The sequence below is a fragment of the Gigantopelta aegis genome, chromosome 10, assembly GCF_016097555.1.
Source record: "Gigantopelta aegis isolate Gae_Host chromosome 10, Gae_host_genome, whole genome shotgun sequence".
Lineage (NCBI taxonomy): Eukaryota > Metazoa > Mollusca > Gastropoda > Neomphalida > Peltospiridae > Gigantopelta > Gigantopelta aegis.
In genome coordinates, this window is record NC_054708.1 from 20829583 (window position 1) to 20901671 (window position 72089).

The following is a 72089-nucleotide window of genomic DNA, read 5'->3' on the forward strand; positions in this document are numbered from 1 at the left end:
CACTATACCGTAAACGATAATCCTCAGGTCGTAATTCATAAGCCCTCAACACTGCAGCCTTAACCTAGGTCGTACTGACTTGCTCGCTCATCACTCATTGAATTATAAGCTACACTAGCCTTCCCCTTAAACTTAGACACGGCTAACAATGTCCACTTAGACTGCGGCCAATTTAGCTGCTTAGCGGCCCGTTCAAAAAGTTGGAAGAACATAACTACCTCCTGGTCATCAAATACAGACACTGATATATAAGCCTCCGACATGTTAAACCCATTTCCTACTTCTCGTCTGACTTCTTCAGTATTCAACTTTAACTCATGTTCCACCTTTAATTTTGCTAACTGGAATTCTCTATCTCTATCTTCTCTATCCCTCTCTTCTCTTTCTCTCTCTCTCTCTCTCTCTCTCTCTCTCTCTCTCTCTCTCTCTCTCTCTCTCTCTCTCTCTCTCTCTCTCTCTCTCTCTATCTCTATCTTCTCTATCTCTATCTTCTTTCTCTCTCTCCCTCTATTCTCTCTCTCTCTCTCTCTCTCTCTCTCTCTCTCTCTCTCTCTCTCTCTCTCTCTCTCTCTCTCTCTCTCTCTCTCTCTCTCTCTCTCTCCCTCTCTCTATCTAATGCGCGTTCTTCTCTTTAGTACTCAAGCTTTTTAAAAGCTAACTGTTGTTCCATACTCTAGTCACTTATCTCTATATCTGGAACAATCTCACTTTCTTCCATAACAGGCCTATCACCAAAACCTTCCTGGATAATAATTGTCTTTATATCACCTAAGGTTTTAGCTGATGTTAAATCAATTTCCCGCTCACTTGCGATTTCAACTAACTCGGCCTTATGTGCTCGCTTAATCTCCACTACACTGAGCGTAGGCCTATCCAGCAAATTCTTATCCATGTTTAGATATGACGCACTTATTATTAATTAATTTTCTAGTGAACAACGTTGCTACTTCTAGTAAATTTGTAAAAATAATTTATAAAGCCCCCATTTACAAACAATACTTTTTTAAATATGCATGTCCCGTTTCAGATCCGGGACGAGCGCCCCAATCCTACAATACCCGTAACTGAATGAAACACGATTATCCAAATATCTCTCCTAACTGTATATCTATTAGATCTCTCTGTAACGGGCAGTTATACCCGCGTGGCTCGTCTAGGTATGATCAGAGATGCGATCTTATACAAAGTATATGTAATATAGCACGTTTAGTTCACTAAAAAACACAACAAAACACAATACACTTTGGAATCTGTAATAACCTACGCTGACAAATGTACTGCCGCAGTAGTTAATTAATAACAACAATAATACAACCCAGAACTGATCACTTAATTAGTTAATCTGTAGGTGTCTAGTTTACACAATATGCTAATCACTTCACCGTGACACAACACCCACACGTGTGATAATTGAGAAACGCTTCCAGGAGAACTTAATTAATAAAGGAATTACAACACTATTCCTAACTGGTTAATTTTTAATTAACCCTAACTACTCATTCAATAACCTTGTCATACAGAATTAATACTGGTACCTATCACAATAAAGACAATAACCTACAGTTTACCTAGGTCCTCTAGGGTGATTGGTTAAGCTTTATATATATTAGAACAGTGAGCCTACAGTTTACTGCGTCAGATTACCGGCAGCACCGTCTAAATAATATTGGTATAATACAGTATTAAAATATTTAAAGTCACATCAATCACATCAAGGTTATACAACAGAGCAGAAATAACATTTACCAAGTCCAAACTGACGCGTTCCCTGGAAGCTTTCCAATATGTTTCTCCCTGATATCTCTAAAACCCTAGCTATTTATCATAAAAATCCGAATATCGCCTGGGGGTACATCGCGGCACCGAATACCTACAAGTGATATTTCCACAGCGACCAAGACGGGAATTTTCCTTAGATGGCCAGACTTGCTGACGCCTAGTCGCCAAAAACACGGTCGTAAAACCCGCACTCGCGGAGGTATTACGTAACTACTGGCCACATGGCCTCCGCAACTGGGCTGGGTGTGTTTATAGGCACAGCTCGACCACGGTCGCGCGGAGATATTACGTAACAAAGTGCCCACCTGGGCTTAAGTGCATATTGAGACTGCACACGGCTCTCTAAAACAATTAATATCGCCACAGGCGAAAACAAATAAGAGCATGTCCCGTCACATCAGCTGTCGTCACTTCATGGGCTACTCTTTTTCGATTAACAGCAAGGTTTCTTTTATATGCACCATCCCACAGACAGGATAGTACATACCACGGTCTTTGTTATACCAGTTGTTGAGCACTGGCTGGAACGAGAAATAGCCCAATGGGGCCACTGGGTTACGTCCCGCCCCTCGATGTTAAACAGTTAATAAATGCATTGGATGTTATATGCTTGATGGGTTGAGAGAAGCAATTTTTAATTTACCTATATTTTACTCAAATAACAATAATGTGTGGAATGTCCAGTAATAAATTTTCTGAGAACTTATATACCATCCTATACTTGTATTTCATATGGTTTACAAAATACTACAACAGCACGTGCAATCATTTTTTATACTTCGAAAATAATATGTTATTGACCATCGACTTGATTTGTATAAGCAATGTTATCGTATTTTGGACATTCAGTGCCGTGTTTAATGAAATACGCTATAATGGCCTTCACGTAGCCTTATATCCTAATCTTTTGTCATGCAAATAGCCTTAGTTAATTACAGGAGAACGAAATTGCATTCACAACATACATATATTTTTGTAAGGCATCTTGTAAGGCAAGGCATCTTTTATATGCACCATCCCACAGACAGGGTAGTACATACCACGGCCTTTTATATACCAGTCGTGGTGCACTGGCTGGAACGAGAAATAGCCCAATGGGCCCACCGATGGGGATCGATCCGAGATCGACCGCACAGCGAGCGAGTGCTGTACCATTGGGCTACGCACCGCCCCTCTAGCGGCTTTAAAGTGACAAACGCTAATTTTAAAAGTTAAAACTTTGTTTTTGTTTAACGACACCACTAGAGCAAATTGATTTAATAATAATCGGCTATTTGATGTCATTCTGACATGCAGTCTTAGAGAGGAAACCCGCTAAATTGTTCCATTAGTAGCAACAGATATTTGACAAAAATCGTCACACAGACTGGATAGCACATGCCACAGTGTTTGATACACCAGTCGTGGTGCATTGGCTAGAACGAGAAATAACCAAATGGGCCCACCGACGAGGATCGATCCCAGACAGAATACGCACCAGGCGAGCGTATGTCCGGCCCACTACCTAGTTAATAAACATATCTATTCCACGATATCAACCCCGCTTACAAAATCAATTTGTCAAGAGTTCACACTCACGACTTAATAATACCAGTCAGCAAAATAAAACAAATAAAATAAAATTGTTACTGTTATTGTCATAGATAGCCCAAGTGGCTGACGGCAACATGTTTGAACAGTCATTGCAAATAAGTTACATAAGCACGTACGCCTACGAGACATGGGGGCGGGGAGGGGCAACTTCCCCCTCCTCTTAGTGTTGGAGCAAATCCTTATATTCAAGCAAAAAGATAGAACTATTTGGGGAAAATAAGCTGGCCTGAAACCGTTTGACCCTGTTTTTCCATCATTTTACCCATAATATTAGTTGTAGTCCATTTAAAAATTTAGCAGTGATTCGTTTGCATCCGGGGCGGGACGTAGCCCAGTGGTAAAGCGCTCGCTCGATGCGTGATCGGTCTGGGATCGATCCCCGTCTGTGGCCCATTGGGCTATTTCTCGTTCCAACCAGTGCACCACGACTAGTATATCAAAGGCCGTGGTATGTCTGTAGGATGGTGCATATAAAAGATTCCTTGCTGCTAATCGAAAAGAGTAGCCCATGAAGTGGTGACAGCGGGTTTCCTCCCTCAATATGTGCGTGGTCCTTAACCATATGCCTGACGCCATATAACCGTAAATACAATGTGTTGAGTGCGTCGTTAAATAAAACATTTCTTTCTTTCGTTTGAATCCTTATATAGTTGTTTGGCAGTAACGCTAATATGAATAAATGTTGTTATCCAGATTCGGACATTTTCGAAGAAATTGGGTAAAAAAAATCGGCCTGCCAATGTATCAAAGGGAACATATGCATTTCCAACTGATTTATTGTTAAGACTGAATAAATGTAGGGTCTTGTACAACGATATGATTTTAAACAATACTATTTATTATCACCTGTAGCAGGGCACAATATTTTACGCGAACTGCCTTTCTGTTCGCGTGTCGGTTACGCAAAATTTAATTTACGCGAACCGCAAACTGGTTACGTCATGACCTGTAAACGTTCAGAAATTGAAACTTGCAAACTTCACGATTACAGTAAGTTTATTCACGCAGACATTCCGACAAATGTTTTAGGCTGAATTTTAGATACTTGATGCGCAGCAAACCAGTAAACAACGTTATATTGCAACAGTTGTAACTTGCTACCAGTCTAAACTAAATGTTCAGTATAGAGTCGAGCCAAAAGTTTTAAAGAAATGTGCACGGACCGCTGGGGACGGCTAAAGTATCTGCTGCTATTTTATCTCTAAAGGAATATTATTATGTAGACATAATATTGGATTGGCTATAATTTTACATATGTTGAAAACAGTTTTAACGTAAAGAAGGAATCCAAAAGTGTCACAAAAATTGAAAAATACTAACATCGCATAATGAGCTTAAAAAAACTAATATTTAGAACGTCACTGTAGTATAGAAGTACCATCGATAAAGTGAAAGTAGCATAGCCACCGCAAAAATGAAAAAAGAAATCCCTCCAAATGATTATTGTATCTATTTCAAAGGCGTAGCACAGTACGCATGTTCGTAATGCTAAAACAAAATCCTGGAATAGGTCGAGGCTGTCTGTAATTATTCTATAACATATCCTCTTAAAATTGAATCGAAAAAATTGATAGGAAAAAATGCCCCCGAAAAGACTCAGAATGCATTTACAGGCGTCCTGAGTTTCAAAATCTTAACAGGAGGAGGCCCTGCTAAAAATAATTCTGGCTATTTTGTTTCAGTACTGGGGCTGATATTCAGTTTTTTTATAATTCACTTTAGCAAGCATTAAAGAAATTTTTTGGGGTAAAATGTTTTCTTTTGTATTTGTTTTAACTTTATGTTTGAGCTAAAAACTATGTATTAAAAATGTAATTTCAAAATAATTTTGAGGTATCTGATCAGGTAACCCACAGGTTACGCAAATATAATTCACGTAACCAAACAATTGGTTACCTAGGTAAAAAGCATGTGAACCGACTTCCGGTTCCCTCAGATTTCGAAATATTGTCCCCTGCTGTAGGTAACAATAATCATGTGACCAACGTACATTTAAAGTTGATAGAGTTTATATTACTAGAAAATAATATATTTGTATCAAAATATTGTTTTGAAAATTCCCTATGAATGCTCATGTTAAAGGGGCATACCCTATTTTGTAAAACCTTAGGTATAGTTTTGACTATTAGAGCCGAATTTTGATAACTGAAATCATACTTTACTCAGATTTTATTGTCTAGATTATCCATTTCCATACATTCGGAGCGTTTTTTGTCATCCTGGTGATTTTAATATCACAAAAGGCATTAATCATATTTTTAAAACCGCACGTGCGTCTGAGAGGTAACAGTTATGGAGTTGAGTTTTAGTCTATTTTTGGAGGGTATTTCAAAGTCACAGACTCATGTTTCACTCAGTTGTAACTTTATCCAAATGTATTACAGGTTTGTAGATGAACTAAACTTAGTGTGCGTTTTTATGGGCTGAAACTAGGGTCTGTCCCTTTAATAACTTCATCAGCAAATAGCTTCACACATACTTTATATATGGAATACATAAGTAATGCGTGACCGTTCAACAAAACATTCAGGTATAATGAAGCCCCGAAAAAGGTGTAAATCTAAACTTCGACTGGAATTACTATTGTTAAATGGCGACAATTGCTTTACTTAACGTCAAAAACGTGTTTATATCCCACCAACTTCATCTACCCTTAGTTTTGCCATGTCCATCATAATAAATATTTTATAATGTTTTTTTATTTAGTTATCCTGTTAACAATTCCTATGAAATATTGCTTTGGAGGAAAGGGGGTAGGATTATCAAAAGCGTCGTTACACAGAAACACTTCCAAGAAAACTTTATATATAGGATTTAAATATTAACTGGATGTCAAAATAATCTTCCGCTGCAATACGAACCTTTCAAAAGTATATTTGTTGTTGTGAACCTAACTTTAATGTGAAATGTGTGTACAATTGTGCGAATTGTGTTTTGTAACGTTACCGAAAAAGTGTTATGTGAGACCATAACTTTAAAAAAAATTCAATATTGTTAACATATATGAATGGTCAAATCTGTTAACTCCCTATCTACCAAGTGTTATCACCCTAATTGTTTTTATAATTATGTAACAATGTCATTTGCATGGTGGCCCCTTAAGCAACTTGATAGAACTAAAGTTGCCGTGAAAATGGAGATAGAGTAACAAAACTAGTAGTTACACTGTGACGGTACATGCTCTTAATTTTGTTTTCGCCTGTGGCGATATTAATTGTTTTAGAGGGCCGTGTGCAGTTCCAAATTGCACTTAAGCCCAGATGGGCAACTTGTTACGTGATACCTTTGCGCGACGGTCATCGAGCTTTTCCAATACACACCCAGCCAGGTGCGGAGACCATGTGGCCAGTAGTTACGTAATACCTCCGCGAGTGCGGTTTTTACAACCGTGATTTTGGGGACTAGACGTCATTGAGTCTGACCATCTGAGAAAAATATGCCGGCGTGGGCGTGGTCGAAACTAACATGGTAAGATTCGGTGCCGCGATGTACCCCCAGGCGATATTCGATTTTATAATAAATAGCTAGAGTTTTAGAAATATCGGAGAGAACCAAAAAGGAAGGCTTCCCGGGAACGTTAGTCCGTTTGGACTTTGGTAAATATATTATTTCTGCTCTGTTGTATAACCTTTATGTGATTGATGTGACTTTAAATATTTAATACTGTATTATACCAATATTATTTAGACGGTGCTGCCGGTCATCTGACGCAGTATTCTGTAGGCTCACCGTTCTGATATATATATATATATATATATATATATATATATATATATATATATATATATATATATATATATATAAAGCTTAGCCAGTCATCCTAGAGGACCTAGGTAAACTGTAGGTTATTGTCTTTATTGTGATAGGTACCAGTATTAATTCTGTATTACAAGGTTATTGAATGAGTAGTTAGGGTTAATTAAAAATTAACCAGTTAGGAATAGTGTTGTAATTCCTTTATTAATTAAGTTCTCCTGGAAGCGTTTCTCAATTATCACACGTGTGGGTGTTGTGTCACGGTGAAGTGATTAGCATATTGTGTAAACTAGACACCTAGAGATTAACTAATTAAGTGATCAGTTCTGGGTTGTATTATTGTTGTTATTAATTAACTACTGCGGCAGTACATTTGTCAGCGTAGGTTAATACAGATTCCAAAGTGTATTGTGTTTTGTTGTGTTTTCTAGTGAACTAAACGTGCTATAATAATATATACTTTATATAAGATCGTATCTCTGATCATACCTAGACGAGCCACAGCGGGTATAACTGCCTGTTACAGAGATATCTAATAGATATACAGTTAGGAGAGATATTTGGACAATCGTGTTTCATTCAGTTACGGGTATTATAGAATCCCCGTGACATACACACAGAAAGCTGTAAGTTTTGCAATGTTATCATACTTTGTTCATCTACAGGGAATTAGGCCTTGACAAAAATCACTCTACGCATTCGTGCCCCCCCCCCCCCCCTCCCCCTCACCGATGGTACTAATTGGCAAACTTGTGGGTCCTGGCTCATGGACTAACATACGTATGTGCCGTCTGAAAGCCATACTATTATTTCAGGCACAGTAGTATTAAGATCGATAGTCAGAAATATATGCCAAGTAAGGAAGGAAATGTTTTATCTAACGATGCACTCAACACATTTTATTTACGGTTATATGGTGTGAGACATATGGTTAAGGACCATACATATATTAATAGAGGAAACCCGCTGTCGCCACTTCATGGGCTCTTTTATATGCACCATCCCACAGACAGGGTAGTACATACCACAGCCTTTGTTACACCAGTTGTGGATCGACACGCATCAGGCGATCGTTATATGTATTGATAACGACATCTTGTACATGCAGATAGAAGGTAGAAGGGAACAATTAAATTTGACAGAAAAGTTAAAGTTTGTTTTGTTTAACGACACCACTAGAACACATTGATTATTTAATCATCGGCTACTGGATGTCAAACATTTTTAAATTCTGACACTTAGTCAGAAACCCGCTACATTTTTCCATTAGCAGCAAGTCATCTGTCTGTGGAAAACTACATACCACGGCATTTCACCAGTTGTGGTGCACTGGTTGGAACGAGAAAACCCCCAGTCAGTTGAATGGATCAGCTCAGGCTAGCACTCAACATAACTGAGAAAACTCCCGCCCCTATATGCCAAGGAAGAACATAAACAGTTCCATAAGAGTGTTTAGTTTTATTGGTATTGATAAATACATGTGGTACTTGAATGTAGAACACGGGTAGAACAACTGCATGCGACAGAAAGATGGATCTCTGTCTAGTGTAGGATATGTGTTAAAAAAAAATATAATAAAAATAAAAAATAAAAAAGAGAGAGAGAGAGAGAGAGAGAGAAAAAGAACAAGAACGCCAAGACTTTGTATTCAATGACGTACATAAGCGGAAATTGGCGAGTAGATGTGCGAGATATATTCCAGTTTTGTGTGCGCAGGTTGTTGAAAAGTAATTTTAGAAGAACCAACAGCAACAGAGCATGTAGCGATATTACTTCCCTCTATGACCTTTATCTTAAAGAGCATTCCTAGCAGCGGGGTCGGGGATGGGGTTGGTGGTGGTGAAGGGGTGGTGAAGTCTGTGGTAGAGCGCTCAACTATGGTGCGATGGATCGCAGAATAGCTCGCGTTGTGTGGACGTGTTGTTCTGTTGTTGTTGTTGTTGTTGTTGTTTTTTGTTAGGCTCAACGACCCACGACAGGCAGATCGAAAGTCGTAGTATCTCTTGTTTTATCAGTTCATATAAAACATAGCTACCTTCTTCATCGGTAGAAGAAGCCTTTGTCCTGGCAGCGGATTTTCACTATCTCTTTCTTTTTCTAGACCAAATGTCGACATAACCGTTTGTTATCATCATCATCATCATTGTGACGGCACATGCGCTTAAATTTGTTTCGCCTGTGGCGATTTTAATTGTGTTAGAGGGCCGTGTGCAGTTCCAAATGCACTTAGCTAGCTGGGCAACTTGTTACGTAATACTTCGCGCGATCGGACATTCCAATATGCACTTAGTCCAGCTGTGGAGGCCATGTGGCGAGTAGTTACGTAATACCTCTGCGAGTGCGGTTTCGACGACCGTGATTTGGCGACGATGGCGTCAGTAAGTCTGACGATCAGAGAGAAATAATACCGCTTGGTCGCGGTGGAAATATCAGATGATAGGGGGAGGTACCGCCTTGTACCCCCAGGCAATATTCTGATTTATAATAAATAGCTAGGATTTAGAGATATCTAGCAGAACGAAAAGGAAGCTTCCCGGGAACGTTAGTCCGTTTGGACTTTGGTAAATATCATTTCTGCTCTGTGTATAACCTTGATGTGATTGATGTGACTTTAAAAATGTTAATACTGTATTATACCAATATTCTTTAGACAGTGTCTTCGGTCATCTGACGAAGGAAATCGTAGACTTTTTGTTCTAACATTATATGAGTATTTGGTAATATAAAGCTTAGCCAGTCATCCTAGAGGACCTAGGTAAACTGTAGGTTATTGTCTTTATTGTGATAGGTACCAGTATTAATTCTGTGTTACAAGATTACTGAAAGAGTAGTTAAGGGTTAATTAAAAATTAACCCGTTAGGAATAGAGCTGTAATTCCTTTATTAATTAAGTTCCCCAAGAAGCGTTTCTCAATTATCACACGTTACTGAACGAGTAGTAAGGGTTAATTAAAAATTAACCAGTTAGGAATGGTGTTGTAATTCCTTTATTAATTAACTTCTCCTGGAAGCGTTTCTCAATTATCACACGTGTGGGTGTGGTGTAACGATGAAGTGATTAGAATATTGTGTAAACTAGACACCTAGAGATTAACTAATTAAGTGATCAGTTCTGGGTTGTTATTATTGCTGTTATTAATTAACTACTATGGCTGTACATTTGTCAGCGTAGATTAATACAGATTCCAAAGTGTATTGTGTTTTTGTTGTGTTTCTAGAGAACTAACGTGCTATAATAATATATACTTTATATAAGATCGTATCTCTGATCATACCTAGACGAGCCATACTAGGGTTTAACCGCCTGTTACAGAGAGATCTAATAGATATACAGTTAGGAGAGATATTTTGATAATCGTGTTTTATTCAGTTACGGGAATTATAGAATCCCCGTGACAATCATCAACATCATAACAAATTTCATCATTATCACCACCACCACCATCATCATCATCGTCATCACCACCACCACCACCATCAGCATCATCACCACCACCACCATCAGCATCATCATTATCATGATCATCACCATCATCTTCATCATTATCACCATCATCACCATCATCTCCACCATCATAAGAAGGTGTTAATGTCTGTTACCCTCCCCCCAACCCACCCACCTCCATGAAGACTCTGGAGATGAAGCGTGTAAACGATCCCTTGCTACTAATGGAAGACATTGTGCGGTTTCCTCTCTAAGACAATATACAAATTACCAATTCTGACATCCCATAGCCGATGATTAATAAGCAAATGTGCTCCAGCGGTGTCGTTAAACAAAACAAACCCGAAGTATTAGGTTGGGCAGCTGGTTCACGCTTTCCACAATTCCTGAAGAAAGTATGAAAGGATCAGGACACTGATTCCCTCACCGGGACATGTGCGTCATACTGTTATACGTGGATTCCTTCCCAATACAACAAGCAGCCGACGCTGATGATATCCCCCCCCCCCCCCCCACACCCACACCCACCCATGCGAAAATCTAAGTTACCGTCCCTTCGCTACAGCTGCTAGAAATAGGCCTATGTCATGGAGTAACGCAGTATCAGTTTGCAGATCTTTATTGAGCTGAACCGACCGCCTCATATCTCGTTGTATAAATACTCCAATAGGACTCTTGCCGTTCTCTCTCCCTCTCTCTACATTTGTGATTCCCACAACTATTTCAATCGGATATTGATTTTTACGACAGACACTCATCGCTTCTCAAAATGAATACGAAACGTTTTATTTTATCTCTTTAAACGCAATATTAGTAATTTGTCTAATAATGGATTCTGTATTTTCTAATGAATCATGTGATTGGTCGAAACCCGCGGTGGAAACTCCCGGTTCTCGGATATGTGGATAACTTTACGTTGTACGAAGTCGGTCGTTTCCGACAGCAGGTGTGGCATAAGGTGGTGTATCACTGAAACTATGCGAACGGGAATTTTCGAATCCCTTTTTTCAGTTCCGTATTCGAAGTTTTCGACAGAAGAGTATAAAATGGTAAGTCTTGGTGATTATTGTGTATTTTGTGCCATATTTACAAACATAATATACAAAGAGAAAATACAGCTGCGCTCAAACACATAGATGGATATGCTAGGTAAGATGAATTTCTATTTGTTTTAAAATGTTGATGATAGCTAACAAATTGCAATATTAATAGTCATTACCATTGACATGCAAATATTGGTTGAGAATATTTTTACTCCTTTTTTTTTCATAAGTTTGAAATTTGACTTTTATGTTTAATTAAATACATTTTAAAATTTTAAATATCTCTTCTTAAAACTTAAAATGGAAGATCTAAATGTCATCTGCATTCAAACATCAGGACAAATATATTTCTGTGAGAAAATATTATATTTCGTATTTCTTGTTCAGAATCAGTATAGTGAAGGAAAATATTATATTTCGTATTTCTTGTTCAGAATCAGCATAGTGAAGGAAATGTTTTATTTAACGACACACTCAACACATTTTATTTACGGTTATATGGTATCGGACATATTGTTAAGGACCACAAAGATATTGAGAGAGGAAACCCGCTGTCGCCACATCATGGGCTACTCTTTTCGATTAGCAGCAAGGGATCTTTTATATGCACCATCCCATAGACAGGATGACACATACCACGGCCTTTGATGTACCAGTCGTGGTATACTGGCTGGGGCGAGAAATAGCCCAATGCGCCCACTGACGGGGATCGATCCTCAAACCGACTGCGCATGAAGCGAGCGCTTTACCACTGGGCTACGTCTCGCCCCCAGTGTAGTGATGGCCGGAAACAATCTTTCAGAAGTTTAGATCTTTCCGTCTCTCTATTTTATTTAAATAAAATAAACTAGTCGAAGTTATAAATGTGAAATAAACTAGTTGAAATTATATTTGATAAAACCCACATATTGAATGGTAATGTATTTAGTTATTTTATTACAGATACCTTGAAACCTAGTGAGTGAACTATAGGTATTTTTTCATTCGAAATGAACTTGACCAGACGTTAACATTATTGTGTTACGTTTATTAGGTGCATGAAATATTATCATAACCGATGAAAAGTGACGGAACAATTACGTCGTACAAAAATAAAATAAAATAATGATTAAACAACGCATTCCTAGAAAAATATATTTAACGATCACTCCAAGCGTATAGTTGACGTACTGTTTTGTATCCTAATACACTGTGCGAATTTCCCAACCGACATTACATTTGACAGTTTATGTCATTGCCGATGGCATTTTTATATGATTATGGCAAGTCCCTGCTATAGTCTCATACAGTTAACGTTTTAACTCGAGTTTTTGTTTGTACCCTACCGAGTCAATGGGAATAAGATTTGAGAGTTTGATGTTTCCGACTAACAAAGCCTTTTGGCGACTAAAATTATAGATTAAATATATTTTCTTGTTTAGAGTACCGGTCTATTTATATCCAATGTGTATGCCGTCGTATGATAACGTTTGTAGCAAAAATTATAGGAAGGTAAAATCCGGTTTAAGTTACTACACACATTAGGATGACGATAAACTCCGTGTGTATATAAATTCTGATATTCTAAATGAATAAATAAATACATTAATACGCAGTTTTAGTCATCAAAATGGCTGTGTTAGTAGAGAACAATGGCAGGGAATTCAGGACTGTCTCTTTTACTGTGTCATTATAACATTATTTAATAGTTGACTGATATATTTATATGGTAATTGCAAGACGTTTATGACTATATAGTCAGATGTAGTTCAAAAGAAAGGCATTTGGAATTAAAACAAAATTTTGCCAACATATTTCTGTTACATAACCTATATGAAAAAGATTTTTTATTTGGTCATCTACTTTTTAAAATTGCTAACAAAATTGGTTAATATATATATATATATATATATATATATATATATATATATATATATATATATATATATATATATATATATATATTAAAAGAATCCTTCATATGTGTCCATGTGGGATAGGGCTATTCCACCCGAGGGTACCTAATTTGTTGTCAGGAACGAGGCTTGCCGAGTCCCTGACATCATATTATGGACCCGATTATATATATATGTTGTTACCGGCCTCGGTGGCGTCGTGGTTAGCCCATCGGTCAACAGGCTGGTAGGTACTGGTTTCGGATCCCAGTCGAGGCATGGGATTTTTAATCCAAATACCGACTCAAAACACTGAGTGAGTGTTCCGCAAGGCTCAATGGGTAGGTGTAAACCACTTGCACCGACCAGTGATCCATAACTGGCCATGGTTTGTGCTATCCTGCCTGCGGGAAGCGCAAATAAAAGATCCCTTGCTGCTAATCGGAAAGAGTAGCCCATGAAGTGGCGAAAGCGGGTTTTCCTCTCAAAATCTGTGTGGTCCTTAACCATATGTCTGACGCCATATAACCGTAAATAAAATGTGTTGAGTGCGTCGTTAAATAAAACATTTCTTTCTTATATATATATATATATATATATATGTTATTTTGAAATCAATATAAAAGGTCAATCATTTCAAGGAATAAACTTCATTTATTGTTTCTGACAAAAGATTGCCAAAAAAGAAGGAAATCTTGACTTCCGGTAACTGTAAATCAATATGTGAGTAATTCTGGAGGAAAAAAAAAATCCCTTTTATTGAAACACTGATTTTATCACGTCGGAATGGAATTTGTGTAACGCGAGAAACCCGTAACTTCTAGTGACCTCTAAACAAATATTTACCTTAGACGCGGACAAAGAAACTGTTCGCCAAAACATTAAGATAAAGGGTACTAATGTGTGTTTTCCGCAGACGATTATGAGTATGCGTCAACATGACATTCATAAATCTAATGATCTCTCGACAGGCACTTTACTCGGCCTCTGTATACAAGACTCAATGTTTATACAATGATCACTTTTGTTAACTGACGAAATCGAAATAATATCAAGGTTTCGGTTCCGCTTTTGAAATACATGTATTTGGCAAGGTACCGGTATTTGTTTTTATGACAAAGCAGGTACACGAGGTCATAGGATCGAGTCCGCTCGGGGGGGGGGGGGGGGGGGGGGGGGTGTGATGCTTCTGAAGGGACTCCGTGTTGCTAATCGAAATGTCCGCATGGTCGCTATAGTTATCTCAGATGCGGCTAAAAGCTGGAGTAAGTACACCGCTAGGCCGTCATCATCATTCCACTTGTCAAACTACCACCTCCATCACTACTACTATTACTACTACTACTGCTTCTACTGTAACTACTACTACTGCTACTACTACTACTACTACTACTACTACTACTACTACTACTGCTGCTGCTGCTACTACTACTACTGACTACTACTACTACTACTACTACTACTACTACTACTACTATTACTACTACTACTATTACTACTACTACTACTACTACTACTACTACTACTACTACTACTACTACTATTACTACTATTGATGATGTTGCTATACTGCTTCAGCTGCAGCTGTTAACGCCAGTTCTGTACAGTGTATGTAGTTCGTTGTTACGAATGGCTCCATTATTGTGCTGTTAATCATCACGACCGTTAGCATTACGTTACGCAGCAGTTCGCAGTATGGTGTTCGCGTATTGATCGGGTTTTTCTTCTCGTAGTCTTCATAACTGTGGATGCCGACATCGAGCACAGATGTTACATGCCTTATCTCGCGCATGACAAATATTTAAAAAAATGTACAATTAGGGCTGTTCCATCGTATTACAGGGGAGTACGGTAAGGGTGGGTGTGATTCTGAAAAGAGGTTAAAAGGTTGGGGGGTTTTTTTGTTGTTGTTGGTTTTTTTTTTTTTTTTTTTTTTTTTTTAAAGATACCATTAAAGCACATTGATTTGTTAATCATCAGCTATTGAATGTCTAACATTTGGTAATTCTGACATAGTCTTAAAGAGGAATCCCGCTACAGTTTTCTATTATTAGCACTATCCCACAGACAGGATAGCACATACCACGGCATTTGATATTCCAGTAGTGGTGTACTGTCTGGAACGAAAAATAGCCCAATGGGCCCACCGACGGTTATCGATCCAACACCGACCGCACTTTATCACTGGGCTACGTTCCGCCCCTTAGATGAGCGCAAAAAAAATCAAAATCAAAAAAAAATCCAAAAAAAATCAATCATTTGTTTAAAGCTCAAAATGCATTTTTAAGTTAAAAAAAACAAAACACAAAAAAAAAAAATAATAATAAAATAAATAAATAAAATGTTATTGTAAGGTAAAATCCAGTTTAATTACTACAAAATTAAGACGATCATAATAAAATTAATTGGATACTCAGATATTGATGTTACTGTTATAAGCAAAACATATATAACCAATATATAATTTTAATAGTAAAAAAACAGGTCTTCTGTAACGGTAATCAGATAACATGTTACAATGGCTGCACAATAATGGACATCTCTTTTTGATTTAACAATGTCCCATTACGCGGGGCAAATCACTGTGCATTAAATATGTGGAGCACATTACCGACATTGAGCAATTTAAAGTGACCTAGCACAGGAAACAATATTACAAAGCCCACTTCAATGCATTATTTGACTCAACGACAAAGCGATATACGTCAAAGTAAACTTCATGTTATACACTGTTGGCTGAATTCCCAGGGAATGCTAGACATGTAATACGATTCGCTGAACATGATATATCGCTTCTTTCTAATTTAATATGCAAATCTTCATTTCCAACAGTGAAAATTGATCAATATAGACACAGGCGCGTGTGCAGGGTTTTTTTTTCAGTGTATTTTTCTGGGAAACATGACTCGATCCATCCCCCACCCCCCACCCCCCAAACACTTCGCTCGTCGCAGTCTATAACTCCTGGCCCCCATGCGCAATTTACTTCAAAGGCGCCTGAGAGCGAGACGTAGCCCAGTGGTAAAGCGCCCGCTCGATGCGCGGTCGGTCTGGGATCGATCCCCGTCGGTGGGCCCATTTGGCTATTTCTCGTTCCAGCCAGTCCACCACGACTGGTATATCAAAGGCCGTGGTATGTACTACCCTGTCTGTGGGATGGTGCGTATAAAAGATCCCTTGCTGCTAGTCGAAACGAGTAGCCCATGAATTGGCGACAGCGGGTTTCCTCTCTCAATATCTGTGTGGTCCTTAACCACATGTCTGACGCCATATAACCGTAAATAAAATGTGTTGAGTACGTCGTTAAATAAAATATAACCTTCCTTCAAAGGCGCCTGCAGACATGGACACATGCAGAGAAGCATTCATTTCACAAACTAAAATCTCCAAACAAAACACCGAACATATTTCTTCTTTAATTCTTGTTTATACCAATCATTGCAGTTTTGTTTTGTTTTTAAATATATATATATATTTATATTTGAAAATTTCAGGACGATTACTGTTAGTTTTTCTTGCTGGCTCCGTTCTTCCGGTTTCACATCATTTCCCACTACTGGACCGGAAACGACGAAGTGCCCCGGATTTACCATGGGCAACACCATGCGCACCTGCAGGGTCCTCCGGTCAAGCCCCAGGAGCCATCGTTTTCCCATTCCAACCTCCCATGAGTGATCTAGTCAACGAACTTTACATCAGATCCCAAGAGGGTCACATCTTGTCGGGAAATCTCAAGAACCATTTTGTAAGTGAGCAATAAAAGAAATATTGCATTATTTTACTGTTGTATGATAGCTAAACATTTGGTAATTTTGACATATAGTCTCAGAGAGAAAACATACTATGATTAGTAGCAACATTTATGTTGCACACCAAAACAGCTGTAATTTGAAATGAGCGTGATGTGTTATTAAATATTACTTTCTTGTTCTCTTCATGACTCAAACCCCCGTCCCACACATTTTGTTCGTCACAGTCTAGACCCCCCCCCCCCCCCCCCCCCCCCCCCCCGACCCCCACCCGCATAATTTCCTGCACATCCACTCGCTCTTCTCTCCTCTGGGGCCTAATTCACTAAACTCTCGTAACTTTACGATGTCGCAGTGCAATGCAAAAATACTTGCAAAGAGGATACTTTGTTGTCTAGCAGAGCCTAAGTGACCTTTGTGAATAAAGCCCCAGGTCTCCTCTCCTTTCTTTTCTTCTCCTCGCCTTTCCTTTCCTTTCAATATACTGGTATTTGTTTTATACTGTCAATGTTCCAATATTAGAGAAGTCTTACTGTTTTGTTTTTCAGTTTGTACACAGAATAGACTCAAGTCTGGACATTGCACAGTACCTGGAAAAAGTTCACCTCAACGGACAGCCGCTTCCTGGTCACGTGATGGACTGGAACAATAAAAACGAGGTGAGGACATTAATGGTGACCGGTCTCGGTGGTGTCGTGGTTAGGCCATCGGACAAAAGGCTGGTAGGTACTGGGTTCGCAGCCCGGCTTCCACCCAGAGCGATTTTTAACGACGCAATGAGTAGGTGTAAGACCAATACACACACACTCTCTCTCTCTCTGCCAATAGCTGAGGTGTGGGCCCAGGACAACGTGATTGAACCGTAATTGGATATAAGCACGAAAATAGCTTGAAATAAAATGGAAAAATAAAATGAAATAAATTGTGATACTATTTTATCAATGTCCGCGCCGTACACTACGCAGCATTTGTTACCGCGCGGAAAAACCCCATCCCAAAATGAATAAAAGTTATACCTACTATTTGAGGCGGGCTGACGGCAATAGGTCATTTACATAAAGTGGTAATATCGCCGTTCAGTTATAACTATCCAAGTGTCCTTCTAGATCTCGAACGGCGGAATGTCAATATCTACCTGTTTGTTTGCCTCTCTATATGTGTTTGTCTATGTTGCTGTATCGCTTTCTTGTTCTGTGTCAATCCCTATCTCTCTCCTTTTTTCCGTTTTTATTATCTATATTTGTTCATATATATCAGTATCTCTCTGTCGATTGATTTCTTTCTCTCTCTCTCTCTCTCTCTCTCTCTCTCTCTCTCTCTCTCTCTCTCTCTCTCTCTCTCTCTCTCTCTCTCTCTCTCTCTCTCTCTCACGAACCAATCGTGTACACTCTCACAACCGGCTGGGTGGTGTCGTGGTTACGTCAAAGGACATAAGGCTGGTAGGTACAGGGTTCGCAGCCCGGTACCCGCTCCCACCCAGAGCGAGTTTTAACGACTCGGTGGATAGGTGTAAGACCACTACAGCCTCTTCTTTCTCACTAACCACTAACCACTAACTACTAAACCACTGTCCTGGACAGACAGCACAGACAAATGAGGTGTTCTCCAAGGACAGCGTGCTTGAAGCTTAATTGGATATAAGCACGAAAATAAGTTGAAATGAAATATGAATGAATACACTCTCACATTATCTCTATCCCTCGATTTCTCTTTCTCCACCTCCACCAAATGTCAAACTGACCGCACGAAATCAGTCATTTAAAATGTGCATTTATTTTTTATTTTTTTATATTCCTTTCGTTTCTTTTCAGACGGGTGATGTTCTAATAACAGACTTCATCAATCTATCCACTGTACTGGTCTTTCTGGAACAGATTCTGGTCGATGACCTTGAACACGAGAACAGCTCCTCGCAGACCGAGATGAAGACTCTGGAGAACAAACTGTTCAGCATCCTGTGTCAGACGGAAACCATACTGCAGACTCTCGGACTAAAGGTGCCGAGTCACGTGACCAGAGACGTCATGGACAATGCTTTGCGTGACGTCAAGAACACCGCGGATCGTCGTAAACGAGACTACACCATGGCGAAAGACGCTGTCCATCTCATGAAGGCCAACGAAGACAACCATATAAAGATGAAAGCTGCGTACAACTGAGTTGTATTGATATTTAGCAGCTTGAACGAAAACCTCCCTGTGTTCGTATGACGCAATGTTTATTACATAACAAAACATAACAAAACTAATACAGTAATAGTTAATACTGGAACATTTCGTAAAACGATCGAAAGCAACGAGAAAACATAAAATGACAACAAAAAACAAAACAAAAAACAAAACAAAAGATATACAAACCTGACAGATTGACAGACAGCAGACATACATACTAAGCTATCTCCAAAGACGCACCCCCAATCCCCGCCCCCCCCCCAACCCCCCAAAAAAAAACAACAACAAAAAAAACAAAAACAAAAACAAAAAAAAAACAAACAACAACAAAAACAAACACCAAGTTAAAAAGTATATGATATTATCGAAGTTTATAAAGCGAGAAAATTATGAAACCAGGAATTAAATACATTTGCGGTGGGATTGGACATCAAACAACCATTTTTAACAACGTGTGTTGTTGGTTTTGTTATGGAACAAATATTGTGTTAATGAAAGGGCTGATGTATTACTCCTATAGTGATGTGAATGGGCATTCTGATAAAATACTTTTGTAACCATTTTATAATTTACTGGGTTTAACGGTTGTAAATATATTTTAGTATTTATGATCATCATTATAATTATTATAATTATAATATCAAAGTGCCCAAAAGTATTTCCGTTGAAGGAAAATTTAACATAACGCATGCTCAGTTATCATATTAAATGTTATTGGTGTTTTGTAAAACAGACTTTTTATGGCATTGGTTTGTAGCATTTATATTTATATATTATTTATTAACATATTTTTTGTTACGACATATATAATAGGTTGTGTTTATGTGTGTATTACGTCTATTGTAATGTGCATGGGCATTTTGATAAAATACCTTTATAATTCTTCCATTTTTGCTGGGCTAATGGTTGTAAATATATTTATTATATTAATTTTACATCATCATCATCACCATCATCACAATCATCATCATCACAGTCATCATCATCGCCATCATCATCACCACCATCATCGTATCAAAATGCCAAAAAGTATTTCCGTTATTACATTAAAAGTGTCTGGTGCTTTGTGAAACTCATTTTATGGTAATGGTTTTTAGCATTTATATGTATGTACTGAATGTGTTCCTACGGTCCTATGTTTGTCTTCCAACAAGCATACTATTATTATACAATACTCAATATTTGCATTGTTTCTAAGACAAATAAATATTGAAAAAATCAAAACAAATTGTTTTGTCTTTAATGGTCGCTAAAAGCTAGACAATAAAAAGAGAAAAAGAAAAATACTCCTCTGTGAAGCACAATACCAAATAACATCCGGCCAGGTCAAAGTTCGAGATGCAACTGGAGCAATTAAAGGGACATTCCTGAGTTTGCTGCATTGTAAGATGTTTCCGACTAATAAAATATTTCTACAATTAAACTTACATGTTAAATATATTTTCTTGTTTAGAATATCAGTGTCTGTATATTCAATGTGTTTCTGGTCGTCTTAATAGTTGTAAGAAGCCAAAACTTAATTTTGTCTTCAAATAATTTCGTACGTACGAAAAGAACCCATTGTAGGAAATAAAATTAAATTTAACCTAGTACAAATATTAGAACGATCAGAAACACGTTTAATATACAGCCACTAATATTTTATGCAGAAAAATATATTTGATATGTCATTACAATCGTTAAAAAGTCTCCGTTAGTCGATAACATCTTAAAAATTGCAGAAAACGCAGGAATGCTGCAAGTCTGGTTATTGTTAGTATTAGTAACATATGTGACGGTGTGTATTGAAAAACGTTTTTATCTGGGCAATAAATGTATGACATTTTATTTTATCCAATACCACGGTGTCAGGTAGCGTTGTTCTTGAAACAAGTATGGAGCACCTGTGAAACTATAACAGTTTTGTGAGAACCTGGAGGAGTTGTTCTTCAGTTAATACTTTTGGGGAGGGTTGTAGTATTCATATTTATGGGTGATAGTTTGATTGCAAGTTGCATGATATATACCTTAACATTATCGGCTATGGAATTATATTGAGTATAGTCCAACCTCTAAAATTACCATAGTCTATAATAATTGACAAAATATTTTTCCAGAAAATATATGCTAGATTAGGGACATATAATACTGAATGCAAAAAACTAAAAACAAAACCAAACAAAAACAACAACAAAACTCGCACAAAAACAAAAACAAAAACAAAACAACGGTACATTTTGGAACAACGCATATGTGACTTGTTTGGTAAGCACCTTACGGTTAATCGCAAGGATTGTTATGATAGCTTATAACGTACTATTAAAGTCGTTACGAGATGGCCATTTTCAAAATACAGCGTGCTTATTTACTCAAATCTTTATTATTTTCTTTTCCATGAACACAAGCACAACAGACTTCGTATTTGTGCAAACTGTCCTTACTTAAACAATTTTTAAATAATTCTCTTTTATTTTAAAATGAGAAATACACATACCGGTACTTTTATTATGCAGTTACTTGCAATGTGTTAAATAAATCGTCAGACGTACAACATAGTAGATACGTGTAATTCATTTCCGTACCTAGCCTACACAAATTAGCAACAATATAAAAACAAACACGCACGCACACACCCACACACCCACCCACACACCCACACACACACACATACAAACACACAAACACAGAGAGAGAGAGAGAGAGAGGAGAGAGAGAGAGAGAGAGAGAGAGAGAGAGAGAGAGAGAGAGAGAGAGAGAGAGAGGAGAGAGAGAGAGAGAGAGAGAGAGAGAGAGAGAGAGAGAGAGAGGGAGAGAGAGAGAGAGAAGAGAAGAGAGAGTGAGTGAATGAATGAGGGATTGGGGGAGAGAGTGAGTATGAATTAAGAATTAAGTAAACAAAACAACAAAGATAGAGAGAGAAGGGGAGGAGGTGAACAAGAGTGAGAGATATAGAGAGAGAAAGAGCGAGAGAAAAAGAGAAATAAAGAGAGAAAGAGAGAACTAAAGAGAGAGAGAGAGAAAGAGAGAGAGAGAGAGAGAGAGAGAGAGAGAGAGAGAGAGAGAGAGAGAGAGAGAGAGAGAGAGAGAGAGAGAGAGAGAGAGAGAGAGAGAGAGAGAGAGAGAGAGATTTTATCAGCCGAAATAAATCGGTTTGTGAAATTAGAATCCAATTCTAGTTGAGTTGTGTTACGTATTAAGTGTTCCTTGGACGCGCTAATTAAATTTATGGTGAGGATATTGAAAGAAGACTTTCCAAATAATAGACATAAAAATAATAATAATAATAACAAACATGTGTCGACTTTCACTGCCTCCTTCGTGCACCAACAACCCCACCCCCAAAACTTTTCCTGTCCTAGACGGAAGAGCCGGTGAAAATCGACACCTGCGCCCATGACAGGCGTGTGCTACAACAGCTTGTTCTGAATGTTCACGTTAAAACCTATGACCTGACCTGACCTTCCAAGTGCTTCACAGCTACAAAATCAAAAACTACGGTTTCATAATCCCGAATTATTTTCCACAGCCGACTTACTGTTTGTATTTAGTGACTGGTTTGTCTTGTAAAGCGCTCGCTCAAAGCGCGGTCGATCCGGGATCGATCTCTGTCGGTGGGCCCGTTGGGCTATATCTCGCTCCAGCCAGTGCACCACGACTGGTATATCAAAGGCCGTGGTATGTACTACCCTGTCTGTTGGATGGTGCATGTGACGGAACATTCTCTTTTTTTTTTTTCGCCTGTGGCGATGTTTAATTGTTTTAGAGGGCCGTGTGCAGTCCCAGTATGCACTTAGACTAGGTGGGCACTTTGTTACGTAATACCTCCGCGCGACGGTGGTTGAGCTGTTCCTAATACACACCCAGACCAGGTGCGGAGGCCATGTGACCAGTAGTTACGTAATACCTCCGCGAGTTCTGTTTTACGACCTGGGAATTTTAGCGATTGGCGACAGCTAGTCTGACCATCTAAGAAAAATATGCTGTCTTGGTCTCTGTGGATATATCACTTGTAGGTATTCGGTACCGCCTTGTACCCCCAGGCGATATTCGGGTTTTGTAATAAATAGATAGGATTTAGAGGTATCGGGGAGAAAGAAAAGGAAGGCCACAGGGAACGTTAGTCCGACTGGACTTGGTAAATATACTTTTCTGCTCTGTTGTATAACCTTGATGTGATTGATGTGACTTTAAATATTTTAATACTGTATTATACCAATATTATTTAGACAGTGTTTCCGGTAACTGACGAAGTAAATTGTAGGCTTCACTGTCTAAAATTATTAAAGCTTAACCAGTCATCCTAGAGGACCTAGGTAAACTGTAGGTTATTGTCTTTATGGTGATATGTACCAGTATTGATTCTGTATTACAAGGTTACTGAATGAATAGTTCAGGGTTAATTAAAAATTAACCAAGTAGGAATAGAGTTGTAATTCCTTTATTAATTAAGTTCCCCTGGAAGCGTTTCTCAATTATCACACGTGTGTGTGTTGTATCACGGTGAAGTGATTAGAATATTGTGTAAACTAGACACCTAGTGATTAACTAATTAAGTGATTAGTTCTGGGTTGTTATTATTATTGTTGTTGTTAATTAATTAACTGCGGCAAATATATTTGTCAGCTTAAGGTTAATACAGATTCCAAAGCGTATTGTGTTTTGTTGTGTTTTCTAGTGAACTAAACGTGCTATAATACATATACTTTATATATGATCGTATCTCTGATATACCTAGAACCGAGCCACTCGGGTATACACTGCCCGATACAGAGAGATCTAATAGATATACAGTTAGGAGAGATATTTTTATAATCGTGTTTTATTCCGTTACGGGTATTACAGGATCCCCGTGACAGTGCATATAAAAGATCCCTTGCTGCTAATCGAAAAAAGTAGCCCATGAAGTGGCGACAGCGGGTTTCCTCTCTCATTATCTGTGTGATCCGTAACCATATGATTGACGCCATATAACCGTAAATAAAATGTGTTGAGTGCGTCGTTAAATAAAACATTTCTGCTGTCAGGAATGCTCGATATTACCGATACACCGATAATCATACTATGATACAGAAAGTAAACAATTCATATTGAGATACACGTAGCCCAGTGGTAAGGCGTTCGCTCAATGCGCGGTCCGTGTCCGATCCCCGTGGGTGGGCCCATTGGATTATTTCTCGTTCCAGCCAGTGCACCACGACTGGTATATCAGAGGCCGTGGTATGTACTACCCTGTCTGTGGGATGATGCATATAAAAGATCCCTTAAGCTTGCTGTTAATCGAAAAGAGTAGCCCATGAAGTGGCGACAGCGGGTTTCCTCTCTCAATATCTGTGTGGTCCTTAATCACATGTCTGACGCCATATAACCGTAAATAAAATGTGCTGAGAGTCGTTAAATAAAACATTTCTTCATTTCTTTATTGAGATACACTCTACATGTAGCAATAGAGTTGGCAATTTCCGCAAAACGATGTTTGTTTTCTTGTCTTCAATTGCTTCTATGAACTGCTATGTTCAACAGTTAAAAGCTAGGTTCATACTTCTCTGCCGACACTGGTCGGCGGGTACTCGGCACACTCCGTCGTGATTGTGTTCATACTCAGTCCGCTTTCCTCAAGCTCGACGTTCAACAGACGAGTGCATTTCGGAATTTACACGTGCGTTTTTTTACGGCTGACAATTCAGACATGGGATATATATACACACATACACAATGTATATTTGCACGGGTTCTATTTTTGTCATATGACAACAGATCATGTATATAACAACATGGTACTGATAGTGGGCTACCAAATTTCTATGGATATGTGAAAAACATATTATCCATAGTGTTTAATTGACTTTTGTTTTTTTAACCTACATGTAATATTTGTAAGACATGTGAATGCTTACCGACATTTTAATATACGTTTACATACCTAAATAACTTAACATGTATGCTTAATGACATAGATGTGCAAAGTTTATCATTTTAAAGGGTTTTAGGTAAGCAGTATTACATAATATTATACAAAAACAATTATTTATGCAGGAAAATAAGTTGTGATTGGGGTGTCAACAGTAGATTTGTCACTAACTACAATGTAGTTTCATACGAAAGGGGCTAAGACTGTGTGTAAAAATTACCAAATGTTTAACATCCAGTAGCCGATGATTAATAAATCAACGTGCTCTAATGGTGTCGTTAAACAAAACAAACTTTAGCTTTAACTTTTCGTCAAAATACCAGAACAGAACAGAACTTTATTACCCTCAGGCCGTTCCACAACGGCGTTAGAGGAACATACATAATAAATAGTATAAATGTGAAAATGGTTTACTTGGGGGATGAAATAATAACATATGATAATACATAATACATGTATTTACTTGTATATGATATTAATTGATAATAACTATAACAGTAGTAGTAATAATAATAATAATAATAATAATAATAATAATGAATAATTATTAATAATAATAATAATGGTGGTAGCAGTAATGGTAGTCGTAGTAGTATAATAATAATAGTAGTAGTAGTAGTAGTAGTAGTAGTAGTAGTAGTAGTAGTAGTAGTAGTAGTAGTAGTAGTAGTAGTAGTAGTAGTAGTGGCAGTATATGGTACAGTAATAATAATAATAATAATAATAATAATAATAATAACAATAATAATTGTTATATAGCTAGGAAACCGTTTTGATTGTGACACCATAGCAAGATATCTCATAATACCCACCACTACATACTACTACTCTCAGTGGTTATCTTAAAGACAGAACAACACATGCCATATTCTTTAAAATGCCAGTCGCTGAGCACTGTTTGGAACTGGGAAGAATTCAAATGGTTTAAATTATAGGCGCATACCCTAGTTTCAACCACAGAAAATGGATACTAAACTTGGTTGATCTACAAACCTGTAACACATTTGGATATGAAGTTAAAACACAGTGAAACAAAAGTTGAAACAGAAGTTGAAACAGGGAAATACCGTTAAAAACTAAATTAGAGATTGTATCCATAGCCGTGACTTCTCAAAGGTGCGTCCGGTTTTAGCAATATGACAAATTTATTTTGAGACATTAGCAACAACTGGATGACCAGAAACATTTCGAATGTACGGACATTACTAATTTCAACAATAAAATATAAGAAATGTCTGATTTCAATCATCAGAAATGGTTATAATAGTGAAAACTACGCCGTAGTGTTTAAAAACTAGGGTATATGTATATATGCATGTTAACCTTACCTCACATCAAATCTAGTGTTTGCTGGTAATAATTAGGGGATACAGCGTCAACATTTTAAGGAAGAAAACAAATTATCATCCATTAAAGGCTTTTGTAGGAGATATCGCTGGCACTATAATTTGCGATATATCCTGCGATATCTCCGCAGGAGATATCGCTTCTTATAATCTTGACTGGTCAAATTTTAATTACAAGACAATATTTTTGTTACGCCACTGTGTTTGTTTCAGCGCTAAGCCTACCATTAGTGACGTCACGCCACTGCCGTTCTGCTAGTTAACGAGTCTACCATTGACATTCAACCCACATTACTGACATTGTTTACAACTGTCGCAAATGAAAAAAATGATAATGGATGATAAAAATAATACCCCCCTCGTGTCTTGTAATATCATAATTTATCAGCACTCGTTGATAAAAGTATAAAATCCTCGACAAGCCTCGGATTTCATACATTTATCAACTCGTGCTGATAAATTGTGATATGACAAAACACTCTGGGAGTATCCTCCATTTCAGCTTTGACGATCAATACTACATGTATGTAAGCGGCGGGACGTAGCCCAGTGCTAAAGCGCTCGCTTGGTGAGCGGTTGGTTTGGGGTCGATCCCCGTCACTGGGCCCATTGGGATATTATTCGTTCTAGCCAGTGCACTATGACTGGTATATCAAAGGCCATGGTATGTACTATCCTGTCCAGTGGCTTATCTACTGAAAATAGTGCCTATGGCACGCACTGAAATTGCGCCCATGACTAAATATCTGACACCCATCTTTTAGATAACGTCTGACTTTAATAGAAACTGTTCAGTGGCGCCCCCTTTCAAGTGGCGCCCAGGGCACGCGCAATACCTGCCACACCCTAGATACGCCACTGATTCTGTCTGTGGGATGGTGTATATAATATAAAAGATCCCTTGCTAATAATGGACAAAAAGTAGCGGTAAGGCTATATGTCAAAATTACCAAATGTTTGACATCCAGTAGCAGATGATTAATAAATTAATATGCTCTAGTAGTATCGTTAAACAAAACAAACTAACTTTATCATGTATGTATTATGTCGGGGTTTTTTATACTATTTTTTAACATTTGTTGCGCAGCGTCCAATATAAGGAATATAAAGAAATTATTCTGCAATTATTTTAAATGTCACCTGACATTTTTTTTGTTAAATGCAATATGAAGTGCATGACACTGGTGGCCTGATTACATGTTTTGTCAGAAAATGTTAACAATGTCACTGATGGAAAATGATTTTGGTACGAGGCAACCTTGAGTGCCGGTGTACCGAACAACAATTACACATGACCTACACAATTTACCTTTCGCATAACTTTAGTCACGCATTCATTCACAGTATGAACTGAACTGTCAGCAGCGAAAGTGCGCAGTCGTTGATTAAAATCTTTTCTCTAGTTAAAATATTTCAACAGAAAGTGAAACAAACATTGCATTGCTATGACACATTGCTAAACAATGCTAATGACACTTTAAAAGTATAGTTTAGTAGTCTCAATTTCTCTTTAAGCGTGACACATACGTATATACGATTGAAAATCGATTTTAATTAAGCGTTACAAACTGAAACTGGCGGGAAAGTGTGTTCTATATATAACATTGGGATGTTAAACTAACAGAAACTGCTAAACAATAACGTAAAAAACAACAACAAAGAAAAACCCTACTAGCTCATTCAAAATATATTTTTTGTTTCAGTCACTGTTTAAAAATTAAAAAAAAAAATCTATATAAAACAAATTGCGACCAAGGGTTAATCAACAACTCTTAAAACTAAACTGTCGAATATAATTCTAAATAACTACAGTCACTGCCGAAATGGATACTATTTGTAAGTACTAATTAATTACATAAAATACTGGCTGCTGTCTTTAGTAGTTAAAAACATCTTAATTATAAATACATTTGTTATTAAAAATCAATAAAAATTAGTGCTGAATTGTAATTACAACAAATAATAATAATAATAAATTCGTTAATCTTTTACTGCTGTTAATATTTTGCAAACGATATATTGCCACGATCTTACAAAAATGCTCATATCAACATAGTAATCATTTACATATGGGCGAGACGTATCCTAATGGTAAAGCGTTCGCTTGATGCGCAGTCTGTATCGAATCAATCCCCGTCAGTGGACCCACTGCGCTATTTCTCTCTCATCAAAGGATGTGGTATGTGCTATCCTGTCTATGGGATGGTGCATAAAAAAGACCCCTTTCTGCTAATCAAGAAGAGTAGCCCATGAAGTGGCGACAGCGGATTTCCTGTCTCAATATCTGTGTTGTTCTTAACCATATGTCCGACGCCATATAACCGTAAATAAAATGTGTTGAGTGCATCGTTAAATAAAACATTGCCTTCCTTCCTTTCCTTCATTTACATGTAGTTCACTTTTAGATAGTACTTCACAGAATTATGAGTTTTTAAATATAAATATATTGCATTTCCTTTGTTATTCAAATATATATAAAACCTAGAAAATACACATCATTTATAACTTTTATTATACATGTATGCATGCAATTAAGACTTATGCTAGGATCAGACTCTCAACTGCCAGGAAAAGGTTGGCCAACTTTCTGCTCTCACGACTTCTACGACTGTCCAGTTGTAAGTCTGAGCCTTCTTACAACGCGATTCTCGTCGTATAACTCATTAATCGTTAATCTGAGCGCACCCGTCTAAGTCGAGATTTGGGGACATTACAACGCAATCGTCGTGACAGTTGACAGTCTAACCCTAGCATAAAACCTAGCATTACGAATTCGGGATATCACAGTGGCACGGTAAAGAGAAACATAAAAAATAAGCAGACAGACAGACAGAAAGACAGACAAACCCCACACTATTTAATATACTTACAGCATACAAAATAACCATAGTTATTACAATAAAAATGTATTAATAATTTAGAAAAGTACAGAAGCTGCCTCAAATAAGACAGTTTATATGTAAAATAATTTTTTGTATGAAAACAATCTAACAAATGTGAGAAATATACGCATTAAATATATTTTCAGTTTATGAAAGAACCATGTGTAGTTATGTTTATAAAATGAATACTGTACGTGTATATGTTTTATTCACATACACATGTATATAGTCTTTGACGAAATAGATAATAACTGGTTTCCGTCTTATATGCGCTAATCTGGAAGTAAAATTTGTATTAGTGTTGTAAAATAAATATACACTTATGGTACATACGATGTATATTGCCACAAAGAACAATTGAGAATAATTAAGCTTGATCAGTTCTACAGAATTTGTCATTCGCTTTATTTGTTGGACACTTAAATATTAGGTTAAACTTTATTTGTTTTGGCTTAAAGGAATATCCCAACAAGAAACAAATACAAATACAAACACATGCACAAAAATAACACCAAGCAATCAACTATTGTGGCCTGTAATTGTGTATTTATTACATTCTAATACCTACCCAAAACTAGATAAGAGGATAAATGCAATATGCTATTTTAGTCACAAAAAACCCCCCCAAAAACTGTTAGTCGGGGGCGGTATTTAGCTGAGTCGGTTGAGTGCGCGCTTGAGGTGCTTGCGTCGCAGGATCGAAACACGTCGGTGGATCCATTCAACTGATTGGGTTTTTCCCGTTCCAACCAGTGCACCACAACTGGTCAAAGACCGTGGCATGTGCTTTCCTGTCTGTAGGAAAGTGCATATAAAAGATAGACAGACAGACAGATAGTTTATATAAACCTTGCTGTATTAGGAAAAATGTAGCAGGTTTCCTTTGATGACTACGTGTCAGAATTACCACATATTTGACATCCAATAACCGATGATTATTTAATCAATGTGCTCTAGTGGTGTCGTTAAACAAAACAAACTTTTAACTGTTAGTCGGAAACATGACTTACAATGGCTGCGAACTCAGGGCTATCCCATTTGGCGACCAATTAAAACCATCTCTCTGCTTGTGTATTTTTCTTACTGTCTCCCTGCCCGTCTATCCGTCTGCCTGCTAGACGGACTGTTTGTCGGTCTGTCGGTCTTACGGTCTTCGCATTTGGAAGCCCATTTGTCTGCTTGTCTCTCTGTCTGAGTGTCTCTCTATACATTATTTAGAAGAGCACTTATATAAGCTCTGCCTACTGTGTAATCCTTTTAACTTTTTTTTTTTATCAATAAAATATCTCAAAACAAACAATATTTAGGCTACTCTCTTCACATTTTGGAGTTTTCCGTTACGTCATCGGTTTAAGATCTTCAAATCCAATAAATAATTTCTACTTTCATTGCATTATTATATTATATTATACAGTATTGTTTGAGCTAGCCATTGCGCTGATTCACATCACCAGCGAATCTCACTCTCTCCCCGTCGTGGGTGCGGATCGGCCCTGGTCTCACCCATGCCTTGCTAGAAATAATCCAGTGACGTCATGGACAGGCCCTTCTAGTATCGCCAGTGGATTACCGGAGCCAACTTTAAAGGAACTTGTCACGGAACTCCGTGCCCGATCCAGAGAAGTGCACGCCCTTGCCAAGAAACTGAAGCAGAAAATCGTGAGTTCATGCGTCAAATAACTTATGTTGGGCATGCATCAGGGTCACCTCGGGGTGTGGCCAATTTAGTGTGATGTAGAAATCGCACAATAGTTAATATATATATATATATATATATATATATATATATATATATATATATACGTATATATATTTGGGTTTTGTTTACACATAACGAGTTGACATAAAACTCGTATTAGAAAAAACACCATAAAATGGTATATTTATTATATACACCTTTCCTAATTTTTGACAATATCTTTCGCTTTTTGTTAACATCTTTCGCTTATCCTATACAAAAAACACGTAACGCAATGATATTAATTCTTCCGATGGAATTTTTCCAAAAAATTTACTTGACCATAGACTTTTAAAAAGAAATTTGAATAAAAATTATCTTTATTTAATTATTAAATTAACATTTTTTTAATAATACTGTTGTGCAAACATACCTGAAAAAGCGCGACTCGTGAGATATAATTGCAAACTTCACTCGATGAGATATAAATCCTATTTGACAAAACCATGAAATATCCTCTATATATTTCATTGCTATGTATATAATAAACGTATATATGAAAATGTAAATATTGCTTGACATTGGCATTGTGGTCAATTTCTCTTTTTTAATCACGTTGCTTTCTTTTTATAAACACGGGACGTAGCCCAGTGGTAAAGCGCTCGCTTGATGCGTGGTCGGTCTAGGATCGATCCCCGTTGGTGGATCCATTGTGCTATTTCTCGTTCTAGCCAGTGCACCACAACTGGTCTATTAAAGGCCCTGGTACACGCTATCCTGTCTGTGGGTTGGTGCATATAAAAGATCTCTTGCTATTGATGGAACAGTATAGCGGGTTTCCTCTCCAAGACTATATGTCAAAGTTACCAAATGGTTGACATCAAATAGCCGACGATTAATAAATCAATGTGTTCTAGTGGCGTCTACATTTTTTTCTTTAATGTTCTTTTGTTTTGATGATATACCAAGTCCACAGTAATCTGTTTAATCAGAAGGTGCAAGCACGCACACGCATGCACGCACACACGAACACACACACACACACACACACACACACACACACACGCACTAATGGGTTGTACAATTTTGTTGCACCCCCATCCTCCGCGTGTAACGTTTTTAACGCCTAGACTACCCACATCTTTTCACTGTTACTGTGACGTAGTTTGTCCAACATTAATGGGTTTTCTGTTTCTATTTATTTATTTATTTATTTATTTAATTAATATAATATCCATTTACTCATTTCATAATAACCTGATTGTCGTGCACAAATGTTCAAGCACGCTGTCCTGGACACAAACACCAGTTCGACCTATTTGTGGGTTAGTAGTTAATGAATGAAAAGGCGGTGTTTTGGCCATACATCTCCGCGATGATTCGCTAAAGCTCAGTCTGGGTGGGGGCCGGTACAGGGATTCGAACCCAGAACTTACCGACTTTAATCACTCAGTCGGTAGAGCGCTTGGCTTAGGTGCTGGCATCGTAGGGCGGAAGCAAATCATTACACCCATTTTCTTATCCCAACCAGTGCACCACGACTGGCCTTTGTATGTGCTGTCCTGTGTGTAGGAAAGTGTATATAAAAGATCCCTTGCTGCTAATGGAAATATGTATAGGATGTCCTCTAAGACTGCAAGTACAAAATTACCAAATGTTTGACATGCACGATCCGATGCTTAACTAAACAATGAGTTCTAATGGTGTCGTTAAACTTTTAACATATTATTGTGCTCTATATAATATGTTCATACAATATTACATGTACACATTTTGTTTATAATAAACATGTTACGACTATAAACATATTAATGTAGCATTATCATGTGCATGAAGGAAATGGTAAAATAAATCATGTAAATCGTTCTAAAACTAATACAATATGTTCCGTCATTGGTTCTATCAATCAACACGAAATTAACAAGCCGAAAGCACGTGGTATTAAAATGCGTCACGTCCTGTTCTACGCGTGCTATATGTGGGCGATGACATGTTTACTAATTCATTGGTTATCGCTAGCCAATCAGATAACAGGCTACTGGTTTTATTAGTATGGCACAGTAAGTAGTTATTAAAAAATATTTTCCTCGTAATATCGTTTGACCAATGAAACAATATATAACATATCCTGCAGATAGTATTTAATTGTATTATTTGACAGATTTCCTTTTATACTTTTAATTTTAGAAGAACAGTTAATATTGCATCACAAATTTCAGTGGCGGATCTAGACGGGAGTCACAGGAGTACCGTGACCCCCCAACCCCACTCCTCATCATCTGTTTGAAGTTCCATTATTTTATGACCTAGAAAAAGAATCATCCACAATATACAACACTAACCTTCCCTAAAAACGCGTCCTGGTCACCTTTGTTTCAAAATGTCCGGGGATCATGGCCCCGAATTCCACCCTACAGGTTTTAATCGCTTTCGAAGCTCATCTCTTTGATCTTCGGTAAAGTCAAAAATTGCTCTTTTTTAGAATTTTATTTTTACCTCTCTTTAGAATATCCTGAATCAGCCCCTGCAAAGATACTTGAATGTTCACTTAAACAAACAAAAAACAAAAAACAAAAACAAACAAACAACAACAACAACAACAGGAAAACAGAAACAAAAAGAGACGCTATACTCGTTTTTATACATTATACTTAAAGATACTTTAATCGTATAATTTTGTAACATTTTTTTTTTCAGTTTCATGAAAATCTTCACTCGAGTTCCAGTATCTCGAACTACATGAAAGAAAAACATCTAGATGGTTTTCCCACGCGTGGTGATGTGATATCGTGGCAGTCGGACAAAGGCGTAAGTTATGCTAAATTCAGGCAACCAACTGCCACGACAAAGTTGGCCAACTTTCTGCTGACACGACTTCTACGACTGTCCAGTTGCTAGTCTGAGCAGAATGACACAGCGATTGCTCACCCATTCAATGACTCACCAACGGCTCACGCAAAAATTATCGTATACGCAAGTATTTTCGCGGCTAAAATAATTCGCGATCGGGTTTTTATTTTACATTTTCGCGACTGTGTCCCCGGATAATAAAATCAAAATTACCCATATTTCATTTGCCAAACTCATTTCAATGTCGGTTTCACGCACACACTTGGACATGTTACCATGCTGTCAGCGAGACGTCAATGTTGTATGTATGTCTGATAAGACATGTTATCGATGGAACACGCACATGCTACACAGAACATTGAAAAAACGCAAATATCAGAAGAAATAACTTTTAATTATTGATGGTACCCACAAACTTCCATTCAAGGTTACAAAGAAAACAAAAACACAACTGAGATTACGTAACAACAGACTTACACCCAACTGTGTGTCACTTCGATCAACTCCACGTGGTCATCCAGGTTTACAGAACCACATGACCTTGTGGATAATTTGGCGGTAAAGACAAAGTGCATACGAAACTCAGTATAAATTTAACAGGTACCTCTGACTGCTTGTCTTTCGTATCCTTGAAAATTATACCAAATCGGAAACAAGTTCGCGCGTAATTCAAATCGCGGTGCTATCAACGTGTTCGCCACTTTTTTTGGGTATATGGTAATTCATCCACCAAGAAACCAATCCACAAAACAAATTCACCAAAATACACTCACCCATGCAACTACCACCTTTCTCACTCTAAGTGCCACTTTTTCTGGGGTTTTTTTTTTTTGTGTGTGTGTGTGTGTGTGTGTGTGTGTGTGTGTGTGTGTGTGTGTGTGTGTGTGTGTGTGTGTGTAATGTTTTTAAAAATAATGTCAACTGGTTTGCCCTTTTTACGATTTGGTCCATACGCCCTTTTATACTTAGAAGCTCCCCAGAAATATTTCCGGAATCCGGTCCTGCACTCACTCACTCACTCACTCACTCACTCACTCACTCAAAGAAAACGCTCTCTGTACGCTCGCTCGCACGCACGCACGCACACCCTCACCGAGTGTATCACTTTACTTTCAGACAAAGAATGTCATAAGGAGGGACTTCATAAACTTGTCAAGAGTCGCAGTGTTTATAGAGCAAATTATTATAGATGCCACGAAGAACGGAGACACGGCTTTGTGTGACGCCACCAAGGAACTGGAAAACGGTATCTACCGCACACTGTGTCAATTGGATACCATATTAAACAAACTTGGCGTCACGATCGACAATCAAGTGTCGCGGTGCGTCATGTCCGCAGCTTTACGTGGCGTCACGACGATTTCCCAAAGAAATACGAGGAATTTTCTAATTTTTAGGGATACTGTTATTTTGCTGTCAGCAAATTGTGTGAACTACGGTAAAATGGAGTAATAGAGTGTGATTGTCATGGACGTATGTACAGAGGTCATGACACCTAGCAAATAACGCTGGAAATCATAAACATTATTTTTAAATAATGGGTTTACAATTTGGAAAGGAAAGGATTATGCGTTTATGAAACCTTAGGTTTTTTTGGGTTTTGTGTGTGTGTGTGTGTGTGTGTGTGTGTGTGTGTGTGTGTGTGTGTGTATGTTTTTACACCATAGTTATTTGATTATTACGTTTCTTGGTTGTTGAAATAATATTTATTGCCGTTACAAATATAGTGATCTGGAGATTGGTCATCAGGCATTAGTCAATAAGGCTTTCCCCAGGTCGAAATGGCAAGACGAGAAATCCACTGCCGCCATATTAGCTTCATCTACTGATAGCAGTAATGCATTTACTATTCTGCAGTTTGCTTTAGATAGGACAGCACATACCATGGCATTCAATACAACAGTTGCGGGGAACTAGTTGGAACGGGAACACTCCTTTAAGTTACCGATCCTGCTACCCATTATACCATAGGTGTATCCAGTACTAAACTATATCGATCCCGAGAATATGATTCCAATCGACTATTTAGTTCACATTAAAGGGACATACCCTAGTTTTTAAACACTAAGGCATATTGTTTACTGTTAGAGCCGCTTTTGATAACTGAAATCATACTTTACTTAGATTTTATGGTTTAGATTATCCATTTCTGTACATTCGAAGTGTTTTTAGTCATCCTGGTGTTTTTAATATCACAAAATGCATTTATCATATTTTTAAAAACGCACGTGCGTCTGAAAAGTAACAGTTGTGGAGTTGAGTTTTAGTCTATTTTTAGAGTGTATTTCGCCATTTCAAGTCACAGACTCATGTTTCACTCAATTGTAACTTTATCCAAATGTGTTAAAGGTGTATAGATTAACCAAACTTAGTGTTAATTTACATAGGCTGAAACTAGGGTATGTCCCTTTAAGGTTGCATTCCACCATTAATTAGTCCATGCAGTCCAATATATTCTGTGAAAAATACATCGATATTGAAAGGGTCATGTGACTACTAGTTATAGAGAGTACTCTCCCTTGACAATCACCGTGCAAAAAAATCAACATAGGGTGACCACGAAAAGTTTCAATTAGCATTCCTCATGTCAGAGTACCGGCTCATGTTGCTGTTATGAATTGGAAGTATACCACTTGTACACATGTTATCAGTTGGTACTAAATATTGCAAGTAACTTAAAACTAATGGGTTATTTAATTAAATACTACAGAGGCCAACCTACTTCATCAGACAAATAATTAAAAATGCATATTAGAAGTTTGTATTATATTTGTTTTAGGAAATATTTCCTAAACCGGACCATATTAAGCTTTATTGAACAACAAGTGACGTCACCTTAAATGGTGGTGTGGTGTCTGAATGATATAGAGGATGAATATCATTTATTATTGAAATGTGCATTGCAAATTCATGATGCATTTAGGTTCAGTATAATAGACAGGGTGTGTGTGTGGGGGGGGGGGGGGGGGGGGTGGTCTTGGTAATTAATCAATTCACTGGTTAATCACTAGAAACTCAGGCTAGTCAATCAATCTCAGCTAGTTTTTAAGCTAGTTGAAAACGAGTATCATTTCATTTTGCTTTGTCATTTTACTGTATAACACTAAAGCAGTCATTTAAACCAGTGCAATCACTGCCTATCGATAAATCGATAATGCTAAGCAATTATTGATTGACATTCTGTAAATATGTATTTACTGGCAGCAGCTTTTCAGATGAAAGGTAATGTGTAAGTGCAGTGCAATATATTTATTGTTATTTATTATTTATTATTACAATTGTGATCATGAAATATGTATCGTTCATGCATATACAAATACGCATGAATGTACGCACGCTCACGCGCACGCGTATGCAAACAGTCAACACAACTTATTCGCCAATGAACTGTAATAATATTATGTAACCTATACTTCGTGTAATGTTTTTGTACATATTTTGAATAAATGTTCCTAGTTAAAGAGCGTATGCAAATTTAATTTATAATTGTTTTATTTGTCCTTTTTAAAATGACAGCATGAAAATATGGTATTAAATATCTTTTTCTCTCTCTCTCTCTCTCTCTCTCTCTCTCTCTCTCTCTCTCTCTCTCTCTCTCTCTCTCTCTCTCTCTCTCTCTCTCTCTCTCTCTCTCTTATTGTGTCAGCATACCTTTCTCTGTCTGTTTGTCTATCTCTGTCTGTCTGTCTGTTGCTCTCTATGTTTATCTTTATCTACATTTTATCAGCACGTTCATGTTTTGGCGCGCCTATGTACATACATTTTTTTATTTTTTTTTATTGTACTACAGTTCATAATTGATTTGTATCGTGACGTTTTACACATGTATGTACTTAAGGTTAAGAACTATTATATTATAATATATTAATTTTATTTCTAAAGTTGTTGATATGGTGATAAAGAAACATAAAATAACATAAAACGAACAAAGTATGTTGTTTGTTGTTCTTTGTGCAGATTTAATTTTGATGATGATGATGATGACTGATACAGTCGTATTTTATCATATCACATTCAGCTAACGTTAGGCGCAAAACCCAGTTTAGCAAGCGACCGTTATCACTCGCCCTCCTGAACAGGACAAACACACGATATTAACTTAGTGTGAATGAAAAATCCTCAACTTCCAAAGTTGGGTTGCATCGTACCAAATCACATACTTTCGTGTTAAAGTTCAAGGTGTTAATATTTTCGGAATAAGGAAGGAAATGTTTTATTTAACGAGGCACTCAACATATTTTATTTACGGTTATATGACGTCAGACTAAAAGAATCCTCCATATGTGTCCATGTGGGACAGGGCTATTCCACCCGAGGGTACATAATTTGTTATCATATTATGTACCCGAGTGTGAATAGCCCTGCCCCACATGGATACATAATGGAGGATTATTTTTCTCCCATCCAGTAAATGAAAAATAAGCATTTTGGGAAAACGTGAAAACCTAGAAAAAAAAAATCATAGCCATTGAAAAGCTCGTTCCCAAAAATGGTTATCTTACAATGGTTTATACTAAAAGCATCAAAATTGATTAGATAATTTTCATTATGACAAAGGTTCTTGTTTTTGAAATATAAAAAACGCATTTCTTGCCTTATTTTGGGTTTACTGACTCCGCAACCAAAGTTAATATCAGCTCAAAACAACAGAAGTACTGTGGTCATGCATGACAGATTTATTCCGCATGGTCTGACGCGTCATGATAACTGTTTGCATAGGCCAGGATTCAGGAGAATATGGTTTTTAAGGACCACACACGATTGAGAGAGGAAACCCGCTGTCGCCACTTCATGGGCTACTCTTTTTAGATTCTAGCAGCAAGGGATCTTTATATGGACAATCAACCAAAGTTAATATTAGCTCATACCACACAGAAGTCACGTGTCCCAGTCGTGGGTTATGCCACTCTGGCTGACCGAACAGAGAAACAGCCAATGGGAAATGTCATGGAATACCGATGGGGGGATCGATCGCACATCAAGCGAGAGCATTGACCAGAGGGCTACGTCCCGCCCCCTCGTAAAAGCTTAGGCAGGATTAGGCAGCAAGGGATCTTTATATGGACCAATTCCACAGAATAGACAATAGAGTACATAACCACGGACTTGGATACCACCAGGCATTGTGTGGGAGAAGACGGAGGTCTCCTAGTCGCGCAATGAATATGGCTATGCTCAAACGGGCTGGGGAACGAGTACATCACGCGATGGCCCACCCCACTGGGCGGTCGTCCCGCCCCCCTAAAGCATGCCGACGCGCGGTGGGAACTTGGATCGCAAATACAAATGAGCGCATTACACTAGCCTCCTCCCTCTTACTCGTAAGGCTTCAGACTATCTCTCTCAATCTGCGACTATATTATATGGAGATTGGATGCAGAGAATCCGTTCTTACTTCAAGGCGTAGGCCCTAGAGTCATAGATCATTTCTCACGCCCAGCGAACGATATACGACCGAGGCAGATTCTAGAGTCGAAGTCTCGCAGCCTACTCCATCGATCTCTCTCGCTGCATCGCGCATCTGAAAGCCTCGTAGTTTAGCTCTCTCTTCTCTCTCTCTCTCTCTCGTCTCTCTCTCTCTCTCTTTTCGCTCTCTCTCTCTCTCTCTCATCCTCCGCTATCTCTCTATAGCTCTCTAGAGGATAGCGCTCCCTAGAGCACGAGAGAGAGAGAGAGAGATATAATCTCCTAAGAGAGAGAGAGAGCTAGATAGAGATCATATATAGATCGAGAGAGATTCGCTCTATCTCTCTATATGATATACTAGCTCAGATCTATACTCATCGATATATCTATTTATATCTCGCTCTCCTCATCTATAGGTATAGATATACTCTAATATTCCATCTATATCTATATATCTCTATATCTCCTCTATCGCTCTCGCTCTCTATCTATCTCTCTCTCTCTCTATATCTCTCATATCCCCTTATCTCTATCTATATGCTCCCGCTCTCTCTCCCTCTCTGCATCCTATCTGCTCTCTCGCTATCTATGTATCTCTATCTCTCTCGCTCTCGCTCTTCTCTATATCTATCTCTCTCTCTCTCTCGTCTAGAATCTCTCTCTCTAGCTATAGGAGATGATCTCAGATATCTCTCTCTCCGAGATCACTCTCCTATATCTTTAGATCTCTCTCCAGAGAGAGAGCAATCCTCTCCCTCGCTCTCTCTCCTTCTTAGCTATCTAGAGGAGTACTCTAGAGAAGAAGATCTGCCTGTCTCTTTCTCTAAATCTGAAAGGATATAGGGAGCATCCTCCTAGGGTGCTCTCTCTCGCTCTCTCGTCTCTATCCTCTCTCTCGCTGGTCTGTCTCTCTCCTCTCACTCTGGCTCTCTCTCTCTCTCTCTCCTTTCTCTCGCTCTCTTTCTCACCTCCTCTCTCTCTCCTCTCTCTCTCTCTCTTCTATACTCTCTCTCTCTTCTCTATTGTGGCTACATGGTTCAGGAGGGCGCGAAACGATTACGTAAACAGCAAATTGCCGTAGTTTAAAATGCATTTTCTTTTTTATAATATCAATGTCTGTATATATATAAAATGTTTCTGATAGTCTGATTGTTTCTATAAGCTGAGACTAATATTATGTCCCAATAATTTCGTACAAGGAAGTAAAAGTTTTAACTGCTACAAACATTAGTGAAATCACAACCAAATTGAATATACAGGCTGTGAAATGCTAAACAAGAAAATGTATTTTGTGTGTAATTTTAGTTGGCAGTTACATGGCAGAAAACTGCCATGACTGTCCCTTTAAAAATTAAAAATGTAAGCACGTAACTAGGTTTCACAATGCCTTCAAAGCAGATTCACTTTTTTGGTACCCCTATATTCATTTCAACTTATTTTCATGGTTATATCGAATTACGGTTGCACGCTGTCCTGGACACACACCTTAGCTATCTGGGCTGTCTCTCCAGGACAGTGGGTTAGTTGTTAGTGGTTAGAGAGAGAGAAGAGAATGTAGTGGTCTTACACCTACCCACCGAGTAGTTAAAACTCGCTCTGGGTGGGAGCCGGTACCGGGCTGCCAACCCTGTACCTGCCAGCCTGTAGTCCGATGGCTTAACCACGACACCATCGAGGCCGGTACCCCTATAAACACGGGGGGGGGGGGGGGGTCATGGTAGGCTATGTTCTGTTAAACGGACGTATAAAAACTGGTTTCTGTCCTATTTCCACATAAGCCTTCAAGGCTATTTGCCCAACTAATATAATCTTATCATTACGAAACCGTTAAGGATGTAAAATAACTTTTATTTAGTAGTGGATACGAACTACTTAGCTTAGATGTTTTGTCAGGCGTGACGTTGGTTTGAATATAAATAAACTGTAGGTGTTTTTCCACAGGTGAGTAGACGCATGGAAAGTGTTTTCTATACACATAAAATAGACGGTAATTTCCAATGCATTGAACTGTCTGGTATGCGTACATTCTTCATTACGTGTCGCTATTATTAAAAATGACTATGATATTAAGTATGAAAAGCAATTTTACTGAGTAAAAATATTACTACTAGTAATTCCACTGGTGAGAAACGGGTATTCAAGGTGTAGCCTAATATAAGGTGACGGTTAACCGGAAACGTAGCCCAGTAAAGAAAGAAATGTTTTATTTTACGACGCACTCAACATATTTTATTTACGGTTATATGGCGCCAGATATATGGTTAAGGACCACACTGAAATTGAGAAAGGAAACCGCTGTCGCCACTTCATGGGCTACTCTTTTCAATTAGCAGCAAAGGATCTTTTATATGCACCATCCCACAGACAGGGTAGTGCATACCACGACCTTTAATATACCAGCCGTGTTGCACTGGCTGGAACGAGAAATATAAACACCACCACTACTAAAACCCCCACAAAACTACAAAGAACCCCCTCCGAAACCTCCACAACAACTCTCCCAAAAACACTACACCCCCCCCCCCCCCCCCCCGCCCCACCCCTCCAAAAAGAAGGTCCCCCTCCCTCCGCTTGACTCGGCTCAGGTTTTGCATATTTAAAAGTATTACAAGTTAAACAACTCGAAATTCCGATTCATGGGTTTTTGATGGACCCCCTCCCTCCTGCTGAGGTTAAAACATTTGTTTTTTCATTACAATATTAGGCTGTTAATATAGGTGTATATAAAGAAAAGGGTCCGCTAGGGTCATATTCGATACACCCCAGGTTCAGACCACGCTACGCCCCTATATTGTTTTCAGATTTATCTGTCCGAGGACACCGGCCTCGGTGGCGCAGTGATTAATCCTTCGAACTACAGGATGGTAGGTACAGAGTTCGCAGCTCGGTACCGGCTCCAACCCAGAGCGAGTTCTTAAGGGCTCAATGGGTAGGAGTTAGGCCACTACACCATCTTCTCTCTCACTAATCACTAATCAACTAACAACTAACCCACTGTCCTGGACAGACAGCCCAAATAGCTTAGGTGTTTGCCCGGAACAGCATGCTTGAACCTTAATTGGATATAAGCACGAAAATAAGTTGAAATGAAATGAATGTTTGAGGACTGCCTCTCTCCAGGCCAATTATACATCTCTCCAACTTCGTTTATATGAGGACTGCCACTCTAAAGAGGATGAATTCTTCTTTACTTTGTCACTTGATACGCGGTCTGTCTAGGATCGATCCCCGACAGTGGACCTATTAGTCTGTGTCCCTTTCCTGCCAGTGCTCCACAACAGGTGTACATGGTATGTACTGTCCTGTCTGTAAAATGCCGCATATAAAAGATCCCTTGCTGCAAATCGGAAAGAGTTGTCCACTGCGTGGTGGCAGCGGGTTTCCTCTCTCATTATCAGTGTGGTCCCTAACCGTAACCTGTCCGACGCAATGTAACCGTAATTATAATGTGATGCGTGCATGTGTCGTTAAATAGTTATTCTAGGTCTGTAGGTATGAATAATGATTCCTGTATACTTAGACAAACAGTATTACAAACACCTCTGCACGCATTAAAACATTATGCTTGCTTCACAGCCTGCACCAATCAATTTAAGTCACAGCATGAATGAATGAATGAATGAATGGATGGATGGATGGATGGATGGGTGGATGAATGAATGAATGAATGAATGAATGAATGAATGAATGAATGAATGAAATGTAAACACATTCCAGGCCGTTTTAATGAAGATGTATTACGTCGCTACCATATAAACAAGTTGTTTGTTATTGGGGTTGTTCTACATACTACATCCTGTACAGTTTTTACATGTATCTTTAGAAGTTTACTGGAGAGCCAATTTCAGTGATTTTTCTTTTACTTAGAACATACTCCGTTAAGTTATTTTAGCCAGTTTGTATATAAAAAATATAATTATTTTGCAATGAAGTCATATGTGAACATCCATAATAACCACAATAACGATCAAACATAATAACAAATACAAAGCGATCCCGCCAAAAAACCCCGCCTACACACCCAAATCACGAAAAAAAACCCCACCAACAGACAAACAAACAAAAAAGCCCATAACAAACCAACAACCACCAACAACACTCCCCCAAAATACTCCCATAAAACAAACACATAATAAAAATACCAGGAAACCAGGTGTGTGTGTGTGTGTGTTGGTGTGTGTGTGTGTGTGTGTGTGTGTGTATACATTGTGTGTGTGTGTGTGTGTGTGTGCGTGTGTGTGTGTGAACGTTGTGTGTATGTGTACATTGTGTGTACTATGAACGGTCCTGCCTGCAAAAATAACACATAATAAGCCGTTACATATATACACATGGGTGATATTAATTTTAGATCTGTTGCTAGAAGCATAAGTCAATATTCTATCTAGCTAATTTAAACAAGGAAGAAACAGGACCGAATGACGTAAGAAGAATACAAATAATTTATAAATAAAACACTCTTTTCAATCCTAATAATACTTTACGTGTTGGAGGCAAACTTGTTCATAAAGTCTTCTTATGCCATAGGAGGACAAAACCTTTGTAACGACATAGTTTCAACCAATTGTTATTCAAAGGTCTGCCGTCGACACGTTAACATGAACAAGGAAAAGTGAAAAATTGTGAGATTGTAAGTGTTGTTTCATGATTCAAGAATGAAGGAAGATGTATAAAATTAGATCTTTTCTGAATTGCTGTTCGGTAAAGTCTTAACGATAGCTTCAAGTATGTTAATAAAAGTAGTGTCATAACGACCGATGTTTTATTTAAGTTGGCGATTTGCATATCTGCTAAACACGCTTGAGGAAGTTTAGCCAATACGTGCCAATCAAAGCTTATCCCATCTTCCAACAAGAGCTTTAAGTGTGCTGTTATCTTGATTTGCGGAGCTGGGTGTAGCCCAGTGGTAAAGCGCACGCCTGATGCGCGATTTGTCTAGGATCGATCCCCATTGGTGAGCCCATTGGACTATTTCACGTTCCAGTCAGTGCATCACGACTGATATATCAAAGGCGGTGTTATATGTTATCCTGTCTGTGGAATGGTGCATATAAAATCCCTTGCTACTAATGAACAAATCTAGCGGGTTTCCTCTCTTTGACTGTCAAAAATGACCATATGTTTGACATCCAGTAGCCGATGATTAATAAATCAATGTGCTCTAGTGGTGTCGTTAAACAAAACAAACTTTAACTTTGTCTTGACCTTTCTCGCGTAATAAAAGGAGGGAAAGGCAGGTAATATTTCTTTAATAACACCTCAACACATTTTAAACTACGAGAGAGAGAGAGAGAGAGAGAGAGAGAGAGAGAGAGAGAGAGAGAGAGAGAGAGAGAGAGAGAGAGAGAGAGAGAGAGAGAGAGAGAGAGAAGACAACGCATTATCTTCAGTTGGTGTGTGTGTGGGAGGGATAGCCCCTCCAACCCCTCCATACGGTCATGAGAAACTACATCATACAATGCCTTCTGCATACACATAGATGTAATTTTACCTGCATATAAAGACCATTAATTTTGCTCACTTTTCAGCGTTTATAAAAAAGATTGACTCCACATGTTCGGTTTTATTATTGTTTTCTGTGGGGGTTTTGTTGTTTTTATTGTTCCTTGGTTTTGTTTTAAAACACAGAACACGTTACTTCTCACTACGTGTTTACACTAATGCGTGTTACTATACGTGTTTACACGTACCTGAACCCAGCACCCATCTCACTGGCACACCAGGGCTGTTTCTTTAGTGTTTCATCAGTGAACTGGCGCAATGTTCGATAAAACGACGCCGAAGTAGATCACATGACTTGTTAAGCGATGTACCTGACCCGTTCATGTGTAAAATTAATATTATTTGACGTCTGAGCATGTTTTTCTTTCTTTCTTTTTTGTTTTGTTTGTTTGCTGTTGTTTTGGGGTTTTTTTTTAGGGAATGGGTGGGTAGTGGGTGGTGGTTTTTCTTTTGTTTTCCTTTTTTTTGTTATAGGCGTTTAGTTTCTAATCAATGTCTGTCATATGGCAAATGCCAACAAACACAACTAGAAATGTCTGTGCAAAACAACCAAACTTAACTGATTTATTAATTTTATTAAATTTTAGATTGGAGTTTGCCTAAAAGCATAGAAGGTTGTTATGTGAGCGGCCTTTATAAAAACAATATTGACTCCATGTTAAAGGCTGTATTTTTAAAATATAACACAGCCAACGATATTTTTCTTCAGACAAAAATATACCTAAGCAGACTTTGAGGTCGCAGATTCTCAGCCCCACCCACCCACCAACGTCACTCCCGTTAAAACACAGCCCCAAACTCGCCACCGATATACATGTACATAATCATGTACATTTATATAGAGGTTATTACCAGAGTATTTTTCGGTATCGTCAGTATCAAATATTGGGCTATTTCTCGCTCTAGCCAGTGCTAGTGTACCATAAGACGTGGTATATGCTGTCCTATCTGTGGGATGGGCCATATAAAAGTTTACTAATGGAAACAGGTAAGGGGTTTCCTCTCTAACCACATGTTTGACACCCAATAGGCGATGATTAATAAAGGAATATGCGCTAGTGGCGTTTAAACAAAAGAAACTTTAGCTTCACGTATTTAATAATATGTTCATTCCGCACGAAAACACATACAGACATGATCGGATGTAGCTTAGTGGCGATGTGTTGCAGGATAGGTCACCCGTGAAGCACTCTAGAACTCCCCCACTCCACCCCCCCCCCCTCCCCTCGTCTCCACCAGTGCCTCACGACTGATACCTCAAATGCCATGGAATGTATTGTCCTTTCTATGGAATAATGCATATAAAAGATCCATAACTCATTTCTGTAACAGAAGTAGATGTCCCATTCCTCGTTCTATGTCTTCGTCTATCTTTCTGTCTGTCTGTCTCTCTTTCTGTCTGTCTGTCTCTAACTCTCAGAAGAAGAAGAAGTGTTGAAATAATCACATTATGTTAGACACCATGTAGCCGTTGATTAAAATGTCCTGGAGTATCGATCTTTTTTTCCATCCCTTCCTTCCAGCCCGAACAATTAGCAGAATGAGGTGTTTTAATACGGAGATGGGCGTTCCTCTCCCTTGTTTATTTGATATATATGATATGATATTATATGATATGATATGATATATGATATGATATGATATGATATGATATGATATGATATGATATGATATGATATATGATGTGATATGATGTGATGTGATGTGATATGATATGGTATGATATGACATGATATGACATGACATGACATGACATGACATGACATGACATGACATGACATGATATGATATGATATGATATGATATGATATGATATGATATATGATATGATATGACATGACATGATATTTGATATGGTAGTGATGGGACTCGGTTGGAGTTTCATCATCAATTATCGGTTATTATCGGTTGGCACCAACCAATCAGCTTTCGATTACACAACTGGTTAGAACATAAGAAGGATTTGAAATAAGCACTATTGTCGTGTTCACCGGTATCTACATATTACAGGCGGCTACTTTTACATGTTTAACTATTTATTATCTTTTCTTTAAGTACACATGAAAACGAACTCCAAGTTCACAATATTAACATTAATTGCATCGTGTCAACTGGAGGAACAATTACATTTAACATTTCCTCACACAATCGATTTTGGATTTTTACAATTGATCATCACATGGATAAAACCAAACTGATCAAATTTCGATTATAATCGATCCTTGAGACACCTATGATATGATATGATACAATACGATTAATATATGATATATGATATGATATGCTTCTGATATGATATATGATATGATATGATATGATATATGATATGATATGATATGATATGATATACGACATACGACATGACATGGCATGGCGTGGCATGGCATGGTTTGGCATGGCATGGCATGGCATAGCATGACATGATATGATATATAATATGATATATGAAATTATATATGATATGATATGATATATTATACGACATGGCATGGCATTAGATGACAGAACATGACATAATGCAATGGGTAATATGATATATAATACAGCACTATGTAGTACGACACTATGCAATACGATACGATGCGATGCGATGCGATACGATGCGATACGATACGATACGATACGATAAGTGTAATAATGATCGGTGGAGTTCAAATCCAGGGGACAGCAGCAAGCATACAAAACCACTGGTATTCGAACCCGGCACCTACTAGCTCAAACCGATAACCCCACTGATCTGCCGCTAGCTTTTCGTAATTTCCAATTATTCTTTATTTGGAAACAACTGTCATATTTATCCCTCGGGCATGCGGAAGCGCCCGCGTGTTAGGCCTGGTGCCGACACTAACATGCTGGATACCTATCGTAATAAATTCTGTGGTTGGTGAGGCTGACAACTCCTGGAAATCAATACTTATCAACGGATCATCGAGACCAATCGCGGCTTAGCGCGCATCACGGATCTGTAGCTAAACAGTGATTGGCAGGGTCTGTGTTGTATTCAAAGCCTTTTTTTAATCAGGTGCACCTTTCCGCCGATAGTAAAAAAGAACATTAATTTTATAGAGGGTATAATAAATACCAATGTATACCATCTCCAACTTTGCATTGTTTATCTATGTTAAAATGCATCCCTATGTTATTAATGTACGATATATACATAGTATAACTAATGATGTTTGTCAAATATATGTATATATGTTTGTGTGTGCTGATGTTAAAAGAAAAAGAAACAAATAAGAAACAAACAAATAGGAGGATATTTTTTTTAAACGTGAGGTTGTGTTGTTAGCAAGATTATTATAAATTGCATGGCCATTCCCCAGGTTCATAAAACTGGTTTCGTAAGCATAAAAACAATGCACATGCTTATGTACTTCCGGAAAACATAATTAACCAATGCGGATATAGCAATACATATGCATGGAGATAAACAATAAACTTTCATCATTTGACTTCTTGTGGGTTTTTTTTTTAATTTATGATGAAAATTATTTATGACGAATCCGAACACGTACAGTTTTTTTTCAACCATGACGAGTTAGCTGTAACTAACAGAGCGTAGCGTATATTTACATATTAAACACAGTCACTTTTAATTCTGCACATGAGTGATTTTCTCTTTGATTTTTTTTTTTTTTTAAAGTTACTTTATTCCAAATTTTTTTTCAACATAATGCCATCAAAATATAAAGGAACCGAAGCGGAATTTAATTATGTTTCCGTGTCTATTATTATTATCAATAAAACAATTGTTATGAAAAATAACGTTAACTATTACGAAATCGAAGTTTTCCATAAATATTTTCATAATATTTCAAAATACAAATAATAATCTGGAATATTTGGAAAGAATAGGCGCACACCTAGAATCTAATTATAGATCACAGCCTCACCTGTGAATGTTAGCATTATTTCTGTGATGTAGGTAGTTCCGCTTTGAATCCTATAAAAAGATGCAACTGTCAAGAGCTTTACATATTGATTAACGAACGCGACAATCGGAATAACCTAAAGTTCGAAAGAATACTGTCTTTATTACAAGTTTACATTGAACGATATGCTGGTAGTTGCGAATTACAACATGTTTACTCTTAAAAAAGGTAAGTACGGCAAATTAAAATTTATTTGCTTAATGTTATAATGTTATAATGTTAATAAATTAGTCTGATATTTCGTTTCTAGTTTTTATGTATTTTTACTGAATCTAGACATATATTTAATAATACAGTTATTAATTTTGTACATTTAATTTTTTTTTTTAAATATGTAATTGTTACATATAATTATTCTCTTTATGGATTTTATTAAATTGTATTTTGTGAATCGTCGATTTAAAACTATTTTTAAAGGTCCACATATCGTGTATTTCTAGAATGTAATAATTCATTGAAAACCACATTACTGAATTATTTACACTTCATTTTGATTTTTTTTTTTTTTTTTTTTTTTTGGATTTTTTTTTTTTTTTAATCTTTTTTTGGGTGGGGGTAATATTTGAACAGTTTTGACAGATTAGACATTGTGTTAATGACCTTCAATTTCCTATTCATATATTTCGAACCACTAACTTAGATGGCATGTGGCTAACACTCGGAAACAATAAACAGTTATTTTGTAGTGGTAGAATGAACTTAGAATTGAAATATTCACGATATTTCGTTTTGTACGTGTGGAACAAGAAACGTGCATGTATACGTTAATTAACAGTTGAAGTTTGTTTGATTTTTTAATTTTAAAAAACTCCACCTTTATTGTTAAAATCATTAAACTAGTAAACTTCTAAATGACACTAATGGTAACACCTGGCCTAAATACTAGTATGTGAATAAAGGTAAGAATAATGAATGAATGAATGAGAGACTGACTGACTGGCTTACTGTCTTTCTGTATGATGATCTGCCTGTCTGTCTGTATGGATGGATGGACGGAAGGATGAATGAAGGGATAAATAGATGAAGGGATGATAGACAGATATATGAATGGATAGATCAATGGAAATACTGATAAAAGAAATAATGAACAAATGAATGAAAAGAGCAATGAAGAAATTCATGAATGGATATAACACACGATCGAATACTTAACACAGCCCAGGATAATAATATAAACTTTTGTGTAGTGTCAAATCGCCAAAGTACAGTTTCACCAACATGGAATTATTATTTTCTTTATGAAGAAAGAGCTTCGATTTCTCATGCCATCTGTTGGTTTTCTCTTTTTACCAGCTCTGTTGCTAATAGCGCCGTTCATCAGTCTGGTCAGCGCAACGCCCCTCCACCCTGAACCCGGACCGTGGGCAAACCCCTGTGGGGGGTCAAAAGTGCCCAATCCTGCTGAGCTGGACATCCTATCTGGCATCACACCTGACCTGCAGATAGACCTGAAGGTCATTATAAAGAAATGTGACGTCATCCAAGACGAGAACTCGAAGTGGTGTGACGTGATTGTAAGTTTACGATTCTATTCAGTGCTGATAGGGTTTAGGGTAATGGTCAGTTCATTAATTACGTGTGAAATGTTTCTGTTGTAAAGTATTTATATACGGAATATGTTGTGAAATTACAAGCAATGCAAATAGACGGATTCGTATTCGTCGGTGCTTGTGAGGCCGCTATCTATCTATCTATCTATCTATCTATCTATCTATCTACCTACCTACCTACTTATCTACCTGTCTACCTATCTATACGAATCCGTTTATTTACGTTGCTGGTAAGTTCACAACATATTCAACATATATATATATATATATATATATATATATATATATATATATATATATATATATATATATATATATATATGTATATCTGTATATGTGTATATGTATATATATATATATATATATATATATATATATATATATATATATATATATATATATATATATATATATATATATACATATAATTTAACATTTTTAAAATTTTAGTATAAATTAATTATAAATATTATAATTTACTATTAGACTGCCCGCTCACATTTTGCGACTAAAAATTTCTTTCATCAATCAATACAATTTTATTATTTAAATGGCACTTTAAAATTATAATTATCCCCTTTTCTTTCTTTCGGATATAAATTCCAAAATTGTGCTATTAACTTTTCTGTTCCGGGCCAAGTCCCTGGCTATCCAGAGACAGGACCCGAGATTGACATGCCTGAAACCTTAGTGGTGCAGGTGCATGTTAAAAAAGTTCTAAGTCCAAGTCTAAGTCGTCGGTGCCTAGGGAAAGAGAAGAAAGTGTGGCATTTAGAATTACACCCATAAGCGTACAAGACGGGGATCAGGAGTGACACCCACCCCCACCCCAAAACCCCCATTCACCCCAGTGCTGAAGCAAATTTTCGCAGTCGGACAAAACCAAAAACAATGAAGATAAAATGAGCAGGTCTGAAAGCTTTTCATCAGGTATTTTCATAATTGTACAAATTCATTACTTGCAAATCATGTACAAATGCGTAGTGCTTCGTTTGAAACACTCTATATTGCAATTATGAATAAAACCTGTTATCCAGATTCGGGTATTTTCGTTTAATTCGGGCACAAATCAGCTGGATTCCCCAACCCCTACACAAATGAGAGCCCGTACGCCTATGGTTACACCTCCCCAAATGAGCTGATAAAACACACTCCTGGCGGAAGACGATACGTACTACAATTTGAATTACTGAAAACAAGAACATACTACTAGGGTCTGACTACCAACTGCCAGCACAAAGTTGGCCAATTTTTTTGCTGTCACGACTTCTACGACTGTCCAGTAGTCCAGTAAAAAATAGTTTTACACTTCCTAATAACGTGCAGGCGCGTCTGACTAGGGCCCAGTGGCTTTAAAACAACCTTTTTATTTGAGTTTGGTACTATAAACGTTATTAACCAAGAGACACGATTTTGATCAGCAAGCAGGGTTTCTAGAATTTTTTATATGAAATTCACTAGCCATGGGATCAGTAATTTAAGAAATGTACTAGCCATGTTTAAAAATCCACTAGCCCTACTTTACTTTAAGTAAATAATTTTTTTACTAATTAATAGTAATAATCGGTTATGTCACCTAAAATGGGAGATGGAGCTTAAAAACTCTAAGATTGGGTGTGTGGGGGGTGGGGGAGGGTGGGGGGATGGGGGATGGGTGGTGGTTGGGGATTTGAATGGGTTACAGGATATTCATATTTAAAAAATAAGACTAAAATGCAGCATTTGACAACTTTTGTTTTCACTAGCCGTTGGGCATGGTATTATTAGTTATTTACTAGCCCAACATTTAATATCACTAGCCATGGGAGTGGCGCTACCATAATCTAGAAGCTCTGTCAGCAAGAGAAGGACGCGGAAGACGAATATATGCATACTGCTCTGAATACCAGACAAGTTCACGACAGAGTAACAAACTAACGCTAACTTCCCTCTGCGTTTCATTATTAATTAAGAACCAGTGCGGCGAGCGCGCGTTGCGCTTAACGCGTGCTGGGCGTTACATGTTTGATGTGTTCCGTTCGGCGTGTATAACGGTTTATTTCTGCTCTCAGGTGACGACACGAATTGAAGACGAGGAAGAGGTGCAACGTCACAGACTCTTACCACCGCTGACCGGCTTTCCGTGTACAAACATTACCGAAACGCAGGGCATGACCGTAAGTTATCTGCATATGGCCACAAAGCCCCAAGTCCATGCATGGCGAAGCCGGCGGGGGAGGGCGGTGGGTGGGTTGGTTGGGAGAAGGAGACTTTAGACCCCCAATACTTCTGAATAAAAAATATTAGTAGTAGTAAATCTTAAGGCGGAGATGAATTTTTCTTGTACAATGCAGGAAATTACATTTCAAGATATCTAGTTTTTTAAATTTTAGCAGAGAGCATACCCCGAACCACCTAGAAATTTCGCTTTGCGCCCTCGATCTTTGTCGCCCCCCCCCCCCCCTATCCCCTCACAATGTTGACTTGCTTCCGCCCTGCCTGCAATTACACTGCTGTTATACCTGTCTGAGGGCGGGACTTAGTTCAGTGGTATAGCGCTCGTCTGATGCGCTGTCGATCTGGGATCAATCCCCATCAGTGGCCCATTGGGCTAATTCTCATTCCAGCCAGTGCACTGTCTGTGGGATGGTGCATATAAAAGACCTCTTGCTACTAATGGACAAATTTAGCGGGTTTCCTCTCTAAGACTATGTCAAAATTACCAAATGTTTGACATCCATTAGCCGATGATTAATAAGTCAATGTGCTTTAACGGTGTTATTAAACAGAAAGAAAGAAAGAAATGTTTTATTTAACGACGCACTCAACACATTTTATTTACGGTTATATGGTGTCTCTTTCCGATTAGCAGCACGGGATCTTTTATTTGCGCTTCCCACAGGCAGGATAGCACAAACCATGGCCTTTGTTGAACCAGTTATGGATCACTGGTCGGTGCAAGTGGTTTACACCTACGCATTGAGCTTTGCGGAGCACTCACTCAAGGTCTGGAGTCGGTATCTGGATTAAAAAGCCATGCCTCGACTGGGATCCGAACCCAGTACCTACCAGCCTGTAGACCGATGGCGTAACCATGACGCCGGTGGTGTTATTAAACAAAACAAAACAAACTTTAACTTTTCTTGCACGTGTAATTGTTCCCTTCTACCTTCATGTACTAGATGTAGTTATCAATACATACAGCGCTCGCCTGATGCGCAAGATCTGGGATCGATTCCCTTCGGTGGGCCCATTGGGATATTTCTCGTTCCAGCCAGTGCCCCAGAATTGGTGCAGAAAAGGCAATGGTTAAAAGCCCACACGGTGGACAAAGATTCCCTTCCTAATACAACACTAACCCTACGTTTGACGTTAAATACCATTACATTGATCAGTTTTGGGTTATTGTTGCATTAGAACGGGAATCGTTGCCTACACGGTGGTAGGCAGCAATTTTGTGTTTTCGCTATATAGTTATCTCTGGCTGTGAGAGCGTCATAACCGTCCAATTGTCCGACCAACTCTAGAACGGCAAAATACTCGGACTATACTATTAGTAAGTCTATGAATTGTTTTAATGAATCTTTGCCTGAGAGAAACATACCTTGAAAAGGACAATCCGTTGTATAGCTCTTTCTCCAAAGATATTGGTTTAAGCAAACACCCACTACAGGGACGGCACAGTGTAAAACATAGTCGTACGGCTCGTGGTTGCCAGACTCGCCTTTCAAATTACTTGTCAGGACATTTTCACAGATATAGCAAATATAACACACACACACACACACACACACACACACACACACACACGTGGTACGGCCATGTCGTACCCATTTGAAAAGTTGTACGGCCATGGCCATGGTCTGCGCCGCCCCTGCACTAAACCTGGCCGGAGTACACCCATTTTACATTAACAACGGGCTGGAATGACCACAAAACAGTATTCAATGTTAACAAGTTACACATATTTGCAAACTACATGCCCTCCAATGCAATCGCATTGTCTATGAGTCATGTTATGTGGAAACTATATAACACTGCACCCCACCCCCACCGCTCCCGGCTAAACCAGTACAATGAGGCCGGTATCTAGAAAAACAACAACAAACCACAAAACCCCGTTATTAGCCTGCCTTAAACACTATATTGTATCGGAAGCTATGAGTCATCTCCATGACTATGTCAGGGTTTTGTTAGGTGATTTTACTTTTTGTTTTCAGATCGCCCAAATGCTCCACCTATACTACGATCGACTGTCCACTGCATCCGTGTTTCTGGAGCAGGTCGAGTCCGAGTTCAGCCCGTACAAGAATGACGTGGCGTGCGTGCAGCGGTCCGTCGTCGGACTCCTCTGTCAACTGGCATTGACCTTGACACACTTGAAGGAGACTTTGCCGAACTCCGCGAGTCGCGAAGCGATGCCCGAGATATACCGGACCCTACCGAACACGGCCAGTCAAGACATCCGTAATTTTCTCATTTCTCGAGATCTATCAAAACTTGTAAACTCAATGAAAACTGATATTGGACGATTTGTGAAATAAGTCATAGTAAGCCTATATGTGCATATTTACCATCAGTTGACACCCAATACATACATATACATATATATATATATATATATATATATATATATATATATATATATATATATACATATACATTGATATTTTATGGGGTGTCGTTAAATGGGGTGTTAAATGGGGTGTCGTTAAATATCCAATCATTTATTCATTCATTCATTCATGCCATCATGTGCTATTTCAGAAGAGTAACAAGCCAGAATCAGTGGCGGACCGAAGTGGGGAGGGGGAAGTTTAGGGGTTTAACCCCCTTTAGCTGTCAACTGAAAAAAGGAAAAAAAAAAAAAAAAAAAAAAAAAAAAAAAAAGAAAAGAAAGAAAGAAGAGTTTAACTTTAACCGGCACCAAACACATAGCCCTTCGTTGATGGATGCACACAGTGCAATGTAACATTCATGTGTGCTTGATACTCTGTCTTTGTTGGTTTTGCTGGTGCTATAGCAGTCTGACAGCCTGACTTATTAAGCTTAACGCCCCCCTCTTTTTCACAATCGTAGATTCGCCACAGGGGAGAGAAAGGGGCAGACAGGGCTGGGAGTTGATGACGTGTCCAGTTGGAAACAGCAATCATGTTAAACAGCAAGAACCACATCCACAATACCGATTAGGTTAATATTTGTTTTTGTAATACAAGACAAAACCTGACAGTTTCATAGGTCATGCCTCCCCCCACTTTCCCCATACTCTGTTTAGAAGCCGAGGGGCGGGAGTTAGCTCAGTCGACTGAGCTTTCGCTTGAGGTACACGATCGAACCACCTCGGTGGATCTATTCCACTGATTTGTTGTTTTTTCCTCGTTCCAACGAGTGCACCACAATTGGTCAAATATCGTGGTATGTGAATTCCTGTCTGTGGGAAAGTGCATATAAAAGATCGCTTGCTGCCAATGAAAAAATCCAACCCAAAACCCCTGTAACGGGTTTCCTCTGATGACTACGTGTCAGAATTACCAAATGTTTGACATACAATAGCCGATGATTAATTAATCAAAGTGCTCTAGTGGTGTCGTTAAACAAAACAAACGTTAACTGTTCAGAAGCTGGAAATACAGTATTTTAACACCTGTAATTAAAAAATATATATATATATATATATATATATATATATATATATATATATATATATATCAGGGGAGCATTCCTCCGACCCCCCCCCCCCCAAAAAAAAAAAAAAAACCCACCACTATCCCCAGCAACAGGTCCGGTCCCTTAGATACATGTATTTTCATCTTGGAGACAATCCAGTTTCAAATATAGTCAGCAGGTCTTGAGTTGAAGAGTATAAATTGTTACGGCAGCAGATGATATGTAGACTGCAGGGAGTTACAGTAATAACGGAAGGAAAAAAGTGTTTTATTTAACGACGCACTCAGCACATTTTATTTTCGGTTATATGGACGTCAGACCATACAGATATTGAGAGAGGAAACCCGCTGTCGCCACTTCATGGGCTACTCTTTTCGATTAGCAGCAAGGGATCTTTTATATGCACCATCCCACAGACAGAATAGTACATACCACGGTCTTTGTTACACCAGTTGTGGAGTACTGGCTGGAACGAGAAATAGCCCAATGGGTCCACCGACGGGGATCGATCTTAGACCGAGCGCGCATCCAGCGAACGCTTTACCACTGGGCTACATCCAGTAATAACGTGTCTGCCACGGAGAAACTTCCATTGTTGTGGCACGACAGGAAAGAGAAAATGATTGGATTTATTGTTTATTTATTTATTACATTTTTTAAATTTATTTTGGTCTTAAAACTGTGCTTCTTTTTTAAATTTATTTTTAATTCATGTTTGTTGTAAATAATTGAATACTTGTTTTAAATTGTTGATAAGCATAGTAATATGTAAACATAGGCGTTGGGAGATTTCGGTAACTGCAGGGGCCAGTCTGCTGGAGGGGTCAGTTATTAAATGTGAGGCCATATAGGCCTACACTATATGGTCGTAATTTCTAACAGCATTGAGAATTATGATCTACATTCTTGTGAAAATCAAATCCACATTTAATCACCTTTCAGCGGGGGGGGGGGGGGGGGGGGGGGGGGGGAGCATTCCCTGGCACCTCTAGTTTCAGAGTAGGGGGCTGTGCCTCCAAGAGCCCCAAGCTTTCAACGCTTATGTTAATTACACAATTTATAGAAGCATTTGATAATTAATTGTTCTGCAGAATGTAGCAATGTTGACAATGGTACTATTTTATTTCATGTCTGTCTGTCTGTCTGTCTCTGTGTCCACATATTTATTTATTGTTATGTGTTTGTTTGTTAGTTTACTTTTGATTGTAGCCTACATGAAATAGCATTCAATATGAAAATTTGCCATGGTAGAAAAACGGAGTCTGTAGGTTGCAGGAGTTATCTCCCCTCATCACTAAATAACACTTCTTATTTTTTCGTCCGTTTAAAATCGGGATTCTATGAATGTTGAGTGAAATACTATGTATTATAAAATGATCACATGAGCGTGTGTACGACAAACAGAAAGAAAGAAAGAAACGTTTTATTTAACGACGCACTCAACACATTGTATTTACGGTTATATGGCGTCAAACATATGGTTAAGGACCACACAGATATTGAGAGAGGAAACCCACTGTCGCCACTTCATGGGCTACTCTTTTCGATTAGCAGAAAGGGATCTTTTATATGCACCATCCCACAGACAGGGTAGTACATACCACGGCCTTTCATATACCAGTCGTGGTGCACTGGATGGAACGAGAAATAGCCCAAATGGCCCCCCGACGAGGATCGATCCCACACCGACCGCGCATCGAGTAAGCGCTGTACCACTGGGCTACGTCTACAAACAGATGTACGTTGAAATCGTGGTGTATGTGTGTGTTTGGTTCCTCCACCCCCTCCCGTTTTCCGTATTTGTGTGTGCGTGTGCGCACGCGCGTGTGTGTGTTTATGTGTATGCCCCCCCCCACCCCCCCCCACACACACACACACACACACCGCATCCAGAGTAAGCCACCGATCTTATCGGAGGTCGGACTTTGGATGGGCGTGTTCGAAACCCTAGTGGTATATGAGCACGTTAAACTAGCTCTCTATCTATCTATCTATCTATCTATCTATCTATCTATGTGTATGTGTGTGTGTGTGCGGTTTTTATTTATTTTTTAAATAACTCCTATATATTTAGTTATTTGACATATTAAATACTATCTATATATCATAATTTTCAGACGCAGTCTAAATTGGCAACGAATACGAATATACAACAAGTAAATGTAGGTATTCGTTAAAATGTGACAACATTATTATGTATCACCCTATGGGCTCTATATGTAACACAATATTTGTGACAAGTATGACTATTTTCTCTCTTAAGATAGCAGTATTATTGTATTCATAGTAATGGCATAGTAAACCTTAAACATTGAAACATTAGACCATTAGACATTAATATTACTGTTACATGTTGCAATAATTACATGTATTATTTATTTATTTATTATTAATAAAATATGTTATATAATATTGTGTTAGCTGTTTTTGTCTTGTCTTTGCATAAGGGATCAAAAGGTTTAATGCCAGAGGCGGATCTAGGGGACACTTGGTAATGTCGGTAGGTGACGGTTGGGTGGCAGGTGGGGTTGGGGGTTGGTGGGGGTTGGTGGGGGTTGGTCGGGGGCGTTAGTACCTACAGCATCCTCCATTTAGTTTACATGACAGTAGCAAATTATTAGTTTAATGTTTGTTATACTTCGAACTTTGCAATACCATGTTTACCCAACAACATATGTTTTAACCTATACATTATTACTTTTCGTCAGTAAAAGACAATGCATACAATTTTGATTTCGTATTTATCTCGCACATAAATCGGTAAGGCTTATAGTCATTGGTCAACCATAGAAGCTCATCATCACACATCATCACAGGCATCGGAAGTTGGGGAATGGAAGAAAGGGCAAATGCCCCCACCCCAGATTAATTGTAATGCAATGTCCACATGATAATCAAATGAATACATTTGGAAATTCTTGTCGGCTTTCATTAAAAATTCGTAGCCCAGTGGCAAAGCGCTGTCGGTTTGGGATCGATCCCCGTCAGTGGGCCCATTGGGCTATTTCTCGTTCCAGCCAGTGCGCCACGACTGGTGCATCAAAGGCCGTGGTATGTGCTAGCCTGTCTGAGGGATGGTGCATATAAAAGATCCCTTGCTGCTAATCGAAAAGAGTAGCCCATGAAGTGGCGACAGCAGGTTTCCTCTCTCAATATCTGAATGAACCGTAACCATATGTCTGACGCCATATAACCGTAAATAAAATGTGTTGAGTGCGTCGTTAAACAAAATATTTCTTTCTTTCTTTCATTAAAACCCATTGGCTCGAAATCATCCGTTATCGGATATGTTTTACAGACGACAAATGGATGTGATAAACGGACCGTTAACGGATATATGTGTCACTAGTTAAATGTGTTACAGAAGTAAATTTTGTATTACATATATATATATATATATATATATATATATATATATATATATGAACAGATGATGAATGCCAAGGTCAGGAACCACCCCGTCACACTTCGGGAATGTCTTTCCGCATCTATTGTCCACTACATGATCAAGCAAAATCAGTACCGGAATGAAACGGATAAATCTGATCGCTGCCTACTTATTCACTGGAGAAAACATAAATGAATGTAGTAGGTTATTCATAAAAAAATTACTTTTCGGAAGTAAAGCTTACGGCTTACCTAGTTGATCTTGTAGGTCTACCCTAAAGTTAAAGTATAAAGTACTGGAGCGCATCTGCTATTGGATGTCAAACATTTGATAATTTTGACCCTTAAATCATCAGAGGAAACCCGCTACATTGTTTCCTAATGCAGCAAGAGATCTTTTATATGCACTTTCCCACAGACAGGATAACACATACCACGGCCTTTGTCCAGTTGTGGTGCACTTGTTGGAACGAGAGAGAATAATAAGCAGAATGGATCCACCATAAGCTATTGAGATAAAAGAAAACAGAAATATATAAGAAAGAAGTGTCATGGGACGTAACTCGTGCAGGTATAGACTTATCAGAAGTCGACAAAACTGTAGTGTGTATTTGTAGTATAATAATATATGTTATATTATGTGTTATGTTATGCTTCTACTGAGAATTGTTAATATTTAATTTCGTTTTGAAAAGGTCAAATTTACTCAGAATACTTTCTGAAAGGACTTTATGCAGTTTGGAATATGAACTTATCAATCCTTGTATTTATTTGTAATGCTTGTATTACACACTTAAACACACACACAAACACACAGTTAACAATATTGTATTTCACATTCACAATGAAACGTACTACGTGATATTCCTTTCCACAATAATAATGTTACAAAATATGAAGAGAAAACGTTAACGTCAAAAACAAATGAAGTCTATAAATAATGGCGTTGCCGTATATATCCCGCTCCCCCCTCCCACCCCAACCCATAACTTATTCACCTGAGATAGCTGCATCGAAACATCGACCCTCCTCGGAGGACCCACTCTCTCTGGGACCCACTCTCCCTGGGGGGTTTTCACGTTCCAGCCGGTGCGATTGATATACTAAAGGCCGTGATTTGTGGGGGTTTTCTGTGTGTGGAAAAGTACATTTAAAAGATTTCTTGGAAATTTGTTTAGAGTTTTCTCTAACACTACATGTCAGAATGTTCAAATGTTTGACATGCCACAGCCGATCAATGTGATCTAGTGTGACGTTAAACAAAACAAATTTCAACTTTACTTAGCCATAAAAAGGAAAGGAAAGTTTTTAGTAACGCGAACCCCCTCTGTGAACCTATTCTTTGATATTGTTCACGTTCCAACCAGTGCATCACGACTGATATATCAAAGGCCATGGTATGTTCTGTTTTGTGTGTGTGGAAAAGTACATTTTATAAGATTCCTTATGTTAAAACAAATGTAGAGGGTTTCCTGTAGGCTAAGACTACTATCAGCCGATGATTAATAAATCGATGAGTTCGAATGTGTTGTTAAACAATACAAAGTTTAACTTTACTTAGTCATAAAAGGAAATGAATTTTTTCTTAACACCTGCGCATTTTTTAGTCATAAAAGTGACGTACCGGAAGTTAGAAAAATACTATACTGATATATTAATTGGAGAGTCATGAATAACTAAACAACTAAACGAATCAATCGATGGATGAAAGAAATAATGGATGAATGAATGAATAAATGAATGGATGGATAGATGAATGGGTGAATTAATTAATGCATTGATAGATAGATGGATGAATGGATGATTGGATGGATGAATAAATGAATTAATGAATGGATGGATGGATGAATAAATGAAAGGATGAATGGAATGATGGATGGATGAATAAATGAATGGATGGATTAGTGAAAAAATTAATTGGTAGATCGATGGAAGAATGTACGAACGAATGAGCGATAAAAAACCCAACCCAATAACAACAACAAACAAACAAACAAACAAACAACAAGAAAAACAACAACCTGAATGTTAAAACAAACCCCGGCAGGAACAAAACTGAGTGTGAAACAGTGGTACTGGAATATTAAAACACGAACCATACAATCAATACATCGACGTTATGAAACTAAACAAATAAAACACAGAGCTGTGACGTTGGAGAATTATTCTTCCAAACACATTTATTTTCACAGAGGTCAGAGATAATTTCGTTGGATCAAAGAGAATATCATCATTTATAAATATACACTAAAAATGTCAAGATATATTTACGATTTATACTGAACAAGAAAAAGAAACGCTAACATTCTTTAATTTATTTTAAATTATTCAGATTAAATCTCAGTTAGTGTCAATTAAACGTATTGGGCCGAATTTACGAAGCATGTTTTTCTTAAACGCAGGTATTTAATAATTGACAATACAGACAGACAGACAGACAGACAGACACATTCTTTATTTACGTATCAACTTGTGTACAGATTAAAATGAAAAAAAAAACCCCCACAGTAATAGTACAATAATACAGTAATACAAACACACAAGCCACTCATACGGAGTTATGAGAGACTTTAAAACTATTACAAGACTATCAAAATATTTTAAAAGTATTGTTTTAACAAAAAGTAAAACTGAAAGCCATAAAATATGTATTACAAAATGTGTAAAATATGTAAAAAAAAGAAGAAAAAAAAAAGAAAAAAAAAAAAAAGAAATTGGTGACGTATAATAAAATGGCAACTTTTGGCTGGGTTTTGTTTTAACAATAACCGAGTGGCTTAAAAGTAATGTCATTTTTTCTTTATCTAAAATGTTATTAAAGTTTACTACAGAAGCTACTGCCTTTTAAAAAAAGATCTACTCTAATGCCTTCATAAAGAGTGTAACTACAATATTTAATTCGCGTTTCTTTTGTTGTTAGGTGTATTTCAGATACAACAATCAGCGTTAGTGATATATGTAAAACATATTATTTAACTTGCATTTATAGATCAATAAATAATAGTATTGTGAAAGTGCTAGTTATGCAGGGACACCAAATATCTACCATAACGCCTCCTTTAAATATTAATATTAACCATAACCTCTCCTTTAAATATCAATTTTTACCATAACCCCTCCTTTAAATATCAATATTTAACATAACGCCTTCTTTAAATATCAATATTTACCATAACGCCTCGTTTAAATATCAATATTTACCATAACGCCTCGTTTAAATATCAATATTTACCATAACGCCTCGTTTAAATATCAATATTTACCATAACCCCTTCTTTAATTATCAATATTTACCATAACGCCTCGTTTAAATATCAATATTTACCATAACCCCTTCTTTAATTATCAATATTTACCATAACGCCTCGTTTAAATATCAATATTTACCATAACCCCTTCTTTAATTATCAATATTTACCATAACGCCTCGTTTAAAACAGCAGCTGAGTGCTTGATTTAGGTGCTTGCGTCGTAGGATCGAACCACCTCGGTGGATCCATTCAACTGATTGTTTTTTTCTCTCGTTCCAACCAGTTCACCACAACTGGTCAGAGGCTGTGGTATGTACTTTCCTTTATGTGGGAAAGTGCGTATAAAAATCCTTGCTGCATTAGGACAAATGTAGCGGGTTTCCTCTGATGACTACGTGTCATTTTATAAGATTCCTTAGATTAAAACAAATGTAAAGGGTTTTCTGTAGACTAAGACTACTTGTCAGAATTACCAAATGTTAGACATCCAATAGCCGATGAGTCATTAATCAATGTGCTATAGTGGTGTCGTTAAACAAAACAAACTTCCTTTAAAATAGCAAAAGTAGATTATTTATGTTTTCTTAACATGAAAAAAGGAACAGTCTAAGTCTTATTACGAAGTAATGATGAACTAATAATTAGGAAAATATATGATTAATTATTTCGCTTTAAAAGAAACAAATTATGTTTCTGTTTTCCTATGCGCGTTGTGTACTATGTTAAACTACAAAACAACAATAAAATCCAAGCAAACAAACAAAAAACAAAAGAAAAATACAAAGAAAAAACTCATTATCTATCCACCGAAAGCAGAAAGGTATGTAATGAAATGTTTCGTTATTGCCATACTACTATCCTTTTGTACTTTCAATTACGTGTTGGTATGTTTTATTCTTTTAACTGCGGAACTTAAACCATGTGTTGGCATGTTTTATCCTTCTACCTGCGGAAGTTACATCATGTATTAGCAATATAAGTTTCATATCGAAATTTCCAAGTTGCTCTTGGAGCAGGCGTATTATATATATATATATATATATATATATATATATATATATATATATATATATATATATATATATACAGACGAACCTGTGTCTAACGGTCAACCAAAGGAACCTGGCAAACGTCGCTGTTATATATAGGTGGCCGTTAGACCAGCCTCGACTGTATACTAAATGTAGACTATGGCAGAGAACAGTTAAAAAGAGGGACGTAGCTCAGTAGTAATACGCTCGCCTGATGCGCTGTCGGTCTGGGATCAACCTTTGTCAGTGGGCCTATCGTTCTAGCCAGTGCACCAAGACTGATGTATCAAAGGCCGTGGTACGTGTTATCATGTCTGTGATGTGAGGTGGTGTATATAAAAGATCACTTGCTACTAATGGAAACATGTAGAGGATGTTTCTTTGATTAAATATTTGACATGCGGTCCCGGGCTGCGAACCCAGTACCTACTAGCCTTATGTCCGATGTCTTAACCACAACACCACCGAGGCCAATTAACTTACACCTATTTACCGAAAGCAGAAACGTAAGTAATGAACTGTTTGCTAACAAGAGCATTGTATGTTCTATCCGTGTGTATTTTCAACTGTGGGGGCGAGATGTAGCCCAGTGGTAAAGCGCTCACTTAATATGCGATTGGTTTGGGATCGATCCCCGTAGGGTGGCCCATTGGGCTATTTCTCGTTTCAGCCAGTGCACCACGACTGGTACATCAAAGGCCGTGGTATGTTCTATCCTGTCTATGGGATGGTGCATATAAAAGATCCCTTGCTGCTAATCGAAAAGAGTAGCCCATGAAGTGGCGACAGCAGGTTTCCTCTCTCAATATCTGAATGAACTGTAACCATATGTCTGACGCCATATAACCGTAAATAAAATGTGTTGAGTGCGTCGTTAAATAAAACATGTCTTTCTTTCTTTCATTAAAACCCATTGGCTCGAAATCATCCGTTATCGGATATGTTTTACAGACGACAAATGGATGCGATAAACGGACCGTTAACGGATATATGTGTCACTAGTTGAATAACAGTGTTACAGAAGGAAATTTTGTAATTATATATATATATATATATATATATATATATATATATATATATATATATATATATATAGATATAGATATATATATATATATGAACAGATGATGAATTCCAAGGTCAGGAACCACCCCGTCACACTTCGGGAATGTCTTTCCGCATCTATTGTCCACTACATGATCAAGCAAAATCAGTACCGGAATGAAACGGATAAATCTGATCGCTGCCTACTTATTCACTGGAGAAAACATAAATGAATGTAGCAGGTTACTCATAAAAAAATTACTTGTCGGAAGTAAAGCTTACGGTTTATCTAGTTGATCTTGTAGGCCTACCCTAAAGTTAAAGTTTAGAGTACTGGAGCGCATTGATTTATTAATCATCGGCTATTGGATGTCAAACATTTGATAATTCTGACTCTAAGATCATCAGAGGAAATCCGCGAGGAACGAGAGAAAATAATAAGCTGAATGGATCCACCATAAGCTATTGAGATAAAGAAAACAAATATATATAAGAAAGAAGTTTCATGGGACGTAACTCGTGCAGGTATAGACTTATCAGAAGTCGACACTACTGTATTGTGTATTTGTAGTATAATAATGTATATTATATTATGTGTTATGTTATGCTTCTACTGAGAATTATTAATATTTAATTTCGTTTTGAAAAGGTCAAATTTACTCAGAATACTTTCTGAAAGGACTTTATGCAGTTTGGAATATGAACTTATAAATCCTTGTATTTATTTGTAATGCTTGTATTTATCACATTGGACGTCAAACTTCATTCTGACACTGTTTTTAGAGGAAACACACACAACAGGCAGGATAGCACACCATGGCCAGTATTGAGCCTTGCGGAGCACTCACTCAGGGTTTTGTCGATTCACATTCACAATGAAACGCCACTACGTAAACACACACACAAACACACAGTTATATTCCTTTCATTCACAATGAAATACTATGTTACAAAATAATGTTACAAAATATGAAGAGAAAACGTTAACGTTAAAAACAAGTGAAGTCTATAAATAATGGCGTTGCCGTATATATGCCCCCCCCCCCCCCCTACACACACACACTTCCACCCACCCATAACTTAGTCATCTGAGATAGCTGGATCGAAACATCGACCCACTCTCTGTGTTTTTTTCCCCACGTTCCAGCCAGTGCGACTGATATACTAAAAGCCGTGATTTGTGTTTTTTCTGTGTGTGGAAAAATACATTTAAAAGATTTCTTGGAAATTTGTTTAAAGTTTTTCTCTAACACTACATGCCAGAATTTTCTAATGTTTAACATCCCACAACCGATCAATGTGATCTAGTGTGACGTTAAACAAAACAAACTTCAACTTTACTTAGTCATAAAAAGGAAAGGAACGTTTGTCGCAACATCGAACCCCCTCTGTGGACCTATTCTTTGATATTTTTCACGTTCCAACCTGTGCCTCACGACTGATATATCAAAGGCCATGGTATGTTCTGTTCCGTGTGTGTGGAAAAGTACATTTTATAAGATTCCTTATGTTAAAACAAATGTAGAGGGTTTTCTGTAGGCTAAGACTACTATCAGCTGATGATTAATAAATCGATGAGTTCGAATGTGTCGTTAAACAATACAAAGTTTAACTTTACTTAGTCATAAAAGGAAAGAAAAGTTTTCTTAACACCTGCGCATTTTTAGTCATAAAAGTGACGTACCGGAAGTTAGAAAAATACTATATTGATATATTAATTGGAGAGTCATGAATAACTGAACAACTACACGAATCAATCAATGGATGAAAGAAATAATGGATGAATGAATGGATGAATGAATGGATGTATGGATAGATGGATGGATGAATTAATTTATGCATTGATAGATAGATGGATGATTGGATGGATGAATAAATGAATGGATGGATGGATGAATAAATGAAAGGATGAATGGAATGATGGATGGATGAATAAATGAATGGATGGATTAGTGAAAAAATTAATTGGTAGATCGATGGAAGAATGTACGAACGAATGAGCGATAAAAAAAAACCCAACCCAATACTAACAAGAAACAAACAAACAAACAAACAAACAACAAGAAAAACAACAACCTGAATGTTAAAACAAACCCCGGCAGGAACAAAACTGGGTGTGAAACAGTGGTACTGGAATATTAAAACACGAACCATACAATCAATACCATCGACGTTATGAAACTAAACAAATAAAACACAGAGCTGTGATGTTGGAGAATTATTCTTCCAAACACATTTATTTTCACAGAGGTCAGAGATAATTTCGTTGGATCAAAGAGAATATCATCATTTATAAATATACACTAAACATGTCAAGATATATTTACGATTTATACTGAACAAGAAAAAGAAACGCTAACATTCTTTAATTTATTTTAAATTATTCAGATTAAATCTCAGTTAGTGTTAATTAAACGTATTGGGCCGAATTTACGAAGCATGTTTTTCTTAAACGCAGGTATTTAATAATTGACAGTACAGACAGACATACAGACAGACAGACAGACAGACAGACAGACACATTCCTTATTTACGTCTCACCTTGTGTACAGATTAAAATGAAAAAAACAACAACCCAGTAATAGTACAATAATACAGCAATACAAACACACAAGCCACTCATACGGAGTTATGAGAGACTTTAAAACTATTACAAGACTATCAAAATATTTTAAAAGTATTGTTTTAACAAAAAGTAAAACTGAAAGCCATAAAATATGTATTACAGAACAGAACAGAATTTATTTACACTCTGGCCGTTCAGCAACGGCATAGGAGGGCTACATAATATAAAGGAACATATATATATATACATGAAGAATTTGGGATTTACAATATAAATGTATATATGTACACACATTCACTTCACAATATACACATGACAAGATGGTGGTTGACAATATATGCAGTAAATAAGTTATTTTCCAGTATAAACAGTACAATCCTTAAATACTGTTAGTTTGGTTGCATTTTGAGCGTTTAAAGATATTAGTAATAACATTTATTAATTTTGATAAATTCTTTAATACATTGATTCGTTTACTGTTCATGACTTGTTTGAATTTGAAAGTGTTTGGTCGTGTATAATAATATGGATGTAGAAATTGGACCCTGGAATCATGAAAATATTTACAGACGGAAATATAATGGTATTCGTCACCAATGTCTATTTCATCACATAGGTTACAAAGCCTGTCTTTCTTAGGTATGTTATTCCAGCGTCCAGTTTCAATAGGCAAATAGTGATTAGATAATCTGAATTTCAAAATAATTGTCCACATCTTTTCAGGGATAATAGTAAAATATTTTTCTAGACTGAGGTGTTCCTTGTAATATCTGTATGTAGTGCCTTTCGATGAGAGTTCTATTTCGTTACTCCATATTTGTAAATACTGGTCATATTGTCTATTTTATATTTGTTGAGAGAGGACCTTAACTGATACAAAAGATTGGGAAAGCCAGACATCGCTCATTCCTAAATTATTCAGGATATTTTTTACTGTAGTGATCCAGCTATAATTGGTATTATTGCTAAGATGGTCTAATAACATTGCTCTATATAATAAGAAAGATAGTTTAGATTGTTTCCCCGATACAATTCGTGCCCAGTAACAGACCATTCGTCTGTATATAGTTAGCTCGATAGGCATTCTCCCCAGCTCTCCATATAACATAAATAGTGGTGTCGATTTTTTTACTGGTAAAATATGTCTGAAAAAATGTATTTGGACAGCGTTTAAGATATCAGTTTTCTCATGTCCCCAAATTTCGCACCCATGTAGTAAAACTGGAAGGATCATCGAGTCGAACATTTTAAGTTTACAGTCGATTGACAGAAAATGTTCTTTGGCTTTTTCAAGTACAAAATACATTGCTTTGGTAGCTTGTTGTTTAAGTCTCATCTTTGTAATTCGGAAGTTATTTTTATTAGTAAATGTAATTCCTAGATATTTATACTCTTTGATGTTTTCTAAAGCAGTGTTTCCTATCTTGAAAATATGTCTGTAGTCTTTAGCTGTACCGTTAAAAATAATTACCTTCGTTTTAGTGATATTAATTTTAAGTTTCCATGTCTTGCAATATTCATAAAAGGTGTGTAACGTATGCTGTAGGTCAGATGCAGTTGTTGCTAAGAGGGCTGTATCATCAGCATATAGCAGACAGATAAGTTGAAGACCAACGTCAATTGGGTTTTCGGGATTATCTGGGATAGGGGAAAGCCCTTCACATCCATGATTGAATAAGTAGTCTTCTAAATCATTTAAATATAAAGAAAATAAAACAGGTGATAAATTTTCGCCTTGCCGGATACCGTTGTTGCATGGAAATAGCCCGGAGTGTTGGTTGTTTACATATATAAGTGATTTAAGGCCTTGGTACATCTGGTGTATGATTCTAAAGAATTTGCCGTTTATATTATTATATAATAACTTTTGCCATAGGCTAGTTCGTGAAACCATGTCGAAAGCTTTCTGAAAATCAACAAACGCGCAGTACAACTTCTTTTTTCTTTTATTCAAGATATCTATCAAATTATGTAAGGTGAATATGTGGTCTGTTGTGGAGTAGCCTTTACGAAAAGCAGCCTGGACTTCACTCATGATATTATTTTCTTCAATAAATATATTTAAACGGTTATTGAGTATAGATGTAAAATACAAAATGTGTAAAAAAAAAAAGAAAGCAAAAAGAAAAGAAAAGAAATTGGTTACGTATAAGAAAATGGCTGGTTTTTTTAAAACAATAATCGTGTGGCTTAAAAATAATGTAATTTTTTCTTTATCTGAAATGTTATTAAAGTTTACTACAGAAGCTACTGCCTTTTAAAAAAAGATCTACTCTAATGCCTTCATAAAAAGTGTAATTACAAGATTTAATTCGCGTTTCTTTTGTTGTTAGGTATATTTCAGATACAACAATCAGTGTTAGTGATAAATGTAAAACATATTATTTAACTTGCCCCAGATAAATAAATAATAGTATTGTCAAATTGCTAGTTATGCAGGGACACCAAACATCTACCATAACGCCTCTTTTAAATATTAATATTTACCATAACGCCTCCTTTAAATATCAAAATTTACCATAACGCCTTCTTTAAAAATAAATATTTAACATAACGCCTTAATATTTACCATAACGTCTTCTTTAAATATCAACATTTAACAACGCCTCCTTTAAATATCAATATTTAACATAACGCCTCGTTTAAATATCAATATTTACCATAACCCCTTCTTTAATTATCAATATTTACCATAACGCCTCCTTTAAATATCAATATTTACTATAACGCCACGTTTCAAACAGCGGCTGTGTGATTGATTTAGGTGCTTGCGTCGTAGGATCGAACCACCTCGGTGGATCTATTCAACTGATTGTTTTTTTCTCGTTCCAACCAGTTCACCACAACTGGTCAGAGGCCGTGGTATGTACTTTCCTTTTTGTGGGAAAGTGCGTATAAAAATCCTTGCTGCATTAGGACAAATGTAGCGGGTTTCCTCTGATGACTACGTGTCATTTTATAAGATTTCTTAGATTAAAACAAATGTAAAGGGTTTTCTGTAGACTAAGACTACTTGTCAGAATTACCAAATGTTAGACATCCAATAGCCGATGAGTCATTAATCAATGTGCTCTAGTGGTGTCGTTAAATAAAACAAACTTACTTTAAAATAGCAAAAGTAGATTATTTATGTTTTCTTAACATGAAAAAAAGGAACAGTCTAAGTCTTATTAAGAAGTAATGATGAACTAATAATTAGGAAAATATATGATTAATTATTTCGCTTTAAAAGAAACAAATTATGTTTCTGTTTTGCTATGCGCGTTGTGTACTATGTTAAACTACAAAACAACAATAAAATCCAAGCAAACAAACAAAAAACAAAAGAAAAATACAAAGAAAAAACTCATTATCTATCCACCGAAAGCAGAAAGGTATGTAACGAAATGTTTCGTTATTGCCATACTACTATCCTTTTGTACTTTCAATTACGTGTTGGTATGTCTTATTCTTTTAACTGCGGAACTTAAACCATGTGTTGGCATGTTTTATCCTTCTACCTGCGGAAGTTACATCATGTATTAGCAATATAAGTTTCATATCGAAATTTCCAAGTTGCTCTTGGAGCAGGCGTATATATATATATATATATATATATATATATATATATATATATATATATATATATATATATATATATATATATACAGACGAACCTATATATAACGGTCAACCAAAGGGACCCGGCAAAAGTCGCCGTTATATATAGGTGGCCGTTAGACCAGTCTCGACTGTATACTAAATGTAGGCTATGGCAGAGAACAGTTAAAAAGAGGAGGGACGTAGCCCAGTAGTAATACGCTCGCCTGATGCGCTGTCGGTCTGGGATCAACCCTTGTCAGTGGGCCTATCGTTCTAGCCAGTGCACCAAGACTGATGTATCAAAGGCCGTGGTACGTGTTATCATGTCTGTGATGTGAGGTGGTGTATTAATGGGGGGAAATGTAGCGGGTGTCCTCTCTAAGATTATTTGCCAAAATTACCAAATGTTTGACATCAAATAAGCGATGATTAATAAATCAAGGTGCTCTAGTGGTGTATTTAAACAAAAAACACTTTAACAAACCTTTTTTCAACTGTGCGTTTTGTCTTTCGAAGACGGAACCTATATATAATGTAGGTTTCGCTTAGGAAATTAAAGGTTTATTTGGCACAATTATCGCCCTATGAGATGACCTATGTATTGCCCACAAATGTCGCAATTTAATCCAGTAGGCTATAACAGAGACAAGTCAGAAGAAAAAAAAATCAGTTCGTTTAAACAGGGCCGTACCCTGATGAAAATCCTAGGGGAGGGGGCACTATTTTTTATAAACAAATGAAACCCTGAGATGTGTATGCTATTTCTGGAGTAAAACAAAGTGAGATTCTCAGGAGGGCAACTGCTCCCCCCTGCCCACCCCCCGGAGGGTACGACCCTGTTAAAGGTACTGTCCCGAGTTTGCTTTCATTGTAAAATTCCTGCAACTGACAAAGCCTTTTTGGTGACTAAAATTACATATTAAAGATATTTTCTTGTTTAGAATATCAGTATCTGTATAAACAAGATGTTTGTTGTTGTCCTAATGTTTGTAGTAGCCCAAACAGGATTTAACCTACCAATAATTTAGTACGTACGAAACAACACACAAAAACAAACATATATTAAAAAGGAAAATAAAAAACAGACTACTACAAACACACACAACCGCAAACACATTAGGCATATACAGACACTG

At 37.4% G+C, this 72089-nt stretch overlaps 2 protein-coding genes across 2 annotated transcripts; both read left to right on the plus strand.

The window, feature by feature from the left end:
* The first annotated feature begins 11307 nt into the window (after positions 1-11307).
* LOC121384532 lies at positions 11308-20624 on the plus strand. The gene is made up of 4 exons (XM_041514961.1): positions 11308-11622; positions 16985-17235; positions 17788-17898; positions 19051-20624. Exons 2-4 carry the CDS (start codon positions 17158-17160, stop codon positions 19396-19398), a joined length of 537 nt encoding a protein of 178 aa, XP_041370895.1. The 5' UTR covers positions 11308-11622; positions 16985-17157; the 3' UTR covers positions 19399-20624.
* A 31916-nt stretch (positions 20625-52540) lies between these two features.
* LOC121383131 lies at positions 52541-55053 on the plus strand. Its single transcript, XM_041512937.1, has 2 exons — positions 52541-52602; positions 54646-55053. The coding sequence occupies exons 1-2, from the start codon at positions 52597-52599 to the stop codon at positions 54967-54969; spliced, it is 330 nt and encodes a 109-aa protein (XP_041368871.1). The 5' UTR covers positions 52541-52596; the 3' UTR covers positions 54970-55053.
* Positions 55054-72089: the final 17036 nt, after the last annotated feature.

Coding starts and splice junctions, on each gene's coding strand:
- LOC121384532 (XM_041514961.1), top strand. CDS start 17,158: ATGAGTGATCTAGTCAACGAACTTTACATCAGATCCCAAGAGGGTCAC. Junction 17,236..17,787: donor GAAATCTCAAGAACCATTTT/GTAAGTGAGCAA, acceptor TTTGTTTTTCAG/TTTGTACACAGAATAGACTC. Junction 17,899..19,050: donor ACTGGAACAATAAAAACGAG/GTGAGGACATTA, acceptor GTTTCTTTTCAG/ACGGGTGATGTTCTAATAAC.